A 72,089-nucleotide genomic window follows, 5' to 3' on the forward strand; every position below is an offset into this window, starting at 1 on the left:
CTCGCAAGTGCTGGTTTCAGGCATGCGCTAAAACCCGGCACTTGCGATCTGTCAAGAATTCTCTCTTGACTGATCATCCGCCTGCCCGGGAAAAGTGCCCCTGCGGGTGGAGAGTTGCGCTATTTGCACAACTTCTGCCCACTGAAAGGCCATAGAATTCTTTACGCCTGGTAAAAGCAAGTGTAAGGCCTGCTTTTACCAGCTTAAGAGTGTTAAAAAATAGAAAAATGAAATTTTATAACTCATTTATAAATTTAAAATACTCTTCAAAAAAAGGTAAGTTTATTTTTAGCCCCGTAAAAACATTTAATTTTTTTCGCAAAAAATTACATTTTGTTTAAAATATTTAATTAAATGGAATTTTAATTTATTTTAATTATGTAATTTAATTTTTTAGTGAGTTTTTAAACGTGATCCCCATTCATACTTTTGACAGTTCTGTCCCTACAGACCCGTCAAAAGTGTGAAGGGAGATTCCCTTCTTTGATTGGTTTGCCTGGCCCACGTGAACCCAGGGGCACTTGGGAACCCTGGGATACCTGGGCCTCTGCGCATTTCCAAGAGGAAAGGCCCAGAAGCAGAAACCTCGGGATCTATGGAACCAGCAGGTAGGTTTGTAGATTTTTTTCCTATCGGAGGCAACCGCCCACAGGAACCCTCCGATCGGAAATTCAGGGTCACCGTTTCAGGTCGATGACCTTTTGTCAGAACTGGAAATAGAGATGTAACAGGTTTTAAGCAAATGTAGGGGCAGGGAAAGGGGGGGAGGGGCGGAAAGTACAAAAGGAAAGGTCTGTGATAGGATGGAAGGCAGAGTGATTAAATGACAAAAGGTATGATAGTACAAAGCAAAAGGAGAAATATATCCTCTTGACTGAGGTGATTAGGAGATGGGCCAACTTGGTTTGTAATGAAAAAGGCAATTATTATATAGAGCTCAGTTCTGCCATTTATAATAACTTGTTACCCTAAGATCAAGTTAGTTCAATTGCAGGAACAGATAACCAAACAGAACCAGGTGTATAATGCCTTGAAGGCAATAATCCAAATGTGCTGAATTCTGCACTGGTACTAATGTAAAGGGCTGGATTTTCTCAATGGAGGCGACTTGGAGGCGGGACAGCTGCTTGTCGTGTCAATGTCCCGCCTCCATCCTCGCCTCACCATTCAAAGGGATTTTCCCCTGATTGAGCTTGTTAAGCCTGCCCGGCGGGCTCAGCAAGCCAATTAGGGAAGAAGTCACTGACAGATCACGTCAACGTCAGACGTGCCATCTGTCAAGACTTCTTGAAAGAAGAAATGGCAGCGTTTGACAGCTTTGTGAAGCTGTCAAGCACTGACATTCTCTTGAGTTTGATTCGTTTTTGTGGTGAGGACTGAAAAAACATTGTAAAAAAGTAAATTTCACATGTCTGATGGATCGGAGGGTCCATCAGCCATTACCTGAAATTGACAAGGTGGATGTCCGCTCTCCCGATCCAGCGCGGCTAAAGGCTACAGAAGTAAAAAAAGGTAAGTGAACACTTTTTTAAACTTATCACTTACCTTGCATACTTACTACTCCACACTTGCACCCATCACTCACCTCTACACCTTACTTCCAGGTGCCTCCGACCACCGCAGACCTCCTCCACGTCTCCCCCGGCGGGGTTCTCCGAGATCGGGAAGCCTTCACCTGTGAAGGTAAAATGGCACTAATCCCTTTTTCTGCCTGTTAACTACCTGTTAACAGGCAGTTAAAAGGATTAAAAGCCTTTCCCGCCTCCAGGAGACAGGACCTGAAGCTGCACATCCTCCCGCCTCCTGGCAAAAGGGCACGGAGGCGGGATGGGGGCAGGTTTGCCACCCGCCCGCAATTTCTCTGATTTTACGTGCTGTCCCGCCTCCATGCCCGCCTCCTTGGGGCTTGGAAAATCGAACCCAAAGAATCAGCAGAAATTCCTATAAAATCTGCAGGATTCTGCAAATATAGAACTTTTCTGCTAATGTCCCTGAAATCTAAGGTTTTAATCCAAAAAATGTGCATCAAAATTGGATTCACAATTTAATGTTATGTTTAATTGCAATTCTGCTAAGTTTCACATCGACTTCTCTGTTAAACTAATGGCAGCTCTTAATGGACTTTCTGAATGGAAATTCTTATAAAATAATCACTGATCTTACAATCAAAATGGCCACTATTGTTGTTCTGACCAGTATGTGGGCCCACAATACAGCACCACACAACTCTCCACCTCAGTTCAGAATGTGTCAAAATTCTGCATTGATCCTAGTAATAATTCAATTGTCTTTGATGTGACGGTAAAGGTCACAGGGAGACCACTTTCAGGATCACCCGAGCATGTATTCCTGGAAATCCAAGAGGGAATAATACTGGTTTAGAAGCTTGACACATCTGGCTCACCTTCTTGCTAAGTGTACCATTCTCTTGCACAGGAAAGACAAGACAGCTCCACGCTGGAGCGGATCAATCTACTTACAGCAGTAGCTAAGCCAGAGGGATTGACCTGAGAGCCAGGCTCCACAAACATAATGCGAAAGCCGACAATGGCAGAAGTTCAACAAGAAATTGCAATCCTCGGGCAAATCCAAATTTCAGACCTCCATGAGATCAGCTGAGGGACAGCTTTACATCCACTAGAATGAAGCCTTCAGGTGGAGCAAATTGGTCTCTGGCTTTAATCAACTATAAAATAAAATGTAACAATACATAATTATAGTCATGTCAAATGATTGCTTTCATTGAATCATCAAATCATAGAATAGTGCAGCACAGAAGGAAGCCATTCAGCCCATCGAGTCTGCGCCGGCTCTTTCGAAGGCCAATCCAGTTAGTCCCACTCTCCAGCTCTTTCCCCATATCCCTGCGATTTTTTCTCCTTCAAGTATTTATCCAATTCCCTTTTTGAAAGCTATTATTGAATCTGTTTCCACCACCCTATCAGGCTTTGTAGTCTAAGAACAGTAACCAAAGAGAACTGATGAGTTTTTAATAAGCGGAATTGATTGACCTTTTTAAAGCATTTCACAATTCTTATTATAGCGCCATCTTAATACAGTATCTTCTGTATTTATGTAATTAATTGATTACACCCTTATTAATAATCACGAAGGAGAGAAGAGTTGCAGGGATTATCTCTGCTGGTAACTGCACTGTCTGTCCCCTGTGGCTGTTCTAGCTCAGTTGATAGGGATTCAGAAATCCTAGAAATGATACTACTTGTACGAGTTATAGGTAATCATACATAAAAGGATGATTTTTGTAGTCACTAACCTATAAATCAATCAACTGGTAGGCCCATCGTTTCAGCCTGTTCTTGCCCCACAGAACTGATTTCTTCCTATCTCAACTCTATTTTTTCTCTCCTTGTCCAGTCTCTTCCCACTTACATTTGCAACACTTCCAATGCCCTCCACCACTTTAACAGTTTCCAGTTTCCTGGCCCCAACCGTCTCCTTTTCACTATGGACGTCCAATCCCTCTACACCTCCACCCCCACCAGGATGGCCTGAGGGCGCTCCGCTTCTTCCTTGAACAGAGGCCCAACCAGTCCCCATCCACCACCACCCTCCTCCGCCTGGCTGAACTTGGTCTCACAGTGAACAACTTTTCCTTTGACTCTGCTCACTTCATCCAAATTAAAGGTGTTGCTATGGGAACCCACATGGGTCCTAGCTATGTCTGCCTTTTCGTGGGATATGTCGAACATTCTTTGTTCCAGTCCTACTCAGGTCCCCTCCCTCACCTCTTTTTCCAGTACATTGATGACTGTATCGGTGCCATTTCCTGCTCTTGCCCTGCACTAGAAAATTTCATTCACTTTGTTTCCAATTTCCACCCTTCCCTCACCTCCACATGGTCCATCTCTGACTCTTCCCTTCCCTTCCCTTCCTCGATTTCTTTTTCTCCATTTCTGGGGATAGGTTATTGACCAACATTCACTACAAGCCCACTGACTCCCACAGCTACCTGGACTACGCTTCCTCCAACCCTGCCTCCTGTAAGGACTCTATTCCATTCTCCCAGTTTCTCCATCTCCGCCGCATCTGTTCTGACGATGTCACCTTCCATACTAGTGCTTCCGGTATGTCTTCCTTTTTCCTCAACCGAGGATTCCCCTCTACCGTGGTTGACGTGGCCCTCGACCGTGTCCATTCTATTTCCCGCATTTCTGCTCTAACCCCTTCCCCTTCCTCCCAGAACCATGATAGGGTTCCCCTTGCCCTCACCTTTCACCCCACCAGCCTTCACATTCAACAGATCATCCTCCGCCATTTCCGCCACCTCCAGCGTGATCCCACCATCAAACACATTTTCCCCTCCTCCCCTTTCAGCATTCCGAAGGAACCGCTTCCTCCATGACACCCTAGTCCACTCCTCTATCACCCCCAACACCCCTTCCCCTTCGTCCGGCACCTTCCCGTGCAAGTGCAGGAGATGCAACACCTGCCTTTTTAACTCCTCCCTTCTCACTGTCCAGGGCCCCAAACACTCCTTTCAGGTGAAACAGCAATTTACTTGTACTTCTTGCAATTTAGTATACAGTATTCACTGCTTACGATACGGTCTCTACATTGGGGAGACCAAACGCAGAATGGGTGACCACTTTGCGGAACATCTCCATTCAGTCCATAAGCGTGACCCCGAGCTTCCGGTCGCCTGTCACTTTAATTCTCCGCTCCACTCCCACTCTGATCTTTCTGTCCTTGGCCTCTTACACTGTTCCAACAAAGCTCAATGTAAGCTCGAGGACCAGCACCTCATCTTTCGATTAGGCACATTCCAGCCTTCAGGCCTCAACATCAAGTTCAACAATTTCAGACTATAACCTCTGCCCCATGTTTTCTTTTTTCTCTCACGTTGTAGCTGTTGATGATTCTGCCATTGTCATTTACACTTCATCTAGAGTCATCTTTTGTTTCTTTACTTGTCCCATTACCATCTCCTTTTGCCTTGCCACATCATCCCTTTTGTTGTTTAATCACTCCTGCCTTCCATCCTGTCAGATTTGCAAAATTTGTGCATTTCCCCGAAGGTTATTATCGATAAAAGGGGCCCTGCGTGGACATTTCTTTTGAAATTAAAAAGGGTACCCAAGATGGCGTCCGTGCCTCGTGGCAGAGAGCCTACGGGTCTCCAAAATGGATTCTGCAGCCCAGGCAGTTTGAGGTAAATCGAAACTAAGGCTGCAGGTTTCCTGTGAAAAGAACTTTGTGATTTGGGACCCAGACAAACTGTGAATTATGTATTAGGCCGAATTAGAGGCAGATCTAAATTCAATGAGGCCTACAGTTAAAGCCATCAAACAGTCTGCATACATAATCGGAAACAGATTAAACACATCCATCGAGGCAGGACAAGCCCATCAAGAACTTTCAGGACAATACGAGTCAATTATCGGGCCGGTAGATGCAATTACCGGCCATCTAAAAACCGTCAGTATAGATTGCTACCATTATTTTAACTAGCCCGCCAAAATTAAAACAAAGAACTAACCTGATTTGGCGGGCAGATAAGGGTTTTCAATGAAGGTATAACTGAAGGCCCCCAGGTAGCAATCGGGAGAAGAAGAAGGAACTCCTGCCCGGCTGCTCTGCTGCTGTTGGTATTGCCGCTCCCCGGTTCTTCAGCCCCTCGCCCTCATGGCTGCCGCTCTTCCCCCATCCCACGCTTACTCCCTGGCCTTTGCCCGTGCCCTCTCCAACTCCATCTGGACTTGCCCCGATATCGGGTCGGGCGAACATGGGCAATTCAGGCCAGGCGAAGCGGGACGCGACGAGGGTAGGAGGAGGGAAGACCACTCGGGGAAGGCCAACTGAGGAAAGGCTTCGAATCATCGGGCCTTCAGCCTCAGCCGACCTGTGAGTATCTTCATGCAAACTCAAGCAGTCGGCGAAGAATCATCCCTGCAAGGTAAAGTACCCAAGCAGAGAATGTAACTTTGGGGTACTCGAACCTGGACAACGCCCTTGCAGCACCCGGAGCCCACGTGATGACAGCAGGCGCCAAAGAGCACCAAGAGCGAACCCCGAACCCAACCGCTGTTTTGAGTCCAACAAACCCTTTTTGATTGGTGAGCTTGAATTCTGACCCCTCATAGATTAACCTAGTTAGGTATAGGGGGTGGGATTAGGATAAGGGGATTGTTAAGATAGTTGTTTTCTCTCAATGTGCCGTGTGTTCCCCATTCCCTGTATAAGTATAATAAAGTGTTATTATGACTCTCTTGTAGTTTTGCCTGTAGAAGTGTACACTAATAATTTTCCATAAGATTGTATCAAGTTTTCCTCTTCAATAAAATCTTGGTTTTGTTTGCATCCAACCACCTGTCTACTCAAGTCTTCTCTGTATCGCTGCCTGTATCTAAGTCCGGTGTCCAGGACCCAGGGGGCGAGCGATTCGAACCGCTCAAGGAAGGTAGTCAGAGGCAAAGCTGATTGACCTGAACACGCCTGTGCAAAACCCCCTACAATCCTATCACAGACCTTCCCTTTTGTTCTTTCCTTTCCTTCTCCCTTTCCCTGCCCCTATACTTGCTTAAAAATCTGTTACTTCTCCAACTTTTTCCAGTTCTGACGAAGGGTCATCGACCTGAAATGTTGGCCGTGATTTTGCCAGCGCTCAGAGAGCAGGTTCGGAGGCGGGTCAGGTGTTAAATTCAAAATGATTGACGGCAGGTTGGGAACCAGCTGCGAACCCGCCTTCACGCCAGTCCAAAGTGCTGGGTCTGCGGCTTCAGAACAGACCCGACACCAAGCGACGGGAGAGACAATTAAGGTTCCTTCTTAACTGCTATTTTGGCAGGCATTTTCTATTTTTACACATTTTCAACGTGTTTCACGTCATTCAGCAAACACGCCAGCTGAGTGTGTTGGGTCTTCCAATGAGTTGAGTAGTTCACAGTTGTAACTGTTGCATAAAACCTAACCTCTCACATCAGTTCACTTTCAAATGTCAAAGTTGCTGATTTCAGGATTTGGAAGACACATTTGAGCTGTATTGAGGTTATAAGTGTATGTTGTGAACTCTATATGCACTGTCACCTCCTTGGAATAAGCTCTCTCCCCATTGACGTCCTGCTGATAACATCTCATCCTCAACTGCCATATATAACAGCACAATGAGAAACATTTATACCCTCTCATCCTGGTCCTCAGAATCGGAAGAGGATCAGCCGCGGCAGCAGCAGAATCAGGCACACCAGCAGCACCAACAACAAGAGCGCCAACCTCCTCCTCCCCCACCTGATGCTGCACAGGGCAGAGGGTGTCAGCTCAGGGCTGCACTGTGCTGCAAGAGATACCCCCAACACAGGGTTTACAGGCAGAGGATGAGCATCCTCAACATGACTGACCAGCAGTGCCAAAGGAGGCTGAGACTTTTGCGAGGGGTAGTCGAAGGCATGTGCACAATGCTGCACCAAGACCTGGATCCCAGAGGAGTGGGTGGACACTCCTTACCAGTGGCTGTCAAAGTCACCACCGCACTCAACTTCTTTGCATCAGGGTCCTTTCAGGGATCAGCAGCAGACATTAGCGGCATCTCCCAGTCGGCCGCCCACAGCTGCATCACGCGGGTTACCGATGCCCTCTTTGCCAAGTCTGCCAATTACATCCCCTTTTCAACTGATGAAGCCAGTGTTACCGTGCGGGTGCTAGGCTTTGTCAATCTGGCTGGCTTCCCACAGGTGCAGGGCGTCATCGACTGCACCCATGTGGCCATTAGGGCTCCCCATCCGAACTCAGCCGTATTTGTGAACCGCAGGGGCTTCCACTCCCTTAACGTCCAGCTGGTGTGTAACCTCAGGAAGAGCATCATGCACGTGTGCGTCAAGTTCCCTGGCAGCTGCCATGACTCTTACGTCCTGTGCCAGTCCACTGTCCTGCAGCTCTTCGCTCTTCCAAACGAATTTTCCGGCTGGCTCCTTGGAGACAAGGGTTATCCCCTGAAGACGTGGCTAATGACGCCGAGGAGGAGGCCATCAAACAAGTTTGAGGAGCACTACAATCAAAGTCACATTTCCACCAGAAGTGTCATTGAGCAAATAGGGTTGCTCCAAATGCGCTTCAGATGCCTGGACAGATCTGGTGGAGCCCTTCAGTACGAACCAGCCAGGGTCTCAAGAATCATTGTTGTCTGCTGTGTTCTGCACAACATCGCATTGCAGCGGGGATTAGCGCTGCTTGAAGAACAAGTTGCAGAGCACACAGCCTCTTCAGAGGAGGAGGAGGAAGGGCTGAATGAGATTGAAGATGAGGAACACCTGGAGGAGGTGGCTGTCCCAGTGCGACCAGCACGTGAACACATTGCTGCCCGTGAGGCGAGGGATGGCCTAATCCATGGCAAATTCACCTAACTTTAGGCAGCACAGACATGTGTCCGCCACATGCACATGAAAGTTGGCAGGACTAGACAGACTAGATGCAGGAAGGATGTTCCCGATGGCAGGGGTGTCCAGAACCAGAGGTCACAGTTTAAGGATAAGGGGTAAGCCATTTAGGACTGAGATGAGGAGGAATTTCTTCACCCAGAGAGTGGTGAACCTGTGGAATTCTCTACCACAGAAGGCCATTGAGGCCAATTCATTAAATATATTCAAGAAGGAGTTAAATATATTTCTTAAGGCTAAAGGGATCAAGGGATATGGGGAGAAAGCAGGGAGAGGGTACTGAATTTGGATGATCAGACATGATCTCATTAAATGGTGGAACAGGCTCGAGGGGCCGAATGGCCTACTCCTGCTCCTATCTTCTTATGTTTCTATGACCCCACTTCCACACCATAGAGCATTCCTACAATGAACTGTGCATTCCTAGCACTTTCACCACCATTGCTACAGATGAAAGGTGCCCTCATCTCTCACTGTGCCACTTCCAATTGTGAGCACATATGGGGCAATGCATTGAAACATTCACATGACATTACTTTAATACAATAAAATAAAAGAACACAAATATAACATTGATTCATATGAAAACACCCAAGTGACTACCCTTGTGACTATTTACGTGTTAGCTTTCTCTTATGCATGCTTCTACGAGGTGCTCCCCCTGTGGCTTCAGCAGATGCAGAGGCAGCCTGCTCACTTCCCTGCTGCGCCTGGGTTTTGGAGCCTGTGAGGGCCCCGCAAAGTCTGCTTCTCCTAAGGCTGCACGGGGCAGACTCGACCATCTCTGTTGGGGGAGGCATCTGGGACTCTAAACAAGGGGTTGTCCCCTCCCACCACCATCTCTCTCATGGGCCACCCACACTTCTCTGCTAGCAAGTAGCTGGAGAGCACCTTGCTGCACATCAGTGGGGCCATGAGGACCTGTGTCTGTGCTGACATTCCTCATAACAAGGACATCCATGAACCTCTGGTTTCTCTCCTCGATAGATGCCCATCTATCCTCCATAGCTGACCAACTATTTAGAAGTGTAACCATGTTCTCTGGAGTCTGGTGATTTATGTCCTCCATGGAGGTTGCCATCCTTTCCATGGCGGGACCTACATTTGCCAATGCCTGCGCCATGGCATTGCTCATATTTGAGATGGACTCCTCCATTCTCTGCATATTTGCAGTCACCGAGGTTGCAAACCCAGTCAGAGCCTCCTGCACTTGTTCCTGAAGCTCCAGCACTGCTCTCTTTCTGGAGTGCCCACATGCAGCTCAGCAAAGCTAGGAGTGCCCTACGGCCTCCGACGAGGACTCTCCACTGCTGTCCCTATCTCCACCATCTGCTCTTGCTCACTTGTGAGCTGTGACACACCAGGTGACAACACTACTCTATCTCGCATACGACCTACCGAGGTGTGCATCTCTGCGCTAGTGCTGGGTGCGCTCATTTCTACTGACGCTGCTCCCTCAGAGGATGCAGGTTCCTCTGAGGAGTCCTTCTGCTCTTCTTCTTGGACAGTAGGGAGGGGTGCTCTTGATGGTCCTGTGGGAGAGTAAAGACATGATTTAAACATGTGATAAGTAGGTTGCAGACACATCCCATTGTGCACGGGTGAGCATTCAATTTTCATTGACATCAGATCCCATATGAGTCACTCATGAATGCCAAATCTGATGGTTGGAAAATAATACTGTCACCAGGTTGTTCTAATGAGCCCCTCTCTCCATCCCCCACTTAAGCTCCTCAGGACCTCCAGCAATGTCCAGAGCTGCCTCCTCAGCGTGGGTGAGCTGCGCCACGGATGGTGGTCCTCCTCCTGTTCTCTCCCTCTCCCTCTTGTTGTGAGCTCTCTTTTCCTGCAATAAGGGACAGAATTGCAGTTTTAGTGAGAGTGATGGAATGTGTGTAAAGAATGGATAGGATAGATGTTTAGAGGGAGACTATGATGGAGTGGGGTGCCAATACAAAGTCCCCTCCTTGTGAGTTGTTAGTTGTTGTCATTGCATAACATTGAGAGTGAGTGTGAGGGGTGCATAGTATAGGAAACTTTTTTTATCCAGCACCGACGGCACCGACGTGGTGCCGGTTGATCAAAAAGTCCGGATTACAGTGAGGTATACTTACCAATGTACGAGAGCCCCATACACGGCCACAGGTGCAGAAGCCCCGGTTACACGGCACTTGTGCAGGAGTCCCAGTTACACAGCCACAGATCCAGGAGTCCCTGTTACACGGCCACAGGTGCAGGAACCCCAGTTACATGGCCGCAGATCCAGGAACCCCGGTTACACGGCCACTAATATATAGTAAAATTATCTGAACCTACTCCTGAATTTTGCCGGATGAGTGAGGTTTCCGGATATTTTTTAGGTGCCGGTTAAAAGAGAGTTTCCTGTAAGATGGGGAAGTGATTCTGTACATAGGGAGAGAGGGATGGGTGATGGTGCAAGGGATGTTGGGATGAGTTAGGATGTGCAGGAGTAGGGTTGATAATGCAGAGTGATGGGGATATGAAGACAGGCACAGCTGAAGGAAGGTAAGTGTGCTGTTGTACTCACTTTTGATGAACGCAGGAGATCATTGTACCTCTTCCTACACTGGACCCAGGTGCGTGTACAGATAGACCTCGCACTGACCTCCTCAGCAATTTGCAGCCAGGCTGCCTTTGTGTGCTGAGGAGGCCTCCTCCTTCCATCAGTAGGGAACAGTACCTCCTTGCGTCCCCTTACTCCCTCCACAAGAACATGGAGGAGTCATCGTCGAAACTGGGAGCAGCCTTTGTTCTATGTGATGTCATGTCTGCAACCACCAGCACTCAGGAGCAGCAAAATGGAAGTGAGAGCCAAAGGCCCCCTTAAATACAGCGGCTTCAAACGCGTCATCACAGGAGATCAGCAGACCCGCACTCGCTGATTGGGCCGGGTAATGCACACAGCGGGCTTAATAAGCCCAATCTATGCAAAATCGTTAGCACAGAGCAGCTGGAACCTGAAGCGGGACCCACCAAACAGCTAACCCGCCACGAACCTGCCTCCAGGCGGAAAATCCAGCCTGTTAACTCTGTTCCGCTCTCCACGATGCTGCCTGACCTGCTGAGTGTTTCCAGCGTTTTCTGTTGTTGTTTCAGATTTCCAGCATCTGCAGTATTTTGCTATTGAATCAATCGACTTAGTTTGTGCAAAATGTTTCACCTTCCATCAGCCCACTTTGAGCAGACTTATTACACTGACTCAGCCAGGAGAAACTGCCTGTGAAATATTCTCATCTATTAATAAAAATAAAACCTTAATAAGAATTCAAGTATAATGTAAATGAGGCCACAGTATTATGCATAATGCAACAATATATTTCCTGTTCACATTAAACTAACAACAATACATAATCCATTATAATACTTTATAGTTTAAAATCATTTTAATATTAACAAGATTGCCATAAAAGTCTACGCTTGAATCATTAGTATATTGTTGACTAAAAAGATGAATGAGTGTGCAGATATATTACTGAAGCCATTATTAGCCAAGATGATAGAGGACTAGTGTTCCTTGCCCCACCTCTACATAATCACAGTTATAAAATGCAATCTACAGGAGGGATTGGTGGTTATAGAATTTTAGGGGGAAAAATTCGCTAAAGGGGTGCAAAGTCCCTAGCGCCTGGGTGCGGCGATGCTAACGCCTCCTGCTAAATTTCGTGCCGGCGGTAGCACCTTGCTCGCGCCCAGGCTGCAAACGTGGCTCACATACCCCCTGACCTACCACCGGACGCTGTGTCCGACAGGGTCAGTGTGCTGTGTTTGTGGCCAGGGCGGCGCAAATTAAAGGGCAGGTGCCGGGCGGCCATTTTTTTTTGGGCTGCCTGCAACCACCTGCCCCCTCTGGCCTCCTCCTGCAGGGTGCCGGCCACGATCGGTCAGCCCGGCACTCCTCTTGAGTGTTGTGCTCTTTTGCCAGCACCCCACTCCCCGGTGGTCCAGCAGGGCCCTGGTGCATGCTGTGCTAGGCCCCTCCTCTTTAATCAGGGGAGGGAGGCCTGTAGTGTGAAGGAATAAGGCATACTCAGAAAGAATTCTAGCCTTATTGAAACATGACATACTAGGTGTGAAAATCTGGCAGCCTCAACAATCTAAAGCTGCAAACAGCATACAGGCTATTGAGATAAGATAGGTTGTTGACACTGAATCAACAGCCTTATTGAAACAGGAGGTTGAAGGTTCCTGACGTCTAAAGCTTTGGAAAGAACACAATGGTATACCCTGTTAAGGTGTCCTAAATTACACTTCGGAAAGAAACACAGAAAATTAAGAAACATATGCCTTCATAAAAATGACATCAAATGAAACACAGGAGACATGATTCTGTGTTCCAACCAGCTGAGGTAAATAAGAATTGCATAGATCACCCTGTTAAGGTGCCCTAAATTACACGTTGTAAAAAGACACAAACAGAAGACCTTGGTAAAAATGACATCAAATAGATGCACCTGCTGGTTACACCGTTTTTTATGATAAGCTTCGAACACCTAGGGTAGAGACATAATTCTTAATGCTACCAGCTGATCTAACTGTAAGAATAGCAGGGGTCAGCAGAAAAATGATTAGAGATAATGGCCCAGAAATTCGGGTCTCCACGGGTGAGTACGCACGGGGTACTCACCCGTAGGCCCAATGGAAGTGCCGGTTTCCTGCATGCACTGCGCATGCGCGGAAACCGGCACTTCCGTTCCACTGAACGAAGGGGTTCAGAGGTCGAACGCGTGCGCGGGAGAGGCTGCGCGTGCACATCGAACTTCATTTCTTTTCCACAGGTTTTCCCGGGAACGTAAGCCTGCAGAATTTAGAAATGTAAAAAGCAGGCGTAAGGCCTGCTTTTTACAAGGTAAGTGGTGAATTAATTAAAATTAAAACATTTTTTCCACAGGTTTATTATTTTTAAATACTTTAAAGCAAGGTAAATTTATTTTTAGCCCCGTTAGAAAATAAAATTATTTTTTCCAAAAATTTAAATTATTGTTTAAAATAGTTATTTCATGTAATTTATAGTTTATTTAAAAAATGTGATTTAAAAAATAAATTATTTGAAGATTTAGTGCTATTTTGGGGCCGTAGTATTTATAAGTCTTGACAGCACTTCCTGTCAGACTTATGAATGGAGCATTCTCTGCTCCGATTGGCTCCCCATGGCCCACGTGATCCCAGGGGATGCATCGAACTAACTGCGCCCCTGGGATACGCAAGCACTGCGCGCCAGCAGCTGGACCAGGCCCCAGATCGGAATTCCACGCAGGCCCACAGCTCAACGGCCGGCGCGCTAGGTAAGTGCAGGTCGGGGGCTTGCACCCGCGGGAAGCCCCTGACCCGAATTTCTGGGCCAATTAGCTTACATCAGCAGAAAACTTCAAAGGAAATACCACTGAGAAAGGATATAAAAATTGAACTTTCAAATGGGGTGATAGACTCCCTTGAAGGGGCAAAGCGATTCTTGGCTTCAGAAGCAGGCTCTGTAAGTCTACACCTCTTTGTACCTCGGGTATCAAAGGTATTTGATTTTGGTGGATATTCTGAATAAGACTAAGAACTGTAAAAAGTAGCGAAGTTAAGATCTGATAGTAGAATTGTAAGATTTCTGTTTTTGGAACTGTTAATGTTGCGATTGAAACACCTACTGTAATTACATGTCGGTTCTTTAATAAATCTATATATTTTTAGAATTGTCTCACATAATACTTCTGTATCAAACTCGCAAACTCAATCTCTGTACACTCTTTGGTGAGGAGTTGCAGAATTCTGGGGGAGTTTTCCGGACCCTCATAATGTCCGGAACGTTACAGTCTAGCTAAACTTATTAAAAGTGCTACCTGGAGGATGGTAACATCTTCAGGTTGTTCCTTTCCTTTAGGGAGAGATAGTCCGGACCTTTAGATCCAATTAAGTGTCTTTAGGATTTGGCTACTTCAAACTTTAGTTGAAAGTGAACGTCTGGGGAATACGCCTGATCTGGGGTAGGGGCTAGGACCAGTAATAATCCTTTCAATAGTACCACGGCGCTACGTGCTGACGTGTGTGGCGCAGCTGCACGTAGCGCCGGGATATTCAATGGGAGCGCCCCAAGAGGTAGGGGGAGCACTTCCAGTAGCACCCTGCCTCCTGCTTGGGCCTCTACCATTCAATTTCGGGCACAGGGGCACCAACCTTTTCGGGGCGAAGTTAGCACCCCAAAGGGGGCGCGACCCAACTTTTCCCCCTTTGAATTATACAACACAGAAGGAGGCCATTCGGCCCATCTTGTCTGTGGCAGCTCTTTGGTAGAGCTATCCAATTAGACCCACTCTTTCCCCATAGCCATGCAAATTTTTCCTTTTCAAATACATATGCAATTCCCTCTTGAAAGTTACTATTGAATCTGCTTCCACCGCTCTTTCAGACAGTGCATTCCAGATCATAACAACTCTCTGCGTAAAATAATTTCTCCTCATCCCTCCACTGCCTTTTTTGCCAATTATCTTAAACCTGTGTCCTCTGGTTACCAATCCTTCGGCCACTGGAAACAATTTCTCCTCTATCTACTCTATCAAAACGCCTCAATTTTGAACACCTCTATCAAATCTCCCCTTAACCTTCTCTGCTCTAAGGAGAACAATCTAAGGTGGTGCTGAATGTTGGCGCTCATACACAAAGTGGGTTCAGAACCAGCACCAAGTGAAGCTCAGGTTATTTGCCATTAAAAACAGAGGGATAATCAGCCTGAGTGACCCTGGTAGAAGCCTGCCAGTAGGCCAATTGACCACTTTCCTGTGCTGCACACACTAGTATCACCTGCCACTTTAAGAAAAGAAGCACGATTCCTCCTGTGAACTTAGTAGGTAAAAGGGAATTAGTCACGCAAAAAAGAGTAATATTAAAGGGTATGGGGAGCAAACAGGATTAGAGTAGGATTAGACTCGGTGGCTGAAATGAAGAAAAACTCCAGCACAGACTTGATGGCCAAATGACCTGTTTCTGTGCTGTAACATTCCATAACTCCACGATACTTACTGATGTCACATTGGGCTTTGGGCTGGAATTATAGGAGCCATCAGTGACCCCCATCAGTGACCCCCAGTACTTTGGGTGGCCATTTAGTGGGAAACGAAATGGAAGTAGTGGCTATGCTAACAGGCACATCTGTCATCTGTTCGATCCGTATGTGAGCAGCACATTAGCTGATATTGCAGTGATAGCTGGAAATGAGGCACTTTAAAAACAAACAAAAAAGATTGGCCCCGATTTTTTTGTTGAGAAAAATAACTGTTATTAATAAAAATGGGCACTCTAATTCTAGCACATAGAACGTAGAAGTGCAGCCCAGAAAAAATGGGCGCAGGGCCTGTTATTCCTAATTCTGTGATCTATTGTACACCTGCTCTTCTTGTGTGTACATCACTGCAGAATAGATCCCATCCCCTCTACTATTGTGTATATTTCACTAAGTGATGAACTATCATCTACATTTGCCCTCTTTAATGGACGAGACCGCAGTCTATCAGAAAGGAACAGGCTTGTCAAGTCTAGTGGCCTTTTCAGTTTCTAAACACTGTTATAGTGTATATATCAATAGAAAATGTACATGACAATGATGTAGTTCACGGAAAAATAATCATCGAGTTATACGAGCACCAAAGGGGCAATAATACTAAGAAACAGGGAAATCTCTGCGTCAAAATACAGCTACTTGCTAACCCAGCAGAATCCCCTTCAAGAAAGAGGACCCAACGTGGCTGACCTAGCTCTCATTTCACATCAGCACTGGCACCTAATTCAAATTTTTGGGGGGGTCTGAATGAGTCTAATGCACGCTTCTTGCACAGGCCCCCATAACCACAGCACCCCCCCCCACCCACCCCACCCCCACCCCCCGCCCCAAACTATGCTATGGGTGCATAGCAGGCCCGTGTGCCTGATCATACATTTGCCTGCGCCTAATGTGCATCAGAGATATGGGCATGGAGCACTATTGGTTCATAGGGGCATAAATTATGTTGGCTGCCCCATGAGCTGGCTTCAAAAATATAAGCCTGGAACTTGTGCTGTGTGCAATATTATCAGACACAGGATTAATGGGTTTTGCAAAAATAGATATTTTGCCCAAAATTACATTTTAGATAAACAGATCAATACCTCTGCTGAAATAGGGGATAGAGACAAGTGATTGAAATGCGTTAAATGGTCGATTTTTTTTTCAATGCACACTATCGGCAGACAGTCTCGTCCACCAGACACACACATCGGGAAATCATGGCTTTGAGAAATTCGTCTCAGCCGACGGAGTAAAACAGGCAGCGTCGGATTGGCTGCCCGTTTGCAGTCAATGGAGCTGAATATCCGGCGCTGCCTATAATGGGCGGCCCATCCGATGCCGCCCGCTTTGCGCTACCACCCAAGATGCATTTCTAGGCCCGTGTGTCCACAGCTTCACAACATGTATTGCCGGGAGGCAAAGCTACCCGCTGGTGGGGCCCGTTCATAAAATCGGCCCTTTAACAATGTTCCCTCGAAGCGGCTCGGCTGCACAGTAATGGGAAATGGTCTCGCACAGGCCACTCACTGGCTTTTCCATTGTAAACACCGTGCAGAAATTTAAAGGGACCGCGCATTAAAAGAAACAGGCCGCGCGGAACAAAGTGCAGCTTACAGGGAACATTGCCCTTTAACAGAAATCACAGAAATCACAGAAACCCCACAGTGCAGATAGAGGCCATTTCGGCCCATCGAGCCTGCATCGACACATATCCCACCCAATCCCCGTAACCCCTACACCAACACATATCCCACCCTATCCCTGTAACCCCACGTATTTAATCCCCCTAACACTAAGGGTCAATTTATCATAGCCAATCAACCTAACCCGCACATCTTTGGACTGTGGGAGGAAACCGGAGCACCCGGAGAAAACCCACGCAAACACGGGGAGAATGTGCAAACTCCACACAGACAGTCGCCCGAGGCCGGATTCGAACCCGGGTCTCTGGCGCTGTGAGACAACAGTGCTAACCACTATGCCACCGTGCTGCCCCTAACAAAACAGGTTAACGTATTCAAATCAAATCTTTCTCTCCATTATTTTAACAGAGGGAATTAGTCTGTTTGTTTGAAATAATTAAAAAGTGGACAGAAGAATTTTACACAAACACATTAATCTTTCTGAAGATAATATTACACAGTTTAATTTCCAGGCTTTTATTTTTAATGTCCAATGCCTGTATTTAAAAAAAAATGGGTTTAAAATCAGTTACTTATGGTCTCTTTTTCACTGAGTTCAGGTGGCCTGTTGGTTAGTATATCAATGCATTCCATTGGGGCTCTGTAAAGTAATGTACCTGATTGTGTTTGAGCGAGCCAGTGTTCTCAATTAGAACACTACAGTAATAAGAGAGAGGCCTTGATCCAGCAGAAAAGATATGAGAAGAGAAGGGATAAAAACAATTCAGTAAAAGGGGGAGAAACTAGCACTGAAAGAATGAGATACAAATAGAAAAAAAACACAAATACAGCAGATGGAACAATCGGTTTATAGGAAGAAGACAGGCTTAGCAAAGGAGAAAAGCACCACTAATAATTAAAAAGACAGGAGAGAAAAGTAAGTGGCAGAAAAGATCAGAACCAAGTGGGTAAATAGCCTGGTCTGGTCTCCCTGCCTAAACCTGTCCGCCTCGCTGCCTCTCCTTCCTCCTTTAAGTCGCACCTTAAAACCTACCTCTTTGACCAAGCTTTTGGTCATTTGTTCTAATATCTCTTCATGTGGCGCGGTGTCAAATTCTGTTTGATAATCCCGTGAAGCGCCTTGGGACATTTTATTACATTAAAGACGCTGTATAACTGCAAGTTGTTGTCGAGAAGGAAGCACGTGCTAGCATTTTAAAATAACATTGTCACAAAATACCCTCTAAGTTATTGTTTGAAATCTAATATATGGAGTATGAAATGAGCAAGTGAAGGCAAAATTACAGAAACACTTTAATTTTAAATTTTGTGTGAAACATCTTCTTGATTAAATGCTTATTTCAAAAAGGATTGGGAAAGTCTTTTTTCTTTTCAAATTATGAATTATGTCTTAAATGGATCTTCTCAAGAACCCATTTAATCTCTGACCTTGGACATCCATTAGTATAGGCTTTTTCATGCACCATCTGAAATGCACCTGGTGTGTGCCATAGCCTTTAGAAATACATGACAGAAATTTGATTAGCTGAGTACGGTATTATATGAGAAAACAAAGGATCATTACTCGGATTGTAAGAAGTACAATATATGGATGGTTGACATAGCATGTGCATAAAAAGGATTTCAAAGATGACTCTACTCTCCAGGCATGTTTATCCTTTGTGGTCTTTCAATAGTGTGACAATCTTTTGAGCAGGTGCAGCACGACTGAAACAGCACAATACATGAGTTAGTTAATATTAGCATTATGTTATAAATCAACATCATTCCATCTCTATGAAGCAAAACTTTGTAGCAGAGAAATTAATGAAATGTTTGTTGCACAATTACAGGACATGAAGCAGTAGTTGTAATCATTTAGTTCTTTTAAGCTAAAAGCCAGTTTCAATGTAGGGATATTTTTTTTATCTTTCTCGCTCCTCTCTCTCTCTCTCATTTTCTCTCTTTCTCTATTAAAATGGTGTGTCAAGACTTCAGACATCACACACAAGTCGCTGCACGCTGTCTAATGCAAATTTCTGGATAACAATACAAAACTGTCCTCCTGGTGAAGAGTCTCGGCTTCCAAGATTCATATTGTGAACTCACTCCCCACCATTTTCCATCCAGCACCTTTGTAAAATCAGCCCTTTAATACCAGAACCAGGGTGACTGCAGATACTTATTGACCTTCCCGCACACGAAACTAATCACACAAGTAACTGACCCACATTCTTCCTAGCGTTGTGAAGCAGAATTCACTGATTGTTGGACTGTTTGCCCAGCAATAGGGAACGTGAGACAGACTAGTGTTTCATACTCAGGGTATGGGCATCGCTACTAAGGCTGGCATTTATTCCCCATCTTTAGTTGCCCTGAGAAGGTGGTGACACTTTAGAGGGCAGTGAAGGGTCAACCACATTGATGTGGGACTGGAGTCACGTATAGGCCAGACTGGGTAAGGACAGCAGGGTTGCTTCCCCAAAGGGCCATTAGTGAACCAGTTGGGTTTTTACAACAATCCAACAGCTTCATGGTCACTTTAAGTGATACCAGCTTTTAATTTCCAGATTTTTTTTAACTGAATTCAAATTTTCAAACTGCCATTCGTGGGATTCCGAACTTACATTCTCTGGTCTAGTCATCCAGGCCTCTGGATGACTAGACCAGTAACATAACCACTACACCACCATTACCTGTTGTGGGTCCTATAAATGCTGACAAGTAGATGTAATGTATAAGCAGTTTATTTGCCTTAAACAGTTATTGCAGAACTAGAACGCAAAATTACAATATTGGCAAGCCCTTTTTGGAACAGACCTCCATGGAAAGCAGTCCAATCTATAAAGTTAACTTCTTTAACAAGGGGGAGGGGGGAAACACAAATATACACAAAGGAAAAGAAATAGAACGACCTTTACCCTGCTTAGTGGAGAATATGAGATAGTTTAATGGCAGAAGTGATATAAACATGAGACAATAGCAGGCATAATGAGAGAAGTAAAATAAAAAAATAAAAAGGTTTCAGTGTCATTTCCCTTCCCCCAGTCCTCATTGTATTATGTATTGGAATGTGCTGGAATGTGCTGTGTGTAGGGCTCCGCCCATACCTGGCCCCTTTTGTAAGCTGGCTCAGTCTGGCCTCAGCCTCCAGAAGGAAGACATCTCTCTCTTTTACGTGTTACTTTCTAAGTTAATAAAAGCCTTGTTTTGTTTCACTAACATCGAGTCTCGGAACTTATTGAGGCACATCAACCCTGCTTAGTGGAGAATATGAGATAGTTTAATGGCAGAAGTGATATAAACATGAGACAATAGCAGGCATAATGAGAGAAGTAAAATAAAAAAATAAAAAGGACATGTGCAACACATTGAAAGTGGGTGAATAGCTAAAGGGATGTGGGTATACAAAGGTCAAAGGGAAGCATGAGAAATGTGCAGGCTCCAGGTCCCTGGTAGAAGAAAAAAAGTAGGTTGACACCAAATGTGCAGGCCACCCGACCAGCACAGTGTTCCAACAGGGGCCCCCCACCTCAAGCACTAACCTGCTCCTTCCCTCCCCCACTACCCCGTCCCTGGAAACGCTGCCACACCCATCTCACATTGCTCACTTCCTGCTATGGTTAAGGTCGGAAGTTGTTAAAGTCAATGGTAAAGTGAGAGGGCTGCAAAGTGTCTACTAAAAGATAAGGTGCTGAACGTGAAGCTTTGAACTTCAAGCTCTACCATAGACGTACACATTCGCCTATGTGCGCGTGAGACCTGCTGACTGGACGACTGAGTACTGAGAAGGAGTTCCATTAAGAGTGCTGACGACAATGAAAACAGCTCCACAGTGGGCCCTGTAATGAGTACCTCGCTGCAGTGATGACCATATTGCTCATCAAAATGGTGTTATTGCTATATTAGTCATAATTAGACAGTTGCCAGAGAATTTCACTAGCGATCTGTAATCCCTTCTTCAATTAATATCTGTGAAAACTCATTTTGTGGTTCTTAATAAGTTGAGGAATGACAGAGGTGGGAGCAGCAAATTTCTGCACAGCTCATGGCTAAAAGTATGGCGCAGTTATATATCATAATAGAAGCCACAAAGGTTCCTTACTGGACTGTGTAATATTCCCATCCGTCTTTCGGATGAGACGTTAAACCGAGGCCCCATCTGCTCTCCCAGGTGGATGTAAAAGATCCCATGGCACTGTTTCAAAGAACAGCAGGTGAGTTCCTCTTGGAGTCCTGGCCAATATTCATCCCTCGATCAACATTCCTAAAACAGATTATCTGGTCACTATCACTTTGCTGTTTGTGGGAGCTTGCTGTGCGCAATTTGGCTGCTGCGTTTCCTACATTACAACAGTGGCTACACTCCAAAAGTACTTCATTGGTTGTAAAAAATGGACCCCGCGAATTTAGCAGTGGGACCAACACTGCGCAGATTGGGTGCAGGCCGTTCCACTGCTAAGTTGGTATGCTTTGCAACTATTTTACAACAACAACAACTTATAGCGCCTTTAACGTAATACAACATTCCAAGGCGCTTCACAGGAGTGTTATAATAAAAACAATTTTAACACCGAGCCATATAAGATGTTAGGGTAAATGACCAATAGCTTGGTCGAAGAGGAGGGTGGTGAATCTTTGGAATTCTCTACCCCAGAAGGCTGTCAGAGTATATTCAAGACAGAGATCGATAGATTTTTTGGATATTAAGGGAATCAAGGGATATGGGGATAGTGCAGGAAAGTGGCTTTGAAGTAGATGAGCCATGATCTTATTGAATGGCAGAGCAGGCTCGAGGGGCCAAATGGCCTACTCCTGCTCCTGTTTCTTATGTTCTTATGTCTTAAAGGAGGAAAGAGAGGTAGAAAGGAGGAGCGGTTTAGGGAGGGAATTCCAGAGCTTAGAACCTAGGCAGCTGAAGGCACGGCCACCAATGGTAGAGCGATTAAAATTGGGGATGTTCCAAAGGCAGAGGTCTAGGGGGATTACAGGGTGCAGCGCATACCAATTTCTGCCCCATTAAGTCCAACTGTAGTGCCCCTAGTGGCTCAGCCGTTGACTGGATATATTTACTGAATTATTGGAGGTGCTCAGGATCACACGGCTTTGATCTTAAATGAAAGCCATCGATAATTAATTATTTTTTTGCTGTACTTTCTGAAGTGCGCACAGCAAAACCCAACAACTGTGATCAAACACAAATATAATTTATTGGCGATTTACTTCCTGTCAGGTTTTTATTTTATTATTTTTCTCCCCATTGTTCTCGGCTTTTACACATTTAGTCTCTTCCTCCAGTCAGGAAGGTAAGAGCAACCGGGCTCCAGGCGTCTGCATGAGTCCAAATTGCCAAGTGCCGCTAACATTTCATAACCACGACAGGAGTATTAGCCGGAGTTCAGGTGTTACAGGGCATTAATACGGCAAGATCCAGGCAAGCAGGAGCAAACTGTGCCGTTTTTTCTACCATCAAAGTACATTGTCCCTGTACGGTTGTCTGTCGTAGTTTTAATACTCCACATGACCCTGCCACTGCTGCTGCAGAGCAGGATCAGAGATCGACATTGCTCTCCTGCTCAAAGAATGCATGAAACCCTCATTAGTGGATGTATGCTGTGAAGCAGGATTCTGTATTAAGTACAGTGGGGTTTCATACTGACTTATTCATGAGTAGCTACATCATTCATAAAGAAAGAAAATGATAAAGTACCGCGTATTATATAACTCTTTGAAATAATAGTTCTGGGGTTAGGGAAATCTTTTGCTCAAATTAAAATTTAGGGGTTTAATTTGAACCTAATGAATGGAAAGTAAAATCAGGCGGAATGTAAATCCAGCGCCCAATCCGATCTGGTGGGTTTCCAGCGGGCGGGTTCGGTTACATTAAATGTTACAATTTCTCATGCACATCTACAAGTCTGCTTCAATTTTTAAGGGAACTGGATTTGGCAGTGCGAATTCCAGGAGCCAGCTCATCGACGCTAGTCTCCCAGAATCTGAACGAATGCAGCATCAGTATCAAAGCATTGGCCCTGAAATTAGGATCGGGGGCTTGCCGCGCGTGCAAGCCCCCGACCTGCACTCACCCTGCGCGCCGACATCTGAAGCCCGGGCCTGCTTGCATTTCCTGTCACAGACCCGGTTCCGATGTCGGCGCGCTGTGCTTACCTGATCCAGCGGCGTAGTTAGTGCGATGTGCCGGCTGGGATCAGGTGAGCACTGTGCAGCCAATCAGGGGAGGGGAAACTCATTCATGAGTTTGACAGTAAGAGCTGTCAAACTCATGAAAAGTATGGGCTGCCAAAACACTACTTTAACTTTAAATAAAATTTTAAAAAACATCCCACTGATTGTATTAACTATAAATAAGTTTTTAAAATGTTTTAAACAATTATTCAATTTTTTGAAAAAAATAAATTTTAAAAAAATAGGGTCTAAAACTAAATTTACCATCCTGTAAATTCTTTAAAAATAACAAATCTGTGGAAAAAAAATTTCTACATTGATCTAAAAGCCCACTTACCTGAATAACTAAATACTTATGTCTTGTTTTTCTATGTGTAAAGACCGGAGGCCTTTACACACGCGCAACTCTGAAAAAAAAAAGGAATTTTACTGCGCACGCGCTGCCTGTGCAGTCGCGCGCGATCTGCCTCTTAACCCCTTGGGTCAGAGGACAGGAAATGCCGGTTTTCAGCGCATGCGCTGTGCATGCTGAAAACCGGCAATTCCTCCGGGCCCACGCGTGAGTACCCTGTCCGTACTCACGCGTTGTGCCCGGAATTACTGGGCCATTGTGTTCATGTTGGCAGTGTTAAGTCATTTTGAACACTATTGAGGAATAGAGTTTATCAACAGCAACAGCAACAACAACCGGCCAGAAGAGCATTGGAAGAGTCAGGTCTAGAGGTAACAAAGGCATGGATGAGGGTTTCAGCAGCAGATGAGCTGAGGAAGGGGAAAAACATAAACTAATGCTGTATTAACAGTGGGAGCTGCAGTTGCTCTTGGAGCCCAGCCCTGTCTATGCTGGCGAGCTGAATCAAACTCAACGTAGATCATAGGAGCAGAGGCATTGGAGATGGAGGGTAGAACTGTAAGCAAACTAGAAGTGAGAAATAATGAAAACCAGGATGATTCGGAAATGAGCAAAGGAGAATAACAAGAAGAGGTGGAGAAATGGAATGGTCAGTAAAAGGAATGGAGATTGGAGAAAATCAACAACGGATTAAAAAAATGGGAGGAGATGAAGAGAAGGTCAGCACTCCCCTTGGATAAGAATGGCAGGATCCCAGTATCCTTACAACACACAAATAGTTACGGCGTTGCTATCTACTTAGTGTTATGTCTTTAACGGTCTAAAAAAATAATTTTATACTAAAATATTTATTCTATGAAAAAGAGGGAGAAACATAAGAAATGATAAATAAAAAAAGAAAGGTAGAGAAAGAAGAGAGGAGAGGATTGTCCTAAAAAGATTCATAATGAAGCAGAGAAGAGAGGAGAGGATTGTCCTAAAAAGATTCATAATGAAGCAGAACAAGCAAAGGCTACTGTAGAATTATAATTTACAGATGAGGGAGCTCCTTCCAACATAATTCATTGACCTATACCTTATATTTAACAGCGGGCAATGTGTTCTGAGTTGACGTAAAGATATTTGGTAATGATACATGATGGTGATTAGCAGTAATTGGGCCAAAGTCTAATGTCAAGCAAATTTAAACTAATGATATGAGATTAATAATGTTATCTTGATAGGCAATGGAGACATATTTCTTCAGGAGATCTATTTGGGTGACAGAGGCTCCAAATCTTTACAGAGAATTGCTGGATTAGATTGATATTTTGTTCTACAAATTTCATAGTAGAAGAGCAGTTATATTTATTCATAAAGGCAAACCCATTTACTCTATAGTATCGCTAACGACAAAATTACTTTATTATAGCTGACTGAAAAGAGAAACATTTATTGTCATGAGTTTGATTCCGTTAGGGAGTCAAGGCAGCTTTTTAAGCAATTTGTTTCTTTTTGGTTAAATGGTATAAAACATTGATGATACTTCAGCTACTTACATTCCGTAAAGCCACAGTACAGGAAGCTGTCAAGTTTGAAAAGAAGAGACAAGATGAATCAAAAAGTAGAGATTGATTATTGCCCAAGTTTTTGTTTTGAAAGTCTGTAAGAGGGAGGGAAGGCTTTGTCATGGAGTCCCACACTTTTGAGGTCCTGCTTGGCCACGATTTTGCCGGCGCTCAGAGGGCGGGTTAGGAGGTGGATCAGCTGTTAAATTCGAATTGATTGACGGCGGATTGGGAACCTGCCGCGATCCTGCCTCCGTGTGAGTTTCCAAAGTGTTGGGTCTGTGATTTCAGAGCTGACCCGACACCAAGCGGTGGGTGAGGGATTTAAGATAATTAACTCCTTGTTAAGTGCTTGTTAACTGTTATTTTGACAACCTTTTCCTATTTTCCCACATTTTCAACGGGTTTCACGACATTCGGAGATCACGTCAGGTGAGTATGTCGGGTGCACCAATGAGCTGAATAGTTCACAGATGCAACTGCTGTATAAAAGCTGAAGGCTCACATCTGTTCACGTTCAAATATCAGAGGCTGCTGATTTCAGGATTATAACATCTCATCCTCAACTGCTATATATAACAGCAGAATGGGAACGCTTTATACTCTCTCATCCTGGTCCTCAGAATCTGAAGAGGATCAGCCGCAGCACCAACAGAACCAGGCACACCAGCAGCACCAACAACAAGAGCACCAACCTTCTCCTCACCTATCTGATGCTGCACAGGGCAGAGGCCATCAGCTCAGGGTTGCACCTCGCCGCAGGAGATACCCCCAACACAGAGTTTACAGACAGAGGATGAGCTTCCTCAACATGACTGAGCAGCAGTGCCAAAGGAGGCTGAGACTTTTTGCGAGAGGTAGTCGCAGACATTTGCACATTGCTGCATCAACACCTGGAGCTCAGAGGAGCAGGTGGACATGCCTTACCAGTGGCTGTGAAAGTCACCACCGCACTCAACTTCTTTGCGTCAGGGTCCTTCCAGGGATCATCAGCAGACATTAGCGGCATCTCCCAGTCGGCCGCCCTCAGATGCATCACGTGGGTTAAAGCGCTGCCCTCTTTGCTAAGTCCACCAATTACATCCACTTTTCCACTGAGGAGGCAAGTGGTAATGCACGGGCACTAGGCTTTGTCAATCTGGCTGGCTTCCCATGGGTGCAGGGTGTCATTGACTGCACACATGTGGCCATCAGGGCACCCCATCAGAACCCAGCAGTACTTGTCAACCAAGAGATCCACTCCCTTAATATCCAGCTGTTGTGCAACCATAGGAAGAACATCATGCATCTGTGCGCCAAGTTCCCGGCACTTGCCATGATTCTTGCATCCTGCGCCAGTCCACTTTCCCTCAGCTCTTCGCCCCACCAAATGAACTTTCTGCTGGCTCCTTGGAGACAAGGGCTATCCCCTGAAGACGTGACCAATGACACCGTTTAGGAGGCCATCAAACGAGTCTGAGGAGCGTTACAATCAAAGCCACATTTCCACCAGAAGTGTCAAAGAGCAAACAATAGGATTGCTCGAAAAGCGCTTCAGATGCCTGGACAGATCTGGTGGCGCCCTACAGTATGCATCAGCCAGGGTCTCGAGAATCATCGCTGTCTGCTGTGCCCTGCACAGCATCGCACTGCAGCGAGGATTAGCGCTGCCTGAGGAACAAGGTGCAGAGTGCACAGCCTCATCAGAGAAGGAGGAGGAGGAGGAGGATGAGCAGAATGAGGTCCCAGATGAGGAATACCTGGAGGAGGCAACTGACCTATTGCGACCAGCATGTGAGCACATTGCTGCCCATGACGCCAGGGATGGCCTAATCAATGCCAGATTCACCTACATTTATGCAGCACAGGCATGTGGCTGCCACATGCATATGAAGGTTGCCATGACCACACTTCAACACCATAGAGCATCTCTACAATGATCTGTGCATTCCTTGCACTGTCACCAGCATTGCTGGACATAAAAAGCGCCCTCACCCTTCACTGTGCCACCTCAAATTGTGACCGAGGGGTTGCAATGGGTTGGCAGTGTGAGCGCTTGGAGAGGAGCCCCAACTTGCATGTCCCCTCCCACCATCATCCCTCTCATGGGCCACCCGCACTTCTCTGCTAGCAAGTAGCTGGAGAGCACCTTGCTGCACAGCAGTGGGGCCATGAGGACCCATGTCTGTATTGACATTCCTCATAACGGGTTCGTCCATGAAACTTTAGTTCCTCTCCGCAATAGATGCCCATCTATCCTCCATAGCTGACCATCTAGTTAGAAGTGTTACCATGTTGTTCTGAGTCTGGCGATTTATGTCCTCCATGGCGGTACCTACATTTGCCATTGCATCCGCCATGGCGTTACTCATAATTGAGATGGATGCCTCCATTCTCTGTACACTCGCAGTCACCATGGTTGCAAACCCAGTCAGAGACTCCTGCACTTGTTCCTGAAGCTCCAGCACCTCTCTCTTTCTGCATGGCCCCAGAGGCACAGCGTCTACATGCAGCTGAGCAGAGCGCCCTGTGGCCTCCGACAAGGACTCTCCATTGCTGTCCCTATCTCCACCATCTGCTCTTGCTCACTCATGAGTTGTGATTCACCAGGTGACAACACTACTCTATCTCACATACGACCCACCGAGGTGTGCACCTCTGCGCTGGTGCTGGGTGTGCTCATTTCTGCTGACGCTGCTCCCTCAGAGGATGCAGCATCCTCTGAGGAGTCCTCCTGCTCTTGCTCCTGGACAGTAGGGGAGGGGGCTCTTGATGGTCCTGTGGGAGAGTAAAGACATGAGTTAGACATGTGATATGTAGATTGCAGACACATCCCCTTGTGCACATGATGAGCATTCAATTTCCATTGACATCAGATCCAATATGTGTCACTCATTAATGCCAAATAAGATGGATGGAGAATTACTGAGCCTCTCTCTCTGTCCTCCATTTCGAGCTCTTCAACTGTCCCCGCAATGTCGAGAGCGTTCTCCTCAGCGTGGGCGAGCTGTGAGAACGATGGTGGTCCTCCTCCTGTTCTCTCCCTCTCCCTCTTATTGTGGGCTCTTTTCCTGCAATGAGGGAAAGAGGTGGAGTTTCAGTGAGAGTGATGAAATGAGTAAAGAATGGATAAGATAGACATTTAGAGGGAGATTATGATGGAGTGGGTTCCCATTACCAAGTTTCCTCCTTTTAAGTTGTTAGTTGTTGTCATTGCATAACATTGAGGGTGAGTGTGAGGGTCGCATAGTAAGATGGGGAAGTGATTCTGTACATAGATAGAGGGATGGGTGATGGTGCAAGAGATGTTGGGGTGAGTTAGGATATGCAGGAGTAGGGTTGGCAGTGCAGAGTGATGGGGATGTGATGACAGGCACAGCAGAATTAAGGTAAGTTTGATTTTATACTCACTTTTCCAGAACACAGGAGATCATTGAACCGCTTCCTACATTGGATCCAGATGCGACTGACCAGACACCTTGCAGTTACCTCCTCAGCTATTTGCAGCCAGGCTGCCTTTGTCTGCTGAGGCAGTTTCCTTCTTCCATTCCCTGGGTATAGGACCTCCCGACATCTTCTGACTCCCTCCACAAGAACATGGAGTGAGTCATTGTTGAAGCGGGGAGCAGCCTTTGGTCTCTCTGCAGACATCGTGGAGAGCAGCAGCACTTAGGAGGTTCAGAAACGAAGTGAGTGCCAATGGGGACACGGTCCCCTTAAATACACTGGCTGCAAACTCGTCATCAGAGCAGTTCAGCAGACCTGCACCTTGTGATCAGGGCAGGTAACGCGCAGGGCAGGCTTAACGAGCCCAATCAACAGAAAATTGTGTCAGCAGACTGGCTGGAGCCAGGAGCGGGACTGGAACCCGCCGACTAACAGTCCTGCCGCCAACCCGCCTCCGCTCGGAAAATCCAGCCCAATAATGTCTCATCCTGCCAGGGTATCCCAGATGTGGTAAACCACTGTTTGTATTCCACTGTGTACATGCCTGGACATGCCTCGGCTGACTCCTCCCACAAGTCCTAGTATAAAGGTGACTGCTCCCCAGCCCCTTTGTATTCTGGACCGGTCGACCACTCGAGGCAGACCTTCATTCTTTTGTTAATAAAAGCCTTTAGTTACTCTCTTAACTCTCAGTCTTTTATGAGTAATTGATAGCGCATCAATTTTATTAACAACATTTTTATAATGGAGAAGATCCTCACACCAGCATGCCTGGACTTAGATCATCGGGAGGCGGACTCATCCACCAAGTTTACTCACTGGCTTAAGTGTTTCGAAAAATTCCTGACCGCCTCCGCAGCAATCAAATCGGACGAGGACAAACTGGATGTCCTGACCTCCAAAGTGAACCACCGAGTGTACTCGGTCATCCAAGACGCGACCTCGTACGCGGACGCTATCAAGCTCCTCAAGGACCAGTACACGCGCCCAGTGAACGAAGTGTACGCCAGGCACCTTCTGGGGAGTCGTAAACAACAACCTGGGGAATCGACCGTGGAATACCTTCAGGCACTGCCTGTGCTTGGCCGGGCCTGTGGTTGTAAGGATGTAAAGGCCGCCGTGTACACAGAGGAACTTATCCGGGACGCTTTTGTAGCGGGCCACAGATCCAATTACACCCGACAGCGACTGTTGGAGCAGAGTGACCTCGACCTCAACAAGGCCTCTGAACTCGCACTATCATTGGATGCAGCCTACCGGGGCATGGATGCCTACTCCTCTGCACCGTGGACGCCGCGAGGAATGACAGCCTGGGACACGGTAGAACCGCCTCATAGCGCCGTGCCACCCCAGCCACACCCCAGCAACGGCCCAACTACCGCAGCAGTGTCCCAAGGCCAGACAGCAGTGCCCCAAGGCCAGAAATGCTACTTCTGTGGCCAGGCAAAACACCCCAGAGCGTGCTGCCCGGCGAAAAACGCGATCTGCTCGGGCTGCAGGAAGAAGGGACACTACGCTAACGTCTGCAGGGCCAAAGCCACCCCGAACCCCAGCAGCACCGCGTGTGGGCCATGCGGGCCGCCATCTTGGGCCTCCCCGGCCATGTGTGAACCACCGGTACAGCAGCCATTTTGGACGCCTCCAGCCACATGGGGATCATGGACGCCGCCATCTTGGACGACAGCCGGAACGCAGCAGGCCCCCAACACCGCCTCATCTGATACCCACAGCAACACACCGACCCCTACGCTGGCATCCGTTACACTGGACCAAACGAGACCGCACCAGCTGGCCAGTTCCACAATGGACATTAAGGTAAATGGCCACGATACAACCTGCCTTTTTGACTCTGGGAGCACGGAGAGCTTCATCCACCCCGACACGGTGCGGCGTTGCTCTCTCCCAGTCCTGCCTGCGCACCAGCGGATTTCTATGGCCTCCGAGTCCCAGTCGGCGGACATCGGCGGCTACTGCGTAGTGACACTCGTAGTAGACGGGACCGTGTACGATCATTTTAAACTTCTGGTCCTGCCCGACCTCTGCGCTGCCGTCCTGCTGGGGTTAGATTTTCAGTGCCACCTTAAAAGTGTTACGATGGCGTACGGTGGACCCCTACCCCCACTCACAGTCCGCAGCCAGCAGCTCCCAAATTGCCCGCCGCGCACCAGGTGCAACCTCTCCACACTCAGAGTCACCGCCCCCCACTGTTTGCTAACCTCACCCCCGACTGTAAGCCCATCGCCACAAAGAGCAGGCGATACAGTGCCGGGGACAGGGTTTTCATTAAAACCGAAGTGGAGCGGCTCCTGAAGGAAGGGATTATTGAGGGCAGCACCAGCCCCTGGCGAGCCCAGGTTGTGGTCATTAAGACCGGCGAGAAGCAGCGCCTGGTCATCGACTACAGCCAGACAATAAATCGCTACACCCTGCTGGACGCCTACCCACTCCCCCGCATAGCTGATATGGTCAACCAGATCGCGCAGTACCGCGTCTTCTCGACCATTGACCTGAAATCAGCGTACCACCAGCTCCCTATCCGCCCTGAGGACCGCCAGTATACTGCCTTTGAGGCAAACGGCCGCCTCTATCACTTCCTTAGGGTTCCCTTTGGCGTCACCAACGGGGTCTCCGTCTTCCAAAGGGAGATGGACCGGATGGTAGATCAAAATGCGTTGCAGGCCACTTTCCCATATCTGGACAATGTGACCATCTGCGGCCGTGACTTGCAGGACCATGACGCAAACCTCGAAAAATTCCTCCGCACCGCCCAACTCCTGAACCTGACATATAACAAGGAGAAGTGCATATTCCGCACAAACCGCCTCGCCATCCTTGGCTGTGTTGTGGAACACGGAGTCATCGGCCCCGACCCCGACCGGATGCGTCCCCTTATGGAACTCCCACTGCCCCACTGCCTCAAGGCCCTGAAGAGGTGCCTAGGGTTTTTCTCCTATTATGTCCAGTGGGTCCCCTACTATGCGGACAAGGCCCATCCGCTGATCAAGTCCACCTCTTTTCCCTTGACGGCAGAGGCCCGCTTAGCCTTCCACCGTATCAAGGAAGACATTGCCAAAGCCACCATGCACGCAGTGGACGAATCCATCCCCTTCCAGGTGGAAAGCGACGCGTCCGACTTTGCCCTGGCCGCTACCCTCAATCAGGCGGGGAGACCCGTGGCCTTCTTTTCACGAACCCTCCAAGGCCCGGAGGCCAGACACTCCGCTGTTGAGAAGGAGGCCCAGGCGATTGTGGAGGCTGTGCGTCATTGGAGGCACTACCTGGCCGGAAAACGATTTACCCTGCTCACTGACCAACGTTCAGTTGCTTTCATGTTTAACAACAAGCAGAGGGGCAAAATCAAAAATGACAAGATCTTGAGGTGGAGAATCGAACTTTCCACCTACAATTACGAGATCTTGTACCGGCCCGGGAAGCTCAATGAACCCCCGGATGCGCTATCGCGTGGCACCTGTGCCAGCACGCAGATCGATAGACTGCGGGCCCTCCACAATGACCTCTGCCACCCGGGGGTCACCAGGTTCTTCCACTTCATCAAGGCCCGCAACCTGCCTTACTCTATTGAGGAGGTCAGGACCATGACCAGGAACTGCCAAGTCTGCGCTGAGTGCAAACCGCACTTCTATAGACCAGACAGGGCCCACCTGATAAAAGCCACTCGCCCCTTCGAGCGCCTGAGCATTGATTTTAAAGGGCCTCTCCCCTCCTCCGACCGCAATGTGTACTTCCTCAATATTATTGATGAGTACTCCCGTTTCCCGTTCGCCATCCCCTGCCCGGACATGACCAGTGCCACGGTCATTAAATGTCTGAACGACCTCTTCACCCTGTTCGGTTTCCCCAGCTATATCCATAGCGACCGGGGCTCATCGTTTATGAGTGGCGAACTCCGTCAGTACCTGCTAACTAGGGGTATTGCCACAAGCAGGACCACCAGTTACAACCCCCGGGGGAACGGACAGGTGGAAAGAGAAAATGCGACAGTTTGGAAGGCCGCCCTGCTAGCCTTAAAGTCTAGGGGCCTTCCAACCTCCCGCTGGCAGGATGTGCTCCCCGATGCGCTCCACTCTATTCGGTCACTGCTCTGCACTGCCACTAACGCCACCCCTCATGAGAAAATGTTTGTCTTCCCAAGGAAGTCCACATCGGGGACATCGCGACTGCCATGGCTGACGTCCCCAGGGCCGGTCCTACTGAGAAGGCACGTGAGGACCCATAAAACAGACCCCCTGGTCGAGAGGGTCGACCTCCTCCACGCCAACCCCCAGTAACTCGTTTTCGGAGTGGCAGGCAGTGACCAGCGGGGTGCCGCAAGGATCTGTCCTGGGACCCCAGCTGTTCACAATATATATAAATGATCTGGATCAGGGAATTGGATGCAATATTTCCAAGTTCGCTGACGACACTAAACTAGGAGGAGGGGTGGGCTCTGATGAGGATGTCAGGAGGCTACAGTGCGATTTGGACAGGTTGGGGGAATGGGCGGATACGTGGCAGATGCACTATAATGTGGATAAATGCGAGGTTATCCACTTTGGGGGTAAAAACAGGAGGGTAGATTATTATCTAAATGGCAATAGATTGGGAGATGGGGAAGTGCAGAGGGACCTGGGTGTTCTTGTGCACCAGTCACTGAAGGAGAGCATGCAGGTGCAACAGGCGATTAAGAAGGCAAATGGTATGTTGGCCTTCATATCAAGGGGGTTCGAGTATAGGAATAGGGATACCTTACTACAGCTGTACAAGGTGCTGGTGAGACCGCATCTGGAGTATTGTGTACAGTTTTGGTCGCCCCATCTGCGGAAGGATGTTCTTGCCATGGAAAGAGTGCAGCGGCGATTCACCAGGCTGATACCTGGAATGGCGGGAATGACCTACGAGGAGAGATTGAATAGTTTGGGCTTGTACTCACTGGAGTTTAGAAGATTGAGAGGGGATCTCATCGAAACATATAAAATTATGGCAGGCCTGGACAGGCTGAATTCAGAGAGAATGTTTCCAATGGCAGGGGAGCACAGAACCAGGGGCCACAGTCTAAAAATAGCGGGCAAATCATTTAAAACAGAGATGAGGAAGAATTTCTTCACTCAAAGAGTGGTGAGCCTGTGGAATTCCCTGCCACAGAGGGCTGTGAAGGCTAATTCAATAAATATTTTCAAGAGAGAATTGGATATATTTCTGAAGGCTAAGGGGATTAAGGGTTACGGAGAAAAGGCGGGGACGGGGTACTGAACTGGTAAGATCAGCTATGATCTCAGACGAAGATCAGCCATGATCTCATTGAATGGCGGAGCAGGCTCGAAGGGCCGAATGGCCTACTCCTGTTCCTATCTCTATGTTTCTATGTTTCTATGCTTACATTGCATACCCGGACGGGCGGGAGGACACAGTCTCCATAAGAGACCTTGCACCCTCGGGGGCCGCAGTAACCCACTACTCACTACCACCCCCCCCATGATCCGATATCCAGCCCCGGCAGACGGCAGGCCTGGGCCCAGCGACCCGCTCGACATCTACGAGGACGACACGCCTGTGCCACAGCCTACGCGGGACTCGACGCCGGAAGCTCCACTACCCCTGCCGTCGCCACGCCGATCACAGCGGCAGACAAGACCTCCGGAGAGACTCCAATACACTAACTTTTAATACACTTCACCCCGCCGGACTCAATTTTAAACAAGGGGTGAATGTGGTAAACCACTGTTTGTATTCCACTGTGTACATGCCTGGACATGCCTCGGCTGACTCCTCCCACAAGTCCTAGTATAAAGGTGACTGCTCCCCAGCCCCTTTGTATTCTGGACCGGTCGTCCACTCGAGGCAGGCCTTCATTCTTTTGTTAATAAAAGCCTTTAGTTACTCTCTTAACTCTCAGGGCTAGATTTTCAGTTGCTTGCGCCAGCAGTTAGCGCCTTAAGAGAAGTGATTTCCGGGCGCTATGCGTGTAGCGCCCGGGCGCAGCGCAGTTTGCGCCCCGCCCCAAATTAAGTTGCCCGTTAGCGCCGGCGCAAAGTTTAGCGCCCGCCCGGATGCGCGCGCAGAAAATGACGTCACATCCTTGTGCAACGCCCTTTGGCCGCCCCGATTGCAAACTTCAGTCGGACCGCCCCATTGTGCGGCGGGCGGCCGGAGCGTTTGGAAAAAGGAACGCAACACAACCAGCGCGGGCCCCGGGGGGCGCTAATTAAAGGGAACGTCCTCTCCAGTATAAAGGCCATCCTTTTTTCAGAAAACAGTCTTGTGCAACGCATTTCTGGAGACACAACAAGGAGGATAGCTAACTGGTTTCAAGCAGCAAGAGCCAGGTATTTTTGGACTCAGGCAACAGCGCTGCAAGTGGCCATTTGGAAATTAGAGTGTTTGCCAGGATTTGATGGGGGTCGCATGGGGTGCCAACGCGGAGCTGCAGCTCCATGTCCGTAGGGCTCGCAGATGCATTGTGAGAGGGGCCGCCCTGGCTAGAGGCAGAGGGGGCTACAGGCGTCGGCCACGTAGGCCTTACCCAGTCAGGCTATACCGCCAGCAGCGCTCCTACCTAAACATGAGTGCCGCGCGATGTGTTAAAAGGCTCCGATTCCGAAAGGGGGTGATTGCAGAGATCTGCCACCTGCTTCGCCGAGATCTGCGGCCAAAGCTCAGGTGCAGGACGTCTCTGTCGGTGGAAGTGAAGGTGACGGTGGCATTGAACTTCTATGCCACCGGCTCCTTCCAATACGCTGCTGGGGACATAGCAAACATCTCCCAGTACGGCGCGCATCGCTGCATCCGCCAGGTGACCGAAGCACTGTTCAGAAGGAGAAGCCAATTCATCTCCTTCCCCATGGCCCTGGAGAGCCAGCATCAGCGCGCATTGGGATTTTCCAGACTCGGGGAATTCCCCTTGGTGCAGGGCGCCATTGACTGTACGCATGTGGCTTTGCGGGCCCCTCTGGAGCATGGCGAGCAGTATCGCAACAGGAAGGGCTACCATTCTCTGAATGTGCAGCTGGTCTGTGACCACAAGCAGCGCATCATGGCAGTCAATGCCAGCTTCCCAGGCAGCAGCCACGATGCCTTTATCCTGCGGCAGAGTACTGTGCATGACATGTTCCAGGCACAGCCTCCCCCAAGAGGATGGCTACTCGGGGACAAAGGCTATCCTTTGTGCACCTGGCTCATGACCCCGCTCCGCGCGCCCAGGACCGCTGCTGAAGAGGCCTACAACGAGAGCCATCAAACCACCCGCAACATCATCGAGCTAACTATTGGGGTCCTCAAGCAGCGGTTCCGCTGCCTTGATCGCTCCGGAGGAGCTCTCCAGTATTCGCCGGACCGGGTCTCCCAATTTGTGGTGGTTTGCTGCATGCTACACAACCTGGCTATCCGCAGGACTCAGGCACTGCCACCTGACGTTGGACCAGCACCTCAGGAGGAGGAGCAGGAGGAGCATGAGGAGGAGGAGGAGGAGGAGGAGGAGGAGCAGGAGTACGTTCCCAGGAGGGAGCGACCAGGGCCAAGGGCCGCACGACGCCACCTTATTACACGGTACTTCTAAGCCCCCTGTCAGGGAATGGCCAGGGGCCATGAGGGAAGATGAATGCAGCCGCTCCGCAAGCCCTCAGCCGGCGAAGCCAACAAACACTAAGAAGAACAACCATGGAGACTGCATGAATAAAGATAATTTTTTATTAAACAAAAATGAAAAGCCCTTCCCACATGAATCCCCAAAAACAATAAACGGGCCCCACAAAAAGCCCAACAAACGACTCACTCCCACAAACTGGGGAGGAGCCACTCCACCTTTATTGAAACCGGGCCTCAACGTCGGCCTAACGCAAAAAAAAAGCCCTCCAAAAGCACAACCATGGGCAAAATAAAGATGGCCACCGCCATATTAAAGGAAAGCTGGCCACACCCTCTACTGAGTGGCCCGCGAGGGCGAGACCTTGGCCAGCATTTTGCCTCCCCTGCCCTGCCTGCTGCTCCTTCGCAAGCTCTGCCCAGTGGCTGCTGCGAGGCTGGGGGAAGGCGCCTGAGGCTCAGATGCCCTTCCGCCAGATGCCGCTGGGGGGCGGCCTACACGGCGTTTGGGCCTCGAGGGGCCGTCTCCTGAGTGGCGCACCTGAGCCTGGCCACCATCAGCTGCAGCCGCTTGCCCTTGACGCCCCAGAGGGGGAATGGCGGCGACGGATGGCGCAATGTGGGCCAGCTGGCGTCTGGGATGCGCTGGCTGGTGCTGTGGCGCGGTGGCACTCGGCCGGGCCCGCACTGCAGGATCCGCAGCAATCAGCCGACGGCCGGCTTGCTGGGATGGTCCAGCGCGGCGCCTGCCCTGGCGATGCCTGCCTGAGACAGCGCGTGTGGCAGCAGTGAGTGGCCCTGTGGTCCTGGTGTGCGCGCGCATCACATCCGCCAGGGTCTTGACGGCATCAGTTAGCATGCGGCCAGTCGCGGCAGTTGCTGCCCCGAACTCGCGCACACTGGTCGCCAGCGACTCGATGGCCTCAGGCATGCGCCCCACCACGCTCATGAGCTCCGTGTGGCGCCGGTCCGAGTCGTCGGCCATCTGATCGAGCTTCCGCACCTCCTCCGAAGTGAAGGTGTCCGGACTGGAGTCGCGACTCTCCCGCTGGGGAGGAGGGGGCCGAACTAGGGGACCCTTGCCGCGTTGGTGACGGCGAGTGTGCCGAGCAGCAGCACTCCCCTCTGATCCTTCCCCCCTTTGGGGGGAAGGCCGCGGGCCACGCGCACGGCTGCTGGGTGGCTGGACGCCACTGGTCCCAGAAGCTGCATTGCCCTGCGACAGTTCCTCCAGGCACTCGTCCAGTGAGGAGGTGTCGAGCATTTCCTCCTCTCCTGCGGGACGTGACTGTTCCCCCGAAGGTCCGGCTTGCTCCTCCTCCTCCTCCTGGTTGGAGGTGCTGTCACTGGCAGCCTCAGGGTCCTGGTCGTCACCAGCTGAAAGCAGGAATGCACAAGAGTAGCTTCAGAGTGAGGAGACGGCGTCAGCGAGGGAGTTAGGACTGGTGGGATTCAGCGCATTGGTGGGACAGTGGCAAAGGAGGTAGCTCGGATGGGCCAGTGCGACGCGAGAGGGCCAAAAGGCGAGGTCCTTACCATTGCCGGGCAGTGGAGGGTCGGATACACCGCACGCTGTGGGGACAATCACACGGGCTCCCATGAGCACACACACGCGCTCCTCCAGCCGAGTGAGCTTCTGCAGCTTGGCGCGGCCACCCCTGGCACGGGCCTGGCGATTAAACGCTACTTTAGCCTGCAAGAGAAAGGACGGGCTGTAAGTGCGCAGTGAAGCCCTGATGTAGTGTGCACTGCCTCCCATGGTGGAATAGCTTGGACAGAGTGAAGCCCTGATGTAGTGTGCACTGCCTCCCATGGTGGAATAGCTTGGACAGAGTGAAGCCCTGATGTAGTGTGCACTGCCTCCCATGGTGGAATAGCTTGGCCAAAGTGTAGAGTGCCGAATGGCCATTTGATGCTCATGACTGTCCCAATGCTGCTGGCTGAGGGCTGGCCAAAAGGACTTTCAGGTCCCTTTGCCCATCATGTCAGGTGTACATGCAAGAATGAGGAGGAGACTGGAAAGGCTACTCACCCTCACAATCCTGGTCAGATCGTTGTATTTCTTACGGCATTGTGTGTGGGTCCTGGGGGCCTCGCCGGTGAACGTCACCCTCTGGGCGATCTGCTTCCAGGCTTTGGTGTAGTCGTGGTGGGTTGGATTCCTCCCACTCTCTGGAAACAAGATCTTGCGCCTCACCTCCAGAGCTGTGACCATTATGTCCAGATCACCCTCTGAGAAGCGCAGGGCACGCTGACGGGCCTTCTCTGGCGTTGCCATGACTCCCTGGGGCTGAGCAGTAGTGTTGAGGCCTCTTTGCAAGGCTGCAGTGTGCAGGGCGTGGCAGCAGACCAATTCGTCCCTTCCCCCTTTAAGAGCTGGTCGGCACCACGGGGTCTGCTGTCAGTGCAAAAATGACCGCACCCGTGCTGCGCCCCGCCTGGGCGCTATCCCTCTGGACCGCCGGCTTAGCGCCTAAAGAGAGTAGTGGAACGCCTCTTTTAGCGCTCCACCAACCTCTTAGGGCGAAGCCACTGAATTCCCGGCAACGGGGCGCTACTTTGGGGCGGGCGCTAACTTCGGGCGGGCGCTAAGGTTAGCGCCCCAAAACTGCCTATACTGAAAATCTAGCCCTAGGTCTTTTATGAGTAATTGATAGCGCATCACCAGATTATTGTACTCTGCTACCAAAACCAACCAGACCTCACAATGCTCCAGAAAAACCAACACCTCATAGCACCTAGCATCATGCATTGAACTGCTCATCCAAACATCGGCTGCCCAAATCTTATCCTGCAACATGTCCTGCTCATACACCACCCCTGTCACTGCTGACCTAAATTGGCTCCAACATCTCACATTTAAAATTCTCATCCTTGTCTTTAAATCCCACCCACCCCCCGTCACCCCCACTGCCCCATGGCCCAGTCTCTCTGTAGCCATTTCCAACGCTACAACCCTCCACCCCAAACACCCCCTTCCACTGACTCCAGCCTCTTGTGCATCCCCCTTTTTGCCCCACCATTGATGGCCACACCTTCAACCAGCCACACCCCGCGCTTTGAAATTCTCTCTGTCTCTCCACCACCTGCTCTTCCTTTAAAACCCACCTCGCTGACCAAACTTTGGTCACCCCCTCCTACTATTCCTCCTCTGCATCCATTTCTTTCCTGATGCTTCAGTGAAGCTCTTGGGACACTTTTCTCGATGTTCAATATAAATGTTGCTGTTGAAAGTAATAGCACAAACCGGTTGGGTGATTGGGCAGAAGCATGGCAGATGCAGTATATTGTGGATAAATGCGAGGTTTTCCACTTTGGTGGCAAAAACAAGAAGGCAGATTATTATCTGAATGGCAATAGATTGGGAGAAGGGGAAGTGTAATGAGACCTGGGTGTCCTTGTGCACCAGTCGCTGAAGGTAAGCATGCAGGTACAGCAGGCGGTTAAGAAGGCAAATGGTATGTTGGCCTTCGTAGCGAGAGGGTTTCAGTACAGGAACAATGATGTCTTGCTGCAGTTGTACAGGGCCTTGGTGAGACCACACCTTGAGTATTGTGTGTAGTTTTGGTCGCCTTATCTGAGGAAGGATGTTCTTGCCATGGAGGGAGTGCAGCAAAGATTCACCAGACTGATACCTGGGATGGCAGGAATGATGTATGAGGAGAGATTGGGTCGGTTGGGCTTATACTCGCTGGAGTTTAGAAGAATGAGAGGGGATCTCATTGAAACTTAGAAAATTCTAACAGGACTGGACAGACTAGATGCAGGAAGGATGTTCCCGATGGCCAGGGAGTCCAGAACCAGGGGTCACAGTCTAAGGATAAGGGGTAAGCCATTTAGGACAGAGATGAGGAGGAATTTCTTCACCCAGAGAGTGGTGAACCTGTGGAATTTTCTACCACAGAAGGCAGTGGAGGCCAATTCATTAAATATATTCAAGAAGGAGTTAGATATATTTCTTAAGGCTAAAGGGATCAAGGGATATGGGGAGAAGGCATGTAAGGGGTTTTCGATCGCAGAGGTTTCTCTCTCTAGAGGCCTCTCTCTCTTGCACAGTAAAACCTTGAGTGGTTCGACCCACTCGCCCCTTAGGTTCTAGACACTGGACTTTGGTGCAGGAACTACAATGTAGAGAATACTCGATAGGCCAGGTTTAATGGAAACGAAATGAAATTTTATTGCATAGAGAAACACAAATCAAATGCAAGTCAATAAAAGGTACATGGGAGGGAAAAACAAATTCATAATACATTACTGACTGAGATAGATACAGGCATATTATACTTTACAAAGTTCATCATGAAATGGGGAAGCACACGGAACATCGAGGGACAACAACTCATGGTTAAAATGACCCCTTAAATGCCCACCCCTAAGCCTATCTAGATCAGATTGTGAGGGGCCAGAAACATGCTCACCAAACCAGTTGGAAAGTATAGAGTTTTGAAACAGGTCTGCGTTTTGATCCTTTCAGGCATCCTGTCTCCACGTGGTCAGCGCTGCGGGCTGCAACACTCACTCTTCTTCCTCGAGGCGAAGGTCACGGACAGGCTGGACACTGGCAGGCCTGGACGTCGGCGGGGACGGCGACCACCTGTTTGACCATGGTTGAAGAGGTCTCTTCGCAGAGTCTAGCTGATTACCTTTTTCAGCTAGATTCCTTCTGTAGGGCTGCTGTCCTTTGTCTTGTCAACGGCCCAGGGTTTGTCGATGATCTCCTGATGGTTACCCCGGGGCGGGACGCAGACTCGAATCACCTTCTTGGTCTCCGCATCAACGTTCCTCCACGGCTCTTAAAAGAACACGCTGGCTACCAAAAGCTGTAAAAGCTCCACAGTGTCTGGAACCTAAGGGGCGAGTGGGTCGAACCACTCAAGGTTTTACTGTGTAAGAGAGAGAGGCCTCTAGAGAGGGAAACCTCGGTGATCGAAAACCCCTTACAGGCAGAGACAGGCTACTGAATTTGGATGATCAGCCATGATCTCATTGAATGGCGGAGCGGGCTTGAGGGGCCAAATGGCCTACTCCTGCTCCTATCTTCTATGTTTCTATGTTAAACCCTGGGGGATTTAAGCAGTCAGCTTAAGGAGGGAGCACCAGGTGAAGCACAAAGGACAGGTGGGCAGGAACGTGGATTGGTGGCATTGGAGAAACCGGAACTATGCTGAGGGGGGGCAACAGAAACTATTTAAAATAAATTCAAATGATTAGAATTGTGCTAACAGCTGATTCTAATTGCCCTAATATTTCCAATAATAAATCTAGTAAGCCAGGAGGTGTTGCAATTACAGACAAGGCTTCCTCACTTTAAATAAAATAGTAACATAAGCATGTTTGTTGACAAATGCGCAACATGCCAACACAAGTTGCATCAAGACCCATCACCCCATCACTCATGCACAATGTCACTGCAATGAAAATGATTCATGGAGATTTGAGCCTTGTTTTCTCCCCAAACAAAAGACTGCTAAATATCTATTCATGAATGTATCTTTAATAAAAATGCTCTACAAGTGATAATCTAGGCCAGTGGTTTACAGTTTTCATGGAAAGGGAATGGAATCGCAAAATGTGATTTGCTAAACATTAATAGGAATCCTGGAATCTTATGCAATAAATATGGAATTTTACTCATAGAAACATCGAAGATAGGAGCAGGAGTAGGCCATTCGGCCCCTCGAGCCTGCTCCGCCATTCAATGAGATCATTCAAATTCAGTACCCTGTTCCTGCTTTCTCCCCATATCCCTCGATCCCTTTAGCCTTAAGAAATATATCCAACTCCTTCTTGAATATATTTAATGAATTGGCCTCCATCACCCTCTGTGGCAGAGAATTCCACAGGTTCACCACTCTCTGGGTGAAGAAATTCCTCCTCATTTCTGCCCTAAATGGCTTACCCCTTATCCTTAGACTGTGACCCCTGGTTCTGGACTCCCCGACCATCGGGAACATCCTTCCAGCATCTAGTCTGTCTAGTCCTGTTAAAATTTTATAAGTTTCAATGAGAGCCCCTCTCATTCTTCTAAACTCCAGCGAGTATAAGCCCAATCGACACGATCTCTCCTCATACGTCATTCCTGCCATCCCAGGTATCAGTCTGGTGAATCTTCGCTGAACTCCTTCCATGGCAAGAACATCCTTCCTCAGATAAGGCGACCAAAACGGCACACAATACTCAAGGTGCGGTCTCACCAAGGCCCTGTACAACTGCAGCAAGACATCCTTGTTCCTGTACTCGAACTCTCTCGCTACGAAGGCCAACATACCATTTGCCTTCTTAACCGCCTGCTGCACCTGCATGCTTACCTTCAGCGACTGGTGCAGAAGGACACCCAGGTCTCGTTTGCCCATGTGCTAAAGAAGGAAATCTGCCTCATTCCATGCTTGTAAATTACAGTTCCCGCTGATAATTCTGGGTTATATAACTTGCTCAACTCGTCATGTTGTTTAAGTGCAAGTAGCTGCCAAAGTCATCAAAAGCTTCCAGTGCATGGGCCGAGTCTCCAACAGTCTGCTTTTCCTACTAAATATTAATTTCTTATAAAAATTACAGATAATAATTTATTCTTACCAAAAACAAAATTCTTTAACAAGGTAATAATTTATCAAGAAAATAAGCTATTGCCAACAAAATTTATTTCCCCATCTTTTATATACAGTAAACTCTTGATTAAACGGCACTTAATCATCCAGAATTGTTTAATAACCGGCAAAATAGATAACCGATAATCTTGCCGAATCCATCCAGCACTCGTTTTGCCGAGTCCGAGTCTCCCGCGGTGGCCGAGTTACTCAGTGGTTTTTATTTTTGTTTGTATTAAAAATAGCCTACCTCTCTGTTATCCGGAATTTTTCATCAGCCGGCACCATCCTGGTCCCGTAGGTGCCGGATAAGAAAGGTTTATCAGAGTGCCAGATTTTCAGAATTTGTTGTACCGATGAATAATACATACTTCTCCTGAAGTACCAGAGACACAGTGATGTATCTCACTTTTCTATTGCATTATAGATGGGATTATCTTGCTCGGAAAGATTTTCAATAAATAACATGGATAATTCATTCTGATAAAATGTACTTGAGTATGGAACAATAATATGTTCATTAGATGAACATGTAACTGTATTTGTAACCTCCTCCATCCCTACAACCCTCCGAGATCTCCACGCTCCTCCAATTCTGGCCTCTCGCGCATTCCAGATTTTCATTGAGACGCCATTGCCGGCCATGCCTTCGGCTACCAAAGCCCTAAGCTCTGGAATTCCCTGCCTAAATCTCGCTGCCTCTGTACCTCTCTCTCTCCTCCTTTAAGACGTTCCTTAAAACCTACCTCTTTGACACTGTTTTTGGTCACCTGTCCGAATAGCGCCTTATGTGGCTCGGTGTCAAATTTTGTTTGATAATATTCCCGTCAAGTGCCTTGGGATGTTTTACTAAGTTAAAGGTGGTATATAGATGTTGTTCTTCTTGTTGTATGGTAGGAGAGCATGATATTTGGAGTTTAGAACCTTCAGAATACATGAAACCCATCTATAAACTATAGGACATTTAGTGCAGCACCTCCGTTGTACAGCGTAGATAACAAATATCACAATTGAATGATTAAAGTTAGGATAGATGACAGATGGCCAGATAAAGCAATGCACAATGGCCTTTTAGGTCTTACAAAGAGAACCAAATATTAATTTGGCCAGAGCGAGAACAATTTTATTGCACATAATGATTTGAATTTTCAGCAGAATGCCACAGAATTAGGTAATCCTCGCTGCAGAACTCTGGCTGCAATGTCCCAGTGGGATTGTTCACAGATGCAAAGTTCTATTGCTGAGAGCTGCAAGCCCTAAATACATGTTTATTCAAATATATAAATACAGGCTCTCTGCTGGTAAAAGGTTTGAAATTGCTACCCAGAGTCCCAGATGTACTGTGAACCGAATCTGAGTGCAATTTTCCTAACACACGCTTAACATTCTGCTTGAAAAGCACATGTCTAAAGTGTTTCTAATGGTGAGAGGAATTATAAATCTTTACAATAATAGAAAGGAATATTTGTAGCTTTTCACCAGTCATGGCAGGCTGTATTGTAAACGTGACAACCTCACGCCTACTCAGTGCTTTTTCCCTTTAAATCAAGGAGTGCACATGAGTAGTGATACAGAAATATTTTATGAACATAGAATACCTTCACATTTTGGTGACGACTAAAAGGACCTCCTAACTTTCAGCACATTATACTGCCCGAAAATCATCTGGTTCACTCCCACCATTCCTCCTGTGAGTGTGTAGCAGAAGACCCCAGAAATAGGCTGAGGCCTGGATATGCCAGGCCCCTGCCTGCACAAAAGGGTTTCCAAACATGTCCCCACCCCCACCACCCCCACCACATCAGGGGAGGCAGGACCGGGGTGAGGACTCCTCACACTGGGATTCCTACTTCCTCAACCTCAGTGGAGACTGGTACACCCGAGTGAGATGAGGGGTGCCGGCCTCTTGAAGAGTGCAAATGGGTCCCACCGGGGGAAAGGGAGGGGGTTGAGGCCAGGGCCATTCTTCTCAACATTCGGGAAGGGATCTCGTAGGCTTCCTCTCCAGTTCTAGGGATCTCTGACGCAGCAACACCGCACAGCCGCTCCCACACTACAGAAGCCTGCTCCTGGAGTCCGCTCCCCCTTCCTCACAACCTGCAATGGGATCGGCGACAGAGTTCTATAACAAGTGCAATCTCAGCGTAACTGCCGGGATCGTGCCTCCATGGATTTTTGGAGCCATCGTCTTTTTGACAAAAATGAGACTCTGTAAATCTCTAATATAACTATACAAGTGTTGGTCGGACTATTTATTATTATAATTAATAAACAATAGAAACATAAAATACAAGAGCCAACAAATGCAAGGGGCTTGAAGTCCTAGTGTATATATTTTATGTATATACTGTATATATAATTGCAAAATCTAAGTAACTTTAACAGAATTTTTAATTATTTTCTGTATACTTTATATTTTTAAATATTTTTATTTTTGAGTGATGCTGACATCATTAGGGGATTGTAGCTTGGAGTTGATAATGTGACAGAGTTGAATTTACATGTAGGGCTGAAATGACAACATCATTCGTAATAAGGTGGATGAATTGGCTGTGCAAATAGAGGTAAACGAATATGATATGATTGGGATTACGGAAACATGGCTCAAGGATGGCCAAGGCTGGGAACTCAACATCCAGGGGTATTCGATATTCAGGAAAGATAGGCAAAAAGGAAAGGGAGGTGGGGTAGCATTACTCGTTAAAGATGGGATTAACACAATTGTAAGGAAGGATATTATCTCTGATGATGTGGAATCTGTATGGGTAGAATTGAGAAATACCAAGGGGCAGAAAACATTAGTGGGAGTGGTATATAGACCTCTAAACAGTAAGGCAGAGGTTGAGGATGGCATTAAAAGGGAAATTAAAGAAGCGTGCAATAAGGGCACAGCAGTCATCATGGGTGACTTTAATCTACATATAGATTGGGCTAACCAAATTAGTAACAATACTGTGGAGGAGGAATTCCTGGAGTGTTTACAGGATGGTTTCCTGGACCAATATGTCGAGGAACCAACCAGAGATCAGGCCATCTTAGACTGGGTATTATGTAACGAGAAAGGATTAATTAGCAATCTTGTTGTACGAGGCCCCTTGGGTCGGAGCGATCATAATATGATCGAATTCTTCATTAAGATGGAGAATGAAGTAGTTGACTCAGAGACTAGGGTCCTAAATTTAAATAAAGGAAACTATGATGGTCTGAGGCGCGGGTTGGGTAGGATTAATTGGGGAATGTCACTCAAAGGGTTGAAAGTGGATAAGCAATGGCAAACATTCAAGGACCGCATGGATGAACTACAGAATTTGTTCATCCCAGTTTGGCATAAAAATAAAACAAAAAAGGTGACTCAACTGTGGCTAACAAGGGAAATTAGGGATAGCATAAGATCCAAGGAGAGGACATATAAATTGGCCAGAAAAAGCAATAATCCTGAGGATTGGGAGCAGTTTAGGATTCAACAAAGGAGGACAAAGGGATTAATTAAGAAGGGGAAAATAGAATATGAGAGTAAGCTTTCAGGGAACATAAAAATTGACTGTAAAAGTTTTTATATATATGTGAAGAGAAAAAGATTGGTGAAGTCAAGCGTAGGTCCCTTGCAGTCAGAATCAGGGGAATTTATAATGGGGAGCAAAGAAATGGAAGACCAACTAAATACATATTTTGGTTCTGTCTTCACAAAGGAGGACACAAATAACCTCCCAGAGATGCCGGGGAACATAGGGTCTGATGTAAGGGTGGAACTGAAAGAAATCAGTATTTGTAGGGAAATGGTGTTAGGGAAATTGATGGGACTGAAGGCTGATAAATCCCCAGGGCCTGATAATCTACATTCTAGGGTACTTAAGGAAGTGGCCCTAGAAATAGTAGATGCATTGCTGATCATCTTCCAACATTTGATGGAATCTGGAACAGTACCCATGGATTGGAGGGTAGCTAATGTTACCCCACTATTCAAAAATGGTGGTAGAGAGAAAACGGGGAATTACAGACCAGTAAGCCTGACATCAGTAGTGGGGAAAATGCTAGAGTCCATTATAAAAGATGTAATAGCAGAGCACTTGGAAAACAGCGACAGGATCGGACAAAGTCAACATGGATTCACAAAAGGTAAATCGTGCTTGACTAATCTACTGGAATTTTTTGAGGATGTAACTGGTAAAATAGATAAGGGAGAACCAGTGGATGTGGTGTATCTGGACTTTCAGAAGGCCTTCGATAAGCTCCCGCATAAGAGATTAGCGTGTAAAGTTAAGGCACATGGGATTGGGGGCAAGGTAGTGACTTGGATAGAGAACTGGTTGGCAGACAGAAAGCAAAGAGTTGGAATAAATGGGTCTTTTTCCTAATGGCAGGCAGTGACTAGTGGGGTACCGCAGGGATCGGTCCTTGGACCCCAGCTATACACAACATATATAAATGATCTGGACAAGGGAACTAGATGTAATATCTCCAAATTTGCAGACGACACAAAGCTGGGTGGGCGTCTGTGCTGTGAGGAGGATGTCGAGAAACTCCAGGATGATTTGGACATGTTGGGTGATTGGGCAGAAACATGGCAGATGCAATATAACGTGGATAAATGTGAGGTTATCCACTTTGGTGGCAAAAACAGGAAGGCAGATTATTATCTAAATAGCAATAGATTGGGAGAAGGGGAAGTGCAACGAGACCTGGGTGTCCTTGTGCACCAGTCGCTGAAGGTAAGCATGCATGTGCAGCAGGCGGTTAAGAAGGCAAATGGTATGTTGGCCTTTGTAGCGAGAGGGTTTGAGTACAGGAACAAGGATGTCTTGCTGCAGTTGTACAGGGCCTTGGTGAGACCACATCGAGTATTGTGTGCAGTTTTGGTCACCTTATCTGAGGAAGGATGTTCTTGCCATGGAAGGAGTTCAGCGACGATTCACCAGGCTGATAACTGGGATGGCAGGAATGACGTATGAGGAGAGATTGGGTTGATTGGACTTGTGCTCGCTGGAGTTTAGAAGAATGAGAGGTGATCTCATTGAAACTTATAAAATTCTGACATGACTGGACAGACTAGATGCAGGAAGGATGTTCCCGATGGTCGGGGAGTCCAGAACCAGGGGACACAGTCTAAGGATAAAGGGTAGGCCATTTAGGACAGAAATTAGGAGGAATTTCTTCACCCAGAGAGTGGTGAACCTGTGGAACTCTCTACCACGGAAGGCGGTGGAGGCCAATTCATTAAATATATTCAAGAAGGAGTTGGATATATTTCTTAAGGCTAAAGGGATCAAGGGGTATGGGGAGAAAGCAGGGCCCGGGTACTGAATTTGGATGATCAGCCATGATCGCATTGAATGGCGGAGCAGGCTCAAGGGGCCAAATGGCCTACTCCTGCTCCTATCTTCTATGTTTCTATGTTTCTATCACTGAGGAACTCAAAGTTACATAAGAACATAAGAAATAGGAGCAGGAGTAGGCCATTCAGCCCTTCGAGCCTGCCCCGCCATTCAATGAGATCACGGCTGATCTTCTGCCTCAACTCCATTCACTGGCCCTATCGCCATATCCCTTGATGCTCCTACTAGTCAGAAATCTATTGACTTCTGTTTTGAATATTCCCAATGACTGAACCTCCACAGACCTCTGGGGTAGAGAATTCCAAAGATTCACCACCCTCTGTGTGAAGAAATTTCTTCTCATCTCAGTCCTGAATGGCCTATCCTTTATCCTGAGGCTGTGGCCCCTGGTTCTAGACTCCCCAGCCAAGGGAAACATTCTCCCAGCATCCATCCTTTCAAGCCCTGTAATAATTTTGTATGCTTCAATGAGATCCCCTCTCATTCTTCTGAATTCAAGAGAATACAGGCCTAGTTTACTCAATCTCTCATACGGCAGTCCCGCCATCCCAGGAAACAATCTTGTGTACCTTTGTTACACTCCCTCTATGGCAAGTATATCCTTCCTTAGGTAAGGAGACCAAAATTGTACACAGTACTCCAGGTGTGGTCTCACCAAGGCCCTATATAATTGGAGTAAGACTTCTTTACTCCTGTACTCAAATCCTCTTATAATGAAGACCCGCATACCATTTGCCTTCCTAATGGCTTGCTGCACCTGCACATTCACTTTCAGTGACTCATGTACAAGGACACCCAGGTCCCTTTGAGCATCGGCATTCCCCAATCTTTCACCATTTAGGAAATACTCTGCCTTTCTGCCAAAGTGAATAACTTCACATTTATCCACATTATATTCCATCTGCCATGTTCTCACCCACTCACTGAGCCTGTCGAGATCCCCTTGAAGCCTCTTCGCATCCTCTTCACAACTGGCACTGCCACCTAGCTTTGTATCTTCAGCAAATTTGGAAATGTTACATTTAGTCCCCTCATCCAAATCATTGATATAGATTGTGAATAGCTGGGGCCCAAGCACCAATCCTTGCTGTATCCCACTAGTCACAGCCTGCCATCCTGAAAAAGACCCGTTTATCCCTACTCTTTGTTTTCTGTCCGTTAACCAATTCTCAATCCATGCTAGTATATTACCCCCAATTCCATGTGCCCTAATTTTGTTCACCAACCGCTTATGCGGGACCTTATCGAAGGTCTTCTGAAAATCCAGATACACCACATCTACCAGTTCCCCTTTGTCTATTCCACTAGTTACATCTTCAAAGAACTCCAATAGGTTTGTCAAACAGGATTTCCCTTTCATAAATCCATGTTGACTCTGACCAATCTTACTATTAGTTTCTAAGTGCCCAGTTATTACATCCTTTATAATAGATTGCAGCATTTTCCCAACTACTGATGTGAGAATAACAGGTCTGTAGTTCCCCGTTTTCTCTCTCCCTCCTTTCTTAAATAGCGGGGTTACATTTGCTATCCTCCAATCTGCAGGAACCGTTCCAGAATCTATAGAATTTTGGAAGATGACAACTATTCCAATGGCCACCTCTTTCAAAACCCTAGGATATAGGTCACCCGGTCCTTGGGATTTATTGACTTTTAGTCCCATGAATTTTGCTAGTACTGTTTTTTTACGAATAATAATTTCTTTAAGTTCCTCATTCTTGCCACACCCTTGGTTTTCTCATTAATGACCATTTATTGACAATTGTAAGTACTTTCTTCCTCTTCTATTTCAACACCATTCACGGAGAACGCATGTCGTCTATTTCTCCTTCGTATGTGTAGTAGTTTACACTTGTCTGCATTGAATTTCATCTGCCATTGTTCTGACCACTTATAGTGTCCTAATCCAAATTGTACACTCTCGGGAGCCGCAAGCCTACATTTCATTGTACTGCACTTGTGCACTAACAATGACAATAAAAGTTGATTTGATTTTTGATTTGATTTGATTTTGATAACTTGTCCAACTCATTCTGTAATTTCTGAGTGGCTTCTTTCAATTCCAGCATTAAGTTTCTGAACCCAGGTCATCTATGTACATTAAAAGCAATAGTAATCCCAGCACCAAGTCCTGAGGCACCCTATTCAATACTTCCCTCCAATTTGCCATAATTCCTCTAATGAGTACTTGTTTCCTACCCTTCAGCGAGTTTCTTATCCAGTTATTGAGTTTAATTAATAGCCCTTTGTGTCTAACATTTTGAACTGAAAAGGATCCAAATTAAGAGTTGCATAACCTGAAAATTTATCCCCTTTCAATTAAAGATTGCATTCGTAAACTAGGAGCTATATTTTCATCTGTTTGCTAAATCTAATAAAAAGACAAACTTGAATGCAGCAGGATCGCCACTTTCTGCTAATCTACATTTTCACTAAAATTGGAAACAGAAGAAAATACTGGCCTGGGCAGATTCCCATGTTCAGTTTTCAGGACTCCTGTTTCGGACAATATATAATATCGACTTCAATAATTTTGTTGGTGACATTAAATGCTGTAATGTCAATACTGCATCGATCTTGATTTCTATTACATTGGCAAGGTTTCTAATATGCGTACTTTTAATCTTTTCCATAGCACCAATTTGAATCTCAACCAGCTGCTAGGCATTTGAACATATGGCTAGATTTAACACTAACTCTCAAGATTCATAGGGCTATAAATGTCATATGCCTCAACCAGATCAATTTCATTGTTTTTTTTCTGGTACGGTTAGGAATGTGAATTTTGTAATAATAGACAAAAGGCTGCAGCCCTGTACCCATATGCCACGGATGAATTCTTGGACATGGAACCAACGTTTATTAAAGATTGAATGTTACATATACTCACGACCAACACTGAGATCACAAAGGATGCTTTGCCGGAGAAGATACACACATTACAGAGCAGCCCTCCAAGATGTCTCCCGTCATCATCTCCCAACCTATGGCTACGATTTCATTCAATTTACACTAGCTGATAAGGGAATTAGGGGTTACGGGGAGCGGGCAGGGAAGTGGACGCGAGTCTAGGTTCGGATCAGCCATGATCCTATTGAATGGCGGAGCAGGCCCGAGGGGCCGTATGGCCTACTCCTGCTCCTACTTCTTATGTTCTTATGTTGTTAGCTGCACTAATCCTATAGGCCTCGGCATCCATGACCCTTTTCACAATCTCAATCTCCATTCTGACGCACTATGGTCTTGAGTTGTACAGAAAAACATTGGCGCTTTAGGGTTAGCAAGACATACAAGAGTCCATGCTACCAAAACAACGATATTGAGTCTCCAGTTTAGAGTGATAGAGAGAATCTAAATGTAAACAAGTGCAAGACTGGCCCAGAAGCAGGCTGTTGTTAGCCCATGTACAGACATTGTACTTTCAGTTGCTTTTGCAGTCCTTAATTCTGGCTCGTATTTTCTGATCCCTACAGGTGTGTACGAGCTGCGTACACACCCGTAGGGACCTCGGAAATGCCGGTTTCAGGCATGCGAAGCGCATGCGATGAAAACCGGCATTTCCGATCTGTCAAGAATCCTCTTGACTGATCGGATGCCTGCCCTGGAGAAGGGCCTCTGCGGGCGGAGAGTTCCACTTTCTGCAGAACCTCCTCTACTGAAATCACTTAAAAATCTTACACCTGGTAAAAGCAGGCACAAGGCCTGCTTGTACCAGCATAAGAGTTCAAAAAAAGTTAAAAAAACAAAAATTTTTACTCATTTATAATATTTATAATTTAATGCAATTTTAACTCATTTTAAAAACGTGATGGTTTAAAAAAAAATGATTTAATGTTGTAGTGTCTTTTTTTAGTGATCCCCATTCATACTTTTGACAGGTCTATCTGTCAAAAGTATGAAGGGAGATTCCCTTCTCTCATTGGCTCGCCTGGCCCACGTGTTCCCAGGGATGCTTGCAAACCGCATGCACCCCTGGGATACCTGGGCCCTGCGCATTTCGACTTTGGAGAGGCCCAGGATCGTAAGTGTCCGGGCCTCTGGAGCCCTCAGGTAAGGGCGTAGATTTTTTCCCAATAGGAGGCCTCCGCACGCAGAAAGCCTCCTATCGGAAAATACGGGCCTCTAAGATTTAACTACAGGACTTAATATAAATGAATTCTTTTTGTAAAATGATTTCCCTTACTATTTCTCAATCTGTCAGTATCTGCAGCTTGAATTAGGAGAAAATGAATGGGAAGATTAATTTAAACTTCATATTTGGTCCCAAGGCCCAATTGTATGCATCTAAGCAGCCCACAAAGATAAAAATGTTCAAACAATCCTGCCTTAGAGGAAAGTATAGCACCCTTGCGTTGGATCATAGATTGCATATCCTCATCCTGCTCCGCCTGTTCCAAGCACACACATATCTACTCTTTCCTCATCTGAAGAGTCCCCTTTGCACCTAGAATTCTCAATGTATAAAAAGAAAAATAAGCCATTATTGCACACTTGCAGTAACTGCCCAAACAAAGCACCTTCATTATGTTTGGAAATAATTATTCATCCACCTGCTCAGTGAACTTCATTTGCTCCTATTCTAAGAACACAAAAAATAAGCAATCTCTTTACAGTCGACACTTTCCTTTTATTTGTTTTTCAGGTCTTACCATAAATAAAACTGATGCCAATTCATTCATTTATTCCATTAATGTGCCTATGTTCTTGGCTTTATATTGCATTCCAGTTTCACTGGCCGCAGTACAATTTTAATTCATTTTTTCACATGATTTAAGGACAACTCAAACCCTATATTTGACTTTCATCATCTTTATAACCATCCTTGTTACTATAAGCTCATAGAACCAGTAAAATAGTTCATAGATGAGATTTATCTCATCAAAAATTTAACTCCTCTGTTGATTATTATAAAGATTCTGTCACAGTTTATAATTAGAAGTTTGTACTAGATTGTACTATTAATATTCCTCTCTATTCTGACTAACAAAATGTCCTGAAAGTTTATGTTTTTCATTTTACAGAATACTCTTGATCTTGATTTTAATGATCTTGTGTCCAAACATCCTCAATGATGGTGGAGCCCAGCATGTGAGTGCAAAAGGCAAGGCTGAAGTGCTTGAACCATCTTCAGCCAGAAGTGCCGAGTGGATGATCCATCTCGGCCTTCTCCTGAGGTCCCCACCATCACAGAAGCCAGTCTTTAGCCAATTCGATTCACTACATGTGATATCAAGAAACGGTTGAGCGAACTGGATAAAGCAAAGGCTATGGGCCCCGACAACATCCCAGCTGTAGTGCTGAAATTTTGTGCTCCAGAACTAGCCACGCCTCTAACTAAGCTGTTCCAGTACAGGTACAACACTGGCATCTACCCAACAAAGTCAGAAATTGCCCAGGTATGTCCTGTCCACAAAAAGGTCAAATCCAATCCGGCTAATTGCCGTCCCATCAACCTATTCTCAATCATCAGCAAAGTGATGGAAGTTGTCGACAGTGCTATCAAGCAGCACTTACTCACCAATAACCTGCTCACCGATACTCAGTTTGAGTTCTGCCAGGACCACTCGGCTCGAGGCCTCATTACAGCTTTCGTCGAAACATGGACAAAAGAGCTGAATTCCAGAGGTGAGGTGAGAGTGATTGTCCTAAACATCACGGAATCATTTGACTGAGTGTGGCATAAGGAGTTCCAGTAAAATTAAAGTCAATGGGAATCAGGGAGAAAATTCTCCACTGGCTTGAGTCATAACTAGCACAAAGGAAGATGTAACAGGCTGTTGGAGGCCAATCATCTCAGCCCCAGTACATTGCTGCAGGAGTTCCTCAGGGCAGTGCCCTAGGCCCAACCATCTTCAGCTGCTTCATCAATGACCTTTCCTCCATCATAAAGTTAGAAGTGGGAATATTCGCTGATGATTGCATAGTGTTCAGTTCCATTCGCAACTCCTCAGATAATGAAACAGTCCATGCCCGTATGCAGCAAGAGCTGGACAACATTCAGGCTTGGGTTGATAAGTGGCAAGTAACATTTGCGCCACACAAGTGCCAGGCAATGACTATCTCCATCAAGAGACAGTCTAGCCACCTCCCCTTGACATTCAATGGGATTACCATCACCGAATCCCCCACCATCAACATCCTGAGGGGTCATCATTGACCAGAAACTTAACTGTAGCAGCCATATAAATATTGTGGTTACAAGAGCGGTCAGAGGCTGGGTATTCTGTGGCGAGTGACTCACCTCCTGACTCCCCAAAGCCTTTCCACCATCTACAAGGCACAAGTAAGGAGTGTGATGGAATACTCTCGTCTTGCCTGGATGAGTGCAGCTCCAACAACACTCCAGAAGCTCGACACCATCCAGGACAAAGCAGCCCACTTCATTGGAACCCCATCCACCACCTTAAACATTCATTCCCTCCACCACTGGCGTACCGTGGCTGCAATGTGTACCATCTACAAGATGCACTGCAGCAACTCACCAAGGTTTCTTCGACAGCACCTCCCAAACCCGCGACCTCTACCACCTAGAAGGACAAGGGCAGCAGACACATGGGAACACCATCACCTGCAAGTTTGTCTCCAAACCATCCTGACTTGGAAATATATCGCCATTCCTTCATTGTCGCTGGGTCAAAATCCTGGAACTCCCCACCCCCCCTAACAGCACCGTGGGAGAACTTTCACCACACGGACTGCAGCGGTTCAAGGCGGCGGCTCACCACCACCTTCTCAAGGGCAATTAGGGATGGGCAATAAATGCTGGCCTTGCCAGCGACACCCATGAATGAATTTAATAAAATAACCACATTTGATTCACACAGCAGATTTGATATGGAGCTCACAAAGTAGCGGCCGGCTATTATGTTCAGCAAACAATGTCCCTGCTGTCCACGTTACAGGGAAACAATCAAAGGTTGAAACCAGAACAAGTAAATTTGGCATATCAATCCAAATCTTTCTGTTAATCCACACTAAACTAAAACAGTTCTTCAATCACAGTGAAAGTTTCACTGGCTTTTATTGCAGCTTTTAAAACAATGGGGTTAATCTGCGACTTCCATCCATTGATGCCCAAGGCTCACCTGATGCAATTTTCAGGTGGGCCTGTAAATGGGCAAGCAGTGCGCCCACCTGTTTCCAGCATTAAGGGAGGCTCTTAAACATGCAAATTGGGGTGCTACGGCAGCTGTAGGACCCGATTACAATTTTAAGGTACAAATGGGCTGCTCAATGGCTGATACTAATGGGCACATGTTTAATCCATTTGTACCTGAAAATGACCTTAGCCTTGGGCATTAATGGGACAACAGAGGTGACACCTGCTGGATTTTAAAATGCTGGTCACACCCCTTTTTCAAGTGCGGAACGGAAGGCCAACAGTTAAAAATCTGCCACAATAAATTATCTCAACAACAAACTACAATAGACTACAGTATAACATCAGTAATGACCACCAGTGGCACTATGTTTGGTGACCAGCTTGAATCTTTGGAATGATCAAGTCAATGGGATAATTATTCCAAGCCAGGCCAGCTGTGGGACAGTTCACCTTAATGTTTTATTACAGAAATAACAGCATCCTAAACATGTGTAATATTTTAAATAAGTAACAAAAACAAACTCCAAAAAAAGTTTGCTCTGTTTTGTAACCTAATTCTCTCTCCTCTCTAAGGTCACTCTATTCTGCACACTATGCCCCACGTGAGATAACAGGCAGGTGACACACCCTAAGATTTCTTTCAATGCTGCTCTACAACTGGACATTAGGAGGTCAGCAACTGCTGGTGGACCAGTCACCGACCAGCTCTCCTTCACTCTATGGAAGTGTTTGACTTCGACTTGTCACCTTGCAAGACAACCCAGCTGAGATCCAGGACTCACCAGATGGGATACCGTAACGTTGAATTCACATCCAACCACTCCACGTGTAGGGGGTGGCATATGCCCACTCAGCTCTGCCCCCGACTGTCCCTGAGCAGTTCGAATCACACCCACACCCCTGGGTTCTAGACACCGGACTTAGGTACAGGCGGCGATACAGAAAATAGAGTAGACAACTGGTTTGGTGCAAGAAAACCATAATTTTTATTAAAGGCACAATAAAGTCACAACACTGAGAATTACTAGGATAATTACAGGCATATAAAATTACACTTATTTGGGAATGGGGAACACACGGCACATCGAGGGAACAAACACATTAAAATCCCCCTACCCTTGCCCCACCCCCAATACCTAACTAGATTAAGCTACGAGGGGTCAGGGATTTATGCTCACCAATTCGAAACCTGTTGATTAAACCGGTTGTGGTTTTTGGGGTTCGCTTTTGTTGTCCTTTAGGGTCCGTCATCATCACATGGTCACAGGGCGCGGCGATGGAGTCGTTTGTGCGAAGTACCCTCCTTTTCCTCCATTAAAGTCTTTGTTGGATACTTTGCAGAGATGTTTTTTTTTCTTCTGGTGGCGGTTTGGTCGCCGACGGCTTTGTTGCGGTTGGGGCTCAGTTGGCGGTTTATATTGTCATTTGATCTTCCTACCCATGCTTCAAACGCCAGCTTATAACTAGGCCGGGGTGTGTACCTGCTCGTCCCCAACGCTTCTTTTTCGCTGCCCTTCTCTGCTTTTATTGGTTTTACCTTTCGGCTCATCTCACATGCCCTTCTCTGCTTTTATCGGTTTTACCGTGCGTTTCGTCTCGTCTGCCCGTTCGTGGCCCCGTGTGTCCTGTGTGCATTTGATTCAGGTCCCGTTCTCCTCCCGTGTTTGGCCCCCAGTGTAGTAATGGGCATCCTCAGTGTCGAGCAGCGCGGGGAGGGAGAAGAGAGCCCGCGATGAGGTGAGAGGCAAGAGAGAGCGGAGAGACCAAGAGACCTTGGCTACCGGTGGGCCTACAATTATACCCGGTTCTTCATCCCTTATCTGCGCACCAAATCAGGTCAGTCCTTTGTCTAACTTTTGGCGGGCTCGTCCAAAGTGATTATAGTCATCCACTTTAACGGCTTTTGGGGCAGTTGTCTCCTGGTTTAATGGCTTCAATATCCTGGTTGTTTGTTATTTATGAAATGTAATCGTCTTTTCCTGGCTTGATAGCTACTGTGAGCTATTACCGATTATGTATGCAGAAAGTTAATGGCCTCAAGATTAGGTCCATCCTGACTTGATCTGTTCCAAGATGAAGAATGCATATTCTGTGTTTACCTAGCTGTCTGGCTTTACAAAGTCTTTCACAGATCCATGCATGTTAGGTTTCATTTCAGGTTTTGAAAAGGGCCTGCCTCTAGCAGGGCCTTGCTTTTAAAATCCTGTATGTTTTGGTCACGAGGTTTCAGAAGCCATTTTGGGTACCCTTTTTAATAACTTGTCCATACAGGGTCCCTTTATCCATAACTTTTGGGGAATGTGGGAATTTTGAGAACCCTACACACGTCATCGCTGGGTCAAAATCCTGGAACTCCCTCCCTAACGGCACTGTGGGAGTACCTTCACCACACGGACTGCAGCGGTTCAAGAAGGCAGCTCACCACCACCTTCTCAAGGGCAATTAGGGAATGGGCAATAAATGCTGGCCTTGCGAGTGACGCCCACATCCCATGAACTAATAAAAAAAAGTTAGAATACTAACGGACTGAGTAACTAACCACTGCTTCTGCAAAGTAAAATGGCCACTTAATCTTGGAAGTATTTACTGATATGAAATGTACATTTCTGTGGAGAATGAGTGAAAAGCAACACTTACCACAACTAATTTTGCCGACTTTTCCAAATATTATGCTACATCTGGTTTTGAACTTTTGCTACCTGGACTAGAAACTTCTTAGTGCATGATTTGATTCCTTTGCAGATATGAATCGTTTCATTTTAAATAGTATAATTGTTTCATTTGTAATAGTACACAAATTTATAATGGATTTCACCAAACGCCCCTTTTTACCTGTTTTACGCAGTTTATTTCTCTCCTTGACCTTATATAGTTGATATCAATTCAATTCATTTATTCATTTGAATGGCTTTAATAACAGGCTCTCTTTTGTAAAATATACAACGAATTAAAATGGCCAATATTTCTAGCAATATTTGAACCATAGAAGGCGATGCCCACCAAAGTGAAGATCTATTGCTTATTTGTCATATGTTCAGCACCAGGTAGCTTCTTATATTGCCAATATATCATGACACATTACATTAAAGTATGAAAAAGGTATTTACATGTCATAAATAGTGCAGATCTACCAAAATGAAATTTCACCACTATGGAACCTAAGCATCGGCCTGGTTTATCTCAAGTTGTCTGCAAGTCACCTCTTGTTTGCACAATAAGCTTCATTTAAAAAACAATATACAGAGCATTGCAAGAGACAATTCACATCAACCTATAATCTGTTCACGTGACGTGATATTCTTTGTTCACAAATATATATGCTACACGTATGAACTGTGTTATTGGTTTTGGAATAATCCAATAGTAAAACCTTTTTAAAAATGTTGTTTCCAATTTAGGGAGGCTAAATAATATTAAGTAAAATGACTCCTATATATTACAGAAGCAATATCTGAAATTATTCGAGGAAGCTGAGAATATTGGTCCTATTCAGAGGACACTTCATCCTAGTTGCAAATTTGTGATTTAAATGTTGAGTTTCCTTTGAATGGATGCAAAATATAAATTCATCTCCTCTCACCTATGGTCAGTGAAAGAAGATTTCCAACAAATTGTAGAAAGATTAAACTGGGTGTTGTGATGAGCAGCTGGGTCTTTTCCTTAGTCTAAATAAGGATGGGAGATGTGTATAAAATCTCTTAGGATCTATTGAACAACTACATTCTGCACACTATGCCCCACATGAGATAACAGGCAGGTGACACACCCTAAGATTTCTTTCAATGCTGCTCTACAACTGGACATTAGGAGGTCAGCAACTGCTGGTGGACCATGTACAAGTAGGCACCATGAAACTAGGCAACTTTCATAATGGATGAATGATACTGGGGCTTAAGGGGTTAAACTATGACAGGTTGCATAAACGTGGCTTGTATTCCATTGACATGGTGGCATAGTGGTTAGCACTGTTGCCTCACAGCGCCAGGGACCCGGGTTCAAATCCGGCCTCGGGCGACTGTCTGTGTGGAGTTTGCACATTCTCCCTGTGTCTGCGTGGGTTTCCTCCGGGTGCTCCGGTTTCCTCCCACAGTCCAAAGATGTGCGGGTTAGGTTGATTTGGCTATGATAAATTGACCCTTAGTGTTAGGGGATTAAATACGTGGGGTTACGGGGATAGGGTGGGATATGTGTCGGTGCAGGCTCGATGGGCCGAAATGGCCTCTATCTGCACTGTGGGGATTCTGTGTGTGTGTCTGTGTGACTATAGAAGATTGAGGAGTGATCTGATCGTGGTGTTTAAAATGTTAAAAGGATTTGATAGGGTAGACACGGAGAGACTATTTCCTCTGGTGGGGGGTATCAAGAATAAGGGAACGCAATCTTAAAATTCGAGCTAGGCCATTCAGGAGCGATATCAGGAAGCACTTTTTCACACACGAAAGGTAGTAGAAATCTATAGTTCTCTCCTCCAAAAGGCTGTGGATGCTGGGTCAATTGGAACTTTCAAGAGTGAGAGAGATAGATTTTTGTTAGGTAAGGGTAATCAAGGGATATGGAGCAAGGTGCAGATCAGTCATGATCTAATTGAATGGCGGAGCAGGGTCGAGGGGCTGCATAGCCTACTCCTTTTCCTTATGTTCCTATGAAATTCCTCCTGTCAATAATCTGAGCCCCCCCAAAAAAATCAGTATTCGTACTAAATGGGAAATCCGGTTTTATGTTTACACACCTTTTTTGCTAAAATTGTTGACCAGGGGATTTTGACATAAACAGCCATTATTAAATAAAACTAATGCATTCAGAGGAATAGTTTATCCCTGCAAATTAATTGTTCTAATTATGCTATTAAAGGAACCAATTCACACAAATAAGTACACTCATAACAACGGCCAACTGGTGTAATGTTAGGGCAGTCCCAATTTTCACACCCTTGCCCCTTGTCCCAATTATCAATATAAGTATCTTTGCACCATATGTCTTCTATCTTACTGATACCACTGCACGTCACTGTTGAGCTAGTCATTCCTTTTGTCTATTACCCTACCCCCCACCTTGCACAAATCTATTCAGTCTCGCAGTAATAAAATGAGAGCAAGCGTGCAATAGGATCAGCCAAAGAAAAGAAAATGTGGAAGTATGCCCTGTTTCTTCTAGAGACCCTGGCTGGTGCAAAATGAATACATTTTCAAAAATCTCCAGTGTAAGCCCATTTGTAATAAGCTAGCCCAGTACGAGATAAATAAGGGCCATTTTAACCTTGTAATGGGAATCACCCACTGATGTCCCGCATCGATCCTACAGACTACGATTTCAACCTGCTCTTATGAGCAGGCGAGAAGGACACCCATTAGAAACCAGCGTGGTCCTCCGACTGCTATTTTAACCAGAGGCCTGTGTTGGGGTAGCCGTTGTGGCTTTCCCGACTGGCCCAACCGAGCATGAGGAGGACTCGGGGTCAGAAGAGGTCCAATAAAGTAAGTCTTTTCATTTATTTTTTTGACATACCTTGTGTGGCCAGGAGAAGCAGGATTGCCTCTCTGGGCCGCACAAGGAAAGTTCAGGCCTCCCCTGTCACGGGCATCCCACCCGCCTCCATCACAACCCCGCCCACCCCACTTGCAACCCACTCCCCGCGACTTACAGGAGTGCCGGGGAGCAGTCCTTCGGCCTTGATCAGATGAAGGCTGTTTTTTTGTTTCAGAATGACTGGGGCACTGTGAGCTGTTATTATGTTACTCGGCCAAACACTCTTAACCTCCTTTCCCTACCTCCAACCTCACATGGCCTCAACCACTGAGGCACTCTCCAACCAGAAAAAAAATCAATGCTCTATGTTTGATATATTAACTATCGGGTTACGATAACATTTCTGAGTAATTCCCAAGAAAGAGATTTCCTTGCAGTATATTATTTTAGTTTTTGTAATGGTCATTTATTTTACCAAAAATGTATTTTTCAGTAATGCCATTTATTCCAATCAGGTTAGCTGGCATGCATGATATTAAAGTAAAATATTTGTAAAGCGCTGACATGGATAAATCTGCCAGTGAAAAATTTGATTCCAAAACTGAAATTAAAATGATCAGATTGATGGCAGGAGAATTTGGTTCATTTGGAAAACCTATGGAGCAGCACAGTTTCCTGTGAGTTGACGACACAGCAGACTAGTCTCGATCCAGGTGATCTCTATCAATTTCTCTGGTGTTTGTTACATTAAAGTATCACTAAGTAAAGAGATGAAGTATGGAAATCTATACTTAGCCATGATGGACTAAACCTGCCAGGTACAAGTATCATTAACTAACTTTTGTTAAGCTTTGAAACCAAGGTCAAGGACATAGTACAGAACATCACCAAGAGAAAGAATAGATTGAAAAGTCACTGGAGTAGACAAGACTAAGAGGAGATTTAATAGAAATTTTTAAAACTATGAAGAGTTTAGATAGAATGAATAGAGAAAGACTATTTCCTCTAGTTTGAAAGTCAATGACGAAATGTCATTCTATTTAAATTTATCACTGCGAGAGATTTTTTAAAATCGCTTATGGGATGTGGGCGTCGCTGGCAAGGCCAGCATTTATTGCCCATCCCTAATTGCCCTTGAGAAGGTGGTGGTGAGCCGCCTTCATGAACTGCTGCAGTCTGTGTGGTGAGGGTACTCCCAGAATGCTGTTAGGTAGGGAGTTCCAGGATTTTGACCCAGCGACGATGAAGAATCGGTGATATACTTCTAAGTCAAGATGATGTGTGACTTGGAGGGGAACTTGGAGGTGGTGGTGTTCCCATGCGCCTGCTGCCCTTGTCCTTCTAGGTGGTCGAGGTCGCGGGTTTAGGAGGTGCTGCCGAAGAAGCCTTGGTGAGTTGTTTTTTGTAGATGCATCCGATAGATGGTACACACTGCAGCCATGTACGCCGGTGGTGGAGGGAGTGAATATTTAAGGTGGTGGATGGGGTGCCAATCAAACGGGCTGCTTTGTCCTGTGAGAATCGAGGTTCAGATAAATGTCTTTGCACAGAGGGTTATTGAAACATAGATGCTTTGCTACAGGGAGTGGTTGAGGCAGAGACCATTGCTTCTTTTACGGGAAAATTAGATAAATATATGAAGCAGAGAAAGGTATAGGGCTATGAGGACGGAGTAGGATTCATTTTGGATTGATCTAGCAATGAGCTGGGACATATATCATGGGCCGAAAGGCCTCATTCTGTGCCATAAACTTCTGTGTTCTATGAGGTAAATCAAACAGCCTCCATTGCAAGTTAATGCCACAAGCGATAACAGAACAGTCAAACAGATGAATTGTCTTCAATATCCAAATTGGACAAAGAAGGATTGCGACAGAAAGTTCTTAAGGGAGAATTATAATTAGGAAATGAGGTAGATTGGTTCTCAGCACAGTTTCGCCCAGTTAAATGCTAATCAGTTTGACAAGTAAGTCAAATTGGTTGACACAGATGGACTGCAGCAGAAAGCTTTTAATGTGGAGCATCAGCAATGAAATGCAGCAGTGAAGTTAACAGATTGTTCAAAGCTGCATCATGGAGGCAACTCTGAGCAGAAACATTCAGAAGTCCGAACTCCTGGCCGATGAAATCAGGGAGAGGCTGGCACAAAAATGGCGTGCGTGCCTCGTTTGGTGATGATTGCTGAGCTGCCAGCGCTACTCGTGTTGTTTATTGGCAGAGCGCCAAAGACCCGTTAGGCGATCTGATTGATTTACGTGGTCAGGCCTCGCTTAAGTACAGCAGGCGAAATACCAGCGCCAATCACGCAGCCTACAGGCCGCTCGCCATTTGGGAGGGCGGGAAATCCAGATGGTCACATGGGCCTGCAACATTTAGCAATACACCCTGTTACATAGTTATGTTGGGACTACATTGTACAAGTGTACTAACACTCAAATCAAGTGTAGCAGCACTACGATGCTGGGAAAGTAGTGTGCAGGCGCCGCACAGCACTTGAAAATATCACCCTGCACCATGGGGCAGGCAGCCATTACAACACAAATAAAACAGTAGCTATAATTACAAACTACCGAGTCCAGAGTCGTCTTTACAAAGCACTACGAGCGCTAGAAGACATAACATGGTGGCAGCGGTATAAGTGAGTAAAACTTACGCAAATAAAAACGATATCAGATTGAAGAAAGAAATTTAAAAGTAAACTCTGCAGCGTTGTAACCGCGAATCGTACGGGCAGCTAAAATGGCGGCGTACAATGCACTGACCGCGAATATGCTCCCCATCATGAACTGGGAAGCTGTCAATATCGTGGAAGCTTTCCGGAAATATAAGCAAAAATGCGAGCTTACATTTAAAAGTTTCCTGAAAGGCTCCTCCGACGAGGAAAAAGTCAGCTACATTCTACTGTGGGCGGGAGAAAAAGGCTTAGATCTCTACAACAGCTGGAGTTTATCCGAAGAGGATAAAACGAACCCTACGGAGATTTATGAAAAGTTCAGTAACCATCTCGAGCCTAAACCAAACCACCGCATACACAGGTATAAATTCCAAAGCTTAAGACAGGAACCTGGTGAAACGGCTGACAATTTCCTGACGAGATTAAAAAACGAAGCCAGCAAATGCAAGTTTACGGAACTAGAAGAAAGGCTGGTAGACCAATTAATATGGGGATCAGCACATACAGAAGTGCAAAAACAACTAATAGGAAAAGAAAAGCTCAGAATATCAGAAGCCATAGATACAGCAAGGGCTCACGAAGCCACAAAACAACAGATGAAAACGTTGAATACTCATACGGCTGACGTGCGGACAACTCCCGAACCAGATCACAGAGTAGATGCAGTGCGCGAAAAGCACAGCACACAAAAACAAGTATATGACAGCGGGAAGAATACGTGTAGAAACTGCGGAAGACAACACGACTACACAGGCAGAAGAAAATGCCCAGCGTATGGAACAAGCTGCAACACGTGTGATAAAGCAAACAACTGGCAAAAGATGTGCAGAGCTAAAAGAGAGGGGCTACACACCAAAAGCAGAGGTGGGCAGCAGAACCAACAAAAGAAAAACAAAATCCATACCATGGGTGGGCAAGATGACGAGGACTTCGGGTACGACAAAGCTCTGAACATTGAAACCATAAAGGTTCTCTTACACAAAACGTCCAGAGCGGAAAGCACCCCAAAGAAAGAATGGCACACTATCATCCAGATTAAAAAGAGGATTGAAGGATAGCCCACAACCATCAATCTAAAAGTAAAGTTGGACACAGGAGCTCAGAGCAACATCCTTCCACTGAGGCTATACCAGAGGATCTTCCCCGAAAACTTGGGTGAAGATAGATACCTGAAAAGAGGATGTTTAAAAGCAAACAATGTCACGCTGACAGCGTATGGGGGGAGCGAGATCAGACAACTCGGAACAACCTATATAAAAGGAACACACAAAAGCAGAAACATCAACTGCATGTTCTATGTGACCGACTCCGAGGGACCAGCGATCCTGGGATTAAACAGCTGCGAGAAGCTGGGGTTAATCTCGGTAAACCACGAACTAACAAAGACATCACTGAAAATCGACAGCAACACCCCACTGGAGAATCGTCCACAAATCATGGACACGAAACATTTGATGGACATGTATCCAGAATGTTTTGATGACACTGTAGGGTGCTTCGGGGAGTTCAAGTACCATATAACAATAGATCCAGAGGTAAAACCCATCATCCACGCACCAAGAAAAATACCCATCGAGCTAAAAGAAAAATTATACACCGAACTAAAAGAAATGGAAAAGAAAGAAATAATCGCAAAGTTCACTGAACCCACAGACTGGGTAAACTCGATTGTGGTACGGGAAAAGCCGAACGGGCGGCTCAGAATCTGTCTGGACCCCAAAGACTTAAACCAGGCAATAAAGCGGGACCACTACCCCACACCAACATTAGAAGAAATCACACCAGCACTGGCAGGAGCCAAAGTCTTCTCCAAACTGGATGCCAGAAATGGCTACTGGAACATAAAACTGGACGAAGAATCAACTAACCTGATGACTTTTAATACACCATTGGGGCGTTATAAATTCCTGCGGCTGCCATTTGGGTTGAAAGTCAGCCAAGACATCTTCCAACAAAAGATCGATGAAACATACAAAGGCTGTGAAGGAGCCATTGGAATCGCTGATGACATCCAAGTTTACGGATCAAATGAAAGAGACCACGACGTGCACTTGCACGAGGCCATGGAGCGCACCAGAACGGCTGGCATCAAGCTGAACGCCAAGAAGTGCATCGTTAAAAGTACGAAATGCAAATTTTTTGGCATGATCTACACACCGGAGGGTGTCAAGCCTAATCCCGAAAAGGTCGAGGTGATAGCAGAGGTGAAACCTCCAAACGACAAGAAGGAGCTGAGAAGCTACCTCGGCTTGGTCCAGTATATGAGCTCTTTCATCCCGAACATGTCAGACTACACAGCGAACCTAAGAGAATTACTAAAAGAAGACACTGAATACCAATGGTCAGATACCCATGAGAGGAACTTCAAACACCTAAAGGAATTATTATGTAAAGAAACCAGCCTGTCTTATTACGATAGAAAAAAACCTGTCACCCTACAGGTAGATGCCTCTACCATGGGGCTAGGGGCAGCCCTCGTGCAGGAAGGAAAACCAATAGCTTTCGCATCAAAGGCATTGACATCAGCAGAGACAAGATACGCAAACATCGAAAGAGAGCTATTGGTAGTAGTATACGGATGCGAAAAGTTCCACACCTACTTATACGGAAGAAAATTCGAGGTAGAGAGTGACCATCGTCCACTCGAACAAATTTACAAGAAAAACCTAAGCAAGGCCCCAGCAAGACTGCAAAGGTTACTGTTAAGACTCCAAAGTTACGACTTCGAATTAAAATACCGGCCAGGGAAAGAAATGGCACTGGCAGATGCATTGTCTCGATTGTCACCACACGAAAAACACGAGATGAAGGGCCTGACAGTAAAAATACACCACCTCATAAATGTTACTCCCACAAAGCTTAGCCAAATTCAAGAGGAGACTGGTAAAGAAGAGGAGTTGCTACTACTCATGCAACAGGTAATACAGGGGTGGCCGGAGAAGATCCAGCAGGTCCAAAACCAAATCCGACAGTACTGGACAATCAGAGATGACATCTCGGTGGAGGACGGTGTTCTCCTTGCTGGCTCAAGAATCATAATACCAAAAACGATGCAAACGGAACTTCTCCGCTTAATACACCAAGGTCATATGGGGATGGAGAAATGTAAACTAAGAGCCAGATCAGCTGTGTACTGGATAGGCATGTACAAAAGCATAGAACAAATGGTCTCCACATGCTGCATATGCCAGAAATACCGAAACACACAGCAGAAGGAGGAGATGATTCAAATGGAAGTACCCCCGAGACCATGGCACACGGTCGGAACAGATCTGTTCCTGTGCAACCAGGAGTGGTACATCATAGTAGCAGACTACTACTCAAAATTTCCTTTTGTCAGAAGGATAAACGACATGAGAGCCACAACAATCACAAAAATTGTGAAAAACTTATTCGCAGAACAGGGCATCCCAGAGAAGGTCACCTGCGACAATGGGACACAATTCACCTCCAGCGAATTCAGAGCACTGGCTGGAAAATACGGATTTAAAATAATTACCTCATCCCCACATTACCCATGGGCACATGGATTTATTGAAAGACAGATCCAAACAGTCAAAAGAGCTCTCATTAAAAGCAAGGAGATGGGAGAAGACCAAGACCTCGCCCTTTTGGCAATCAGATCGACACCTTTGAGAGCAGACTCGAAATCATCAGCAGAACTACTAAACGGTAGAAAATACAAAACAACTCTACCAGCAAAGGTATATCCTCCCCAGGACCAAGAGGATGTTCGGCAGAAGCTGATGGAAACACAAGCTACGGGGAACACACACTATAACAAGCATGCAAAACCACTGCCGGAGCTGCTAAATGGGCAATCAGTGCATATACAAGATCCGTTGTTGAGAACATGGAGTCCAGCCAAGGTTATTGGAAAAGCTGATACTCCAAGATCTTACTTGGTAGAGACAGGACCTGGAAACCAATACAGGTGAAACAGGATCCATATCAGACCCTCACCTGAAGCTGTCAAACAGCAGACAACATTAACAGCAGTTAGGGTACCAGACACGGAAAACAATATAAAGCCAGAAACAAACACCTCAAATACAACAACTGCAAACATGCACTCTCCAGAGCACCGGCAACAAGAAAAGAACACACCAAAACACCGCAGAAAGGAATAGTTACAGCCAAGTCCACAAGATGGAGGAGTAACATACAACCACCTGAGCGGTATCGCGAATAATTATAAAGACAATTATAATTCGCACAGAACAGTAAAACAACGTGGACAAATATCTGTATATAAATTGAGCAAAGAAAGCTCACGTTCTGTATTTTGTTAACGTTATTCAACTGGAAACATTGTAAAATAGAAAATTGATGTAATTAGTTTTGTTGGGAAAGAGGGATGTTACATAGTTATGTTGGGACTACATTGTACAAGTGTACTAACACTCAAATCAAGTGTAGCAGCACTGCGATGCTGGGAAAGTAGTGCGCAGGCGCCGCACAGCACTTGGAAATATCACCCCGCACCATGCAGCAGGCAGCCATTACAACACAAATAAAACAGTAGTTATAATTACAAACTACCGAGCCCAGAGCCGTCTTTACAAAGCACTACAAACGTTAGAAGACATAACACACCCCTTTATTGATACACTCCATTTTAAAAGGGGAGGGCTGGCAAGATTGAGGGGGGCCAAAGGAGCAACTTATTTCAGCATTGGAGAAATGTAAAGAGGACACCCAGCAGTAAGCAGTTGAAGTTAAGGAAGTTTTAAGGCTCAGAACTCCCAAACCAACCCAGGAAAAATGAATACAGACCTGCGTCCAGCTTTCTCTCACTGCAGCTTATGATCCCTTTAAGTATCTCTGGAAGTTGGCATTTCCTGATCTGTACTGCCCATGATTTGTGGACGGGTTCAGGAAATAGCATTGGAAGTACTGATTGACGAGAAAATCACACTGGAATTTTAACTGTGTTAAGAATTGACCCCCATTTGTATATATTCATTAGGCCCATTAGCTATTTCCGATGGGAGGTTGGTTCCTAAGTCCATAGGTATAACTTGGTGGGGGCAGTACAGGAGCTGTATCTCCCTCAGGTTTTATGGCGTGGGATATGTGCTCCTCTCCCTGTGTGACAAACCTGCACTTGCCTTTGATATCCCTCCAATTTTTTAATAAGTGACTGTATCTTCTATCTGATCCTGTTGTGCAACATAATTTCTGTAACTTGGACATGTACTTTTATCTTTAAAGTTAGTTTGTGGCTCGGTGGCAGCATTCTTGCCTCTGAGTCAGAAGGCTGTGAGTTCAAGTCTCACTCCAGGGACTTAAGCACATAATCTAGGCTGACACTCCAGTGCGGTGCTGACAGAGCTGCACTTTCGGATGAGATGTTAAACTGCTCTCTCAGGTAAAAGATCCCACGGCACTATTTGCAGAACATAGAAACATAGGAACAGGAGCAGGCCATTGAGCCCCTCGAGCCTGTTCCGCCATTCAATGAGATCATGCCAGATCTGCGACCTAACTCCATATACCAGCCTTTAGCCCATATCCCTTAATACCTTTGGTTAACAAAAAGCTATCAATCTCCGATTTAAAATTAACAATTGATCTAGCATCAATTGCTGTTTGCAGAAGAGTTCCAAACTTCTACCACCCTTTGTGTGTAGAAATGTTTCCTAATTTCACTCCTGAAAGGTCTGGCTCTAATTTTTAGACTATGCCCCTAGTCCTGGACTCCCCAAACAGCGGAAATAGTTTCTCTCTATCTATCCTATCTATTCCTCTTAATATATTGAAAACTTCGATCAGATCACTTGTTAACCTTCTAAATTATTAGGGAATACAACCCTAATTTGTGTAATCTCTCCTCGTAACTTAACCCTTGAAGTCTGGGTATCATTCTGGTCATCGTCGTACGTGACTTCACACTGTTCCCTTTGGGGAACTGTATGAAGTGGTGGAAGGATTTCTGGCTGCGATTAACACTCCTTCCGTGACCGTAACCATCTTCGTACCAGCCATTAGGGTGGTTAGTCCTATGGCGGGAGTGTTTTATGGGCTCCCACAACCCATATGAGGGGGGGGGCCACCCACACCCACGGACGCAAGTATCCCGCTTTATGTCAACCCAGAATTTAGAGCCGGAGCTCCGACCCCACTTGCCGGGACTGTCTGGAGCGGGGTTCGAAACCCTACGCCTTCTGGCCCAGCGGTGGGGATGCTACCACTACGCCAAAGGCCCACTCCATCATTCTGGTAAACCTATGCTGTACTCCCTCCAGGGCCAATATATCTTTCCTAAGGTGTGGTGCCCAGTACTGCTCACAGTACTCCAGGTGTGGTCTAACCAGGGTTTTGAATAGCTGCAGAATAACTTCTACCCCCTTGTATTCTAGTCCTCTAGATATAAAGGCCAGCATCCCATTAGCCTTTTTGATTATTTTCTGTACCTGTTCATGACATTTTAATGATCTATGGACCTGGACCCTCAAGTCTCTTTGGACCTCCACTGTTTTTAGCTTTTCACCATTTAGAAAGTACCCTGTTCTATCCTTTTAAGATCCAAAATGGATGATCTCACATTTGTCTACATTGAAATCCATTTGTCACAGTTTTACCCATTCATTTAATCTGTCAATATCCCTTTGTAAATTTATGCTTTCATTTACACTGTCTACAATGCCACCTATCTTTGTGTCATCAGCAAATTTGGATATATGACTTTCTATGCCATCATCTAAGTCATTAATAAATACAGTGAATAGTTGAGGCCCCAACACAGATCCCGGCGGGACACCACTAGTCACACTGCCAATTTGAGTACCTACCCATTATCCCTACTGCCTGTCTCCTGCTGCTCCGCCAATTTCCTAACCAGGTCAATAATTTGCCCTCAATTCTGTGGGTTTCTACCTCAGATAACAGTCTCTTATGTGGAACTTTATCAAATGCCTTCTGGAAGTCCTTAGACATTCCACCGTCCACTACTTTAGTCACTTCCTCCAAAAATTCAATCAGGTTTGTCAGGCATGACCTACCTTTCACAAATCCATGCTGGCTCTCTCTGATCAACTGAACATTTTCGAGGTGTTCAGTCACCCCATCCTTAATTATAGACTATAGCAATTTTCCAACAACAGATGTTAGGCTAACTGGTCTATAATTCCTTGGTTTCCCTCTCTCACCATTCTTAATGTAGTGACATGCACAATTTTCCAATCTAAAGGAACAGTTCCTGAATCGAGAGAACTTTGGAAGATTATAGTTAGGGCATCTGCAATGTGTTCACCTACTTCCTTTAAAACCCTGGGATGGAAACCATCTGGTCCTGGAGATTTACCACTCTTTAGAGGCAGGGGAGTTCTCCCCAGCATCCTGGCCAGTGTTTATCCCTCAACCAACACCTAAAAACAAATTCAAAAGCAAAATACTGCGGATGCTGGAAATCGGAAATAAAAACATCTGTGCAGAAGCAGAGTTAACGTTTCAGGTCAATGACCTTTCATCTAGAAACAAATTATCTGGTCATAATTACATTGGCCCAGAATTTGTAGTGGATATTAATGGTGAACTAACAGCGTTCGCTGTTATTACCCCTTTGAAACTGACCGCAACTGCAGGATGTAGCACATGTGCATCTAAACGCGGAAATCCTGAAGTTGCGGTCAGTCATTCACTGCTCCGACACTGGCTGTGCTGTAGACGCCCCCTCGCCCCCCCTCCCCCCGCCCCATAGCCGGCAATCAGTGAAATCAGTGAAACTGATGAAAATTTGGGCTTTTCTGTGGTAATATCACTGTTAAATACCCCATTAAAAGTTAGGCCTTGTTGGATTAGGTGTAACTGGGGTATTAACAGTGTATTGACTGCTAAATGTAATGCCCTGAAAATCTAATTTTAATTTTGTGGAGTGTCAAATTTCTCCATTATGGTACAAATTATAATTTTTAAGAAACTTCAAAGAAAATTGTATTTTTTAAAAATTTGATCATCTTTATTTCAGGTTCACCTTTTCCCCATGTGAGAGCCCAGTCTTTGTTTGCTCTCTGTAACATTTTTTTAAACTCCAAACAAAAGGAGCTCTTCATTTCCTGGTTCCCCGTCTGTGAGAATTCTGCATTGTGATTGGCTGCTTAGACAGCTTGTTGAAGTCACTGTAGCACTACGCTCAGGATTCCCCACTATACTGCACTGATCTCACTTATGCGTCGAAAACAGCAAACTTCTCCGCACAGAGATCGCAAGATCTTTGTGGACAGCTTTCTTCGGGGCAAATTCCGGGCCATTGCTGTTTTGCTGTGTGCAAATTGGCTGCCACATTTTCTACATTACAACAACGACTACACTTCAAAAGTAGTTCATTGGCCGTAAAGCACTTTGGGACGTCCTGAGGCCGTGAAAGGCGCTATATAAAGGCAGGTCCACCTTTTCTTTTTGTTAAACCATGTTGCCATGCATTGTTGTAATCTTCAATTTTCATAATAATCTCCACAAACTAACTTCATCTTTCTTAACTTGAAATCGTGTGAATTCGGTCAAATTTTCAACATATTGGCGCAGTAATTCCGGGCCCAACGCGTGAGTATGGACGGGGTACTCACGCGTGGGCCCGATGGAAGTGCCGGTTTTCAGCATGCACAGCGCATGCGCGGAAAACCGGCATTTCCTGTCCTCTGAACCAAGGGGTTCAGAGGACGAATGCGTGCGCGCAGGAGTCTGCACGTGCGTGCTGAAATTCCTTTTTTCCCCCACAGGTTTGCGCGTGTGTAAGGGCCTCTCCTTTTTACGAATGTAAAAAGGAGACATAAGGACTTCATT

General features: G+C 46.3%; 1 protein-coding gene and 1 non-coding gene across 2 annotated transcripts; one reads left to right on the top strand and one right to left on the bottom strand.

The window, feature by feature from the left end:
• Positions 1-24,300: 24,300 nt before the first annotated feature.
• On the top strand, positions 24,301-24,417 carry LOC147120586 (U6atac minor spliceosomal RNA). The gene has a single exon (XR_015078254.1). It is a non-coding gene; the product is annotated as a U6atac minor spliceosomal RNA (small nuclear RNA).
• Positions 24,418-26,544: 2,127 nt separating this feature from the next.
• LOC147120587 (uncharacterized) lies at positions 26,545-38,443 on the bottom strand. The gene is made up of 4 exons (XM_085984236.1): positions 38,179-38,443; positions 37,683-37,839; positions 37,047-37,523; positions 26,545-26,597 (listed from the first exon to the last, which is right to left on the bottom strand). The coding sequence occupies exons 1-4, from the start codon at positions 38,422-38,424 to the stop codon at positions 26,545-26,547; spliced, it is 933 nt and encodes a 310-aa protein (XP_085840362.1). The 5' UTR covers positions 38,425-38,443.
• Positions 38,444-72,089: the final 33,646 nt, after the last annotated feature.

The sequence above is a fragment of the Somniosus microcephalus genome, chromosome 4, assembly GCF_052327205.1.
Source record: "Somniosus microcephalus isolate GS21.2 chromosome 4, FLI_Smic_1.0, whole genome shotgun sequence".
Lineage (NCBI taxonomy): Eukaryota > Metazoa > Chordata > Chondrichthyes > Squaliformes > Somniosidae > Somniosus > Somniosus microcephalus.

Bases quoted from the DNA above. Each gene is read 5' to 3' on its own strand.
- LOC147120587 (XM_085984236.1), bottom strand. From the start codon at position 38,424: ATGGCAACGCCAGAGAAGGCCCGTCAGCGTGCCCTGCGCTTCTCAGAG. The intron at 37,524-37,682 runs GTAAGGACCTCG...TCCTGCTTTCAG, and splicing joins CCCTCCACTGCCCGGCAATG to CTGGTGACGACCAGGACCCT. The intron at 26,598-37,046 runs GTGTGCGCGAGT...AACGCTCCTCAG, and splicing joins CATCGAGTCGCTGGCGACCA to ACTCGTTTGATGGCCTCCTA.